Genomic DNA, 72,089 nt, shown 5'->3' on the forward strand with positions numbered 1-72,089 from the left:
TCTATGTATTCACTTATTTTTCCAAAGTGCTGAGCAGTGGTGTACATAAAGAAGTAAGGGCCCCATAGCAAGGATCAAACCAGGCCTCCCACACAGGACAGAAGGGTTTTTGCCTAAACCCTTTTCAATGACCCATAGCCCATTTTTTCACTGCTTAAAAGTTGCACATTTGGAGGGTGGAGTCCTGACCAAGTTTTCACCTCCAGTAGAAGAGGAGATAAACTAAGACTGCACCCCCTCTTGCCCTGGGCCCCATAGCAGTCGCATGGTCTGCAGCTATGGTAGTTACGCCCCTTTTACTGGGGTAGAACTGGTGCTAATATCCATCTTTGTATGGTATTATTCATTCAGTAACAGTATGGTAGTAGTCATTATGGATCAGGGTTGAGTGAACCCGAACTGTGATTGGCATGGCTGTGATTGGCCAGTGCAGCATGTGACCCAGCCTCTATATAAGCTGGAGTCACATATCGCGTCACTCTGCTCTTATTAGTGTAGGGATAGGATGCTGCTGCTGTGAGGGAGAGAATAGGAAAGAATCTTTTATCAGAAGTGCTTGTTATATTCTTGGTTTAAAAAAACACACATTTTTTGCAAGACCCTACATCTGGGGCCTTTGCTGCATTTGTCACAGTCAAATACAACCAGTCAATACTGCAATTACATTGTTGGTTGACAAGCTAACATTTTTTGGGACCTTGTAGTAATTGTATAAAATTCGCCTGGCACACTGTTGTGTGACCTCAAGAAATGTTTCCTCTTTATGACACCAGCACTACCTTACTTTCAGTGAACTTACTGTAATTGTTGACTATTGGCGGTTACATTGTCGCCTGACAAAAAACATCTGTTAGTTTGGTGGGTGAGCGCAAAGAATGAGGAGAGCGTCAAATAGGGGACGTGGCCCTGGTCGTGGTGCTGCTGGTGGAGCTCCTGTTGCAGGGAGAGGACGTGGTCAATCTGTGCCAGCTACACGCACAAGTGAAACACATTCCTCAGGTGCGAGTAGGCGACAGAACCCATAGCGTTATTTGGTAGGGCCGAATGTGGCTCTACGAAGGGTGAGGCCAGAACAAGTACAGGCGATAGTAGATTGGGTCGCTGACTGTGCCTCCAGTTCCTTCACATTGTCTCCTGCTGAAAGATCAGAGTTGGCACCTGCAGCCCATGTCCATCAATCCTTCACCTCACTCCCTTGCAAATCAGCCAAGCAGTCTGAGCCCCAAGTCATGGAGCAGTCTCTTCTGCTTTTTGATGACTCTGCTAGCAGAGTTTCCCAGGGCCATCCACCTAGCTCTACCCCAGAAGTGGAAGAGATTGAGTGCACCGATGCCCAACCACTTATGTTTCAGGATGAGTACATAGGAGGACCACCGCAGCACGTCTCAGATGATGACGAAACACAGGTGCCAACTGCTGTGGCTACCTCCTCCACCGCCGCTTCCACCTACACCGCCACATCCACCTACACCGCCACATCCACTGCCTCCTCAACCACCTATTCCATATGGACCTCGTCGTCCTAGATCAAGATTATTATTATTTTTTTTGCCTATTTTATGTTATTTTAGGTCATATCCCTATCCACATTTGTTAGCAGAGCACTTACCATGCTTTAACCACATTGTGATGCCAGCCCTCTAGCCCTTTCCATGACTTTTGTAGAGCCATTTTAGTGCTCCAAAGTTCAAGTCCCCATTCACTTCAATGGGGTTCGGGGTTAAGTTGGGGTCAAGTTCAGGTTCCGAACTCGAACTTTTTGGTGAAGTTCAGCCGAACCAGTCGAACCCGAACATCCAGTTGTCCGCTCAACTCTAGACGGGATCATGAAGTGTCGGTTTTAAAACAGTGCAACTGTATGACTATTATTTAAAGGTATACAATAGTGATGAGCAGCAGGTGCCATATTCGATTTCTATGAAATATTCGATACACTATATGTTTTATATTCGTCGAAATCGAATATTCGTCATTATTCTAGTTATCGCGATTAATATGCAATTTAAATAATTGCGTATTGCGATTTTAACTTAAAGGCTACTCTCCTATTGAAATAGCAATGCGATTAATTCAAGTTATAATAAATCGAATTTCGATTTCAACTTAGCACTGCTATATTCCATATTCGTTAATTCTAGCCTAATATGAAATATAGCAGTGTTAAGCTGAAATAGAAATTCGATTAATTCAAGTTATAATAATCGAATTGCGATTTCAACTTGGACCTGGTTTACTATGGTTGGCTTGGTAGAATTAGCGAATATGACGAATGTATTGGTCATATTCCACAAAACGAAGATAACGAATGTATTCGTCATATTCCACAAAACGAAGATAACAAAGTATTCTTCATCTTCGTTTTAGCTACCTATTCATCAACTTCGCTAATTCTAGCAATCATATAGGAAAGTTTACTATAGAGACAGCTAAGTTTAATTCGCGATGCGATTATATTACTTAGCATTTTTTTTATAAATAGAATAATTATAATAATTATCAGGTATTATAATTATTCTATTTATAAAAAAAAAAAAGCAAAGTAATATAATCACATAGCGAATTAAACTTAGCTGTCTCTATACTAAACTTTCCTATATGATTGCTAGAATTAGCGAAGTTGATGAATAGGTAGCTAAAACGAAGATGAAGAATACTTCGTTATCTTCGTTTTGTGGAATATGACCAATACATTCGTCATATTCGCTAATTCTACCAAGCCAACCATAGTAAACCAGGTCCAAGTTGAAATCGCAATGCGATTAATATAACTCGAAGTAATCGCATGGCGATTTCAACTTAGTACTGCTATATTCCATATTCGTTAATTCTAGGCTAATATGGAATATAGCAGTGCAAGTTGGAATCGCAATTCGATTAATTAAAGTTATAATAATCGAATTGCGATTTCAACTTGGAGCTGGTTTAATATGGTTGACTTGGTAGAATATGGCGAATGTATTCGTCATATCCCTCATAACGAAGTATTCTCCATCTTTGTTTCAGCTACCTATTCGTCAACTTCGCTAATTCTAGCAATCATTTCAAATTGGAAAGTTGACTATAGAGACAGGTAAATTTTATTCGATATGCGATTATATTACTTAGCTTTTTTTAATAAATAGAATAATTATAATACTTGATATTTCAAATAATTCTATTTATAAAAGAAAAAAAGTAATCACATAGCGAATTAAACTTAACTGTCTCTATAGTCAACCTTCCTATTTGATTGCTAGAATTAGCGAAGTTGATGAATATGGAGCTAAAACGAAGATGCAGAATACTTAGTTATCCTCGTTTTGAGGAATATGACGAATACATTCGCCATATTCGCTAATTCTATCAAGCCAACCATAGTAAACCGGGTCCAAGTTGAAATCGCAATTCGATTATTATAACTTGAATTAATCGAATTGCGATTTCAACTTAGCACTGCTATATTCCATATTAGGCTAGAATTAACAAATATGGAATATAGCAGTGTTAAGTTGAAATCGTAATTCGACTATTATAACTTGAATTAATCGAATTGCGAATTCAACGTAATTCTCAAATCTGACAGTACATTCTAGTATATGGAGACGTTCCCATGGTGATGGGGACGCTCCATGAGCACGGAAGTCGGCAGAATCTGCAACGGGCACTGACTGGAGCAGAAAGGAAGCCAGGAATCCTAAGGACAGGTAAGAACAACTTTAGGGAAGTGGGAAAGAAAAAAATATAACAAAAAAAAAACTGAATATTCGAAATATCGATTTTATAGTACTATATTCTAAATATTTGCAAATTAGCGAAGTGCCGATATTTGCAAAAAAAAATAAAAATCGATATTCGAATATTCGCGCTCAAAACTAGTATACAATCATACAAAGATTTGTTTTTTTATGAAAGGGTAAATTGTTTGGGAACAGGTTTTATGCATATAGGCTACAAAGTAGTATCCAGGCATTGTTTACTGCTAAACCAGCAAATCTAGAATTATGCTAAAAATATTTTAAGGGATTTCTCTCTCAAGCAGGGCGGCGGTGACAGATTCCTTTGCAGACAACAGGATTAAAGTCCAAATTGAAGCTTTATTTTATGACACTCTGGCAATTTACAGGCAAACCCAGTTATAATGCACTAGGTACGGTGAAGCTCCAGCACCACTTTTTCGTTAAGGGCTTAGGCCAGTTGTGTATTGCCTCTACTTTATTGACCTGGGGTTTAACAGCCTTTTACCAATAATGTAACCCAGGTATTTTGTTTCCTCTAGACCTACTGCACACTTCTCAGGGTTTACGATTAGGCCAGCATCACTAATGGAGTCTATCATGGCCTGCACGTTCCAGAGGTGATTTTTCCAATCAGGTGAAAATGACCACATCATCAAGGTAAGCGGCAGCGTAGTCACAATGTGGCCTCAAGATTAGGTCCATCAACCTATGAAAAGTGGCAGGGGCTCAATGTAACTCAAACGGCATCACTGTGTACTGGAACAGCCCCTCTGGAGTGAAGAATGCTGTATTTTCTTTAGCCTCATCTGACAATGGTACCTGCCAATAACCCTTTGTAAGGTGAAGGGTTGTGATGTACCTTGCTTTCCCAAGCCTCTCAATAAGTTCATCTACTCTGTGCATGGGATACGCATCAAATTTTGACCCCTCATTTAGCTTCCGAAAATCATTGCAGATCCTCCAAGTCCCATTGGGCTTAGGGATTAATACAATGACCCCTAATTCAAGCATGCGCCTGACCTCCGAGGATACCGCTTTTCTGTGTGCTTCTGGTATCCTGTAGGGCTTTAGATTCACCTTACACGTAATGTTCTATCAGTGCCTGGGGGCTCCCCTCTGCTCGTTGGGTTTGAGTCACAGGAGTCTCTCAAAGTGCAGCAATCTGCTCTATTAACAAATGAATAGTTTCCTGCTGCTGTGCCATGGCCTGTTGTTGGACTTGTAAGGCTTCTTCATATGTCTATTTATCCTCGGCATGCAACCTTTGCTGTTGCTCCATGCCCTGTCGTTGCTGCGCAATGGCCTGTTCATGCCTTAGGTTAGCTTGCACCAGCTGCTTCATCATTTCCTCCATGGCACTTGATGCACTTTGCATTGTAGTTGCAGCTTTTACCCAGGATATTAAAGCATCATACTGCCACGCTGTTGTCCTTTGCAATTTGCTGCTGCCCGCATCCTCCACGAATTGTAAGGGATTTCTCTCTCAAGCAGGACGGCAGTGACAGATTCCTTTGCAGACAACAGGATTAAAGTCCAAATTGAAGCTTTATTTTATGACACTCTGGCAATTTACAGGCAAAACCAGTTATAATGCACTAGTTACGGTGAAGCTCCAGCACCACAAAACATAAACCAAACAAAATAAACGCCTGCCCATCTGGGCTCTAACTAAATACAAATAAGTTTCTAGATCACCTACTGAGCAAAGGTCACACACACAGAATCCGGCATCTCTATGCAGCAAGGCAGCCCTCTTCCAAGACTTTTCCAGGCATAACTCGCTCAGACTGACAGCCTGGGATGTGCTTTTATTTTCCCCTAACAATCTCCGCTGGCCCTTGAGCTGTTAACAAAACTGTTTCAGCAACCTACACCTTGCTGAAACCACTTTAGCTTTCTGGATTTTACTTACCTCACCCAGTTGAAGAACCTGGGTGAGATATACACCCCTTCCAGGACTTTTCTATACACTTTACCACAATATGCTATAAAAGTCCAATGAAAAAAAAACAAAAACATAACTTTTTCTTTTACATGAACATGCCGCCTAGAAATTATGCAATGCCTTACCAACATCCCTATTTGCAAAACCATACCCGAAAATATTCCCTCCTGGCATTTTTTTGTACAGATGACATACCTATCCATGCATCTATTACAAACTGCTTACTCATAACAATGGAACATTTTTATTGGATCACTTTATGGATATTTTTTATAAACACATGCTATGATTAAGGACGCATCTTAATGGATTCTATATAAAGCTCTATTAATTACTTTGATTCCAAGTGCTGGCCAGACTTTTTTTTTACCATGCTAATATTGTGACATTATCCTTTTTCACCATGTATGATAACAGCACAAGTTACAACTGCAGTAATAGCATAGGTAATTTTAAATAAGTAAAATCTTCTGATTTATTGTATTTGTGTACTTAGTAGCATGGTATGGACAGTTTAGGGTTAACCCATGGTTTCTCCTCTTAGGTTGCCAAGAGATGGAACTAGGTCTGCCCCCTGGTTAGTCAGTGAGTAGCATGAGTCTAGCTGAAGAACAGGGTACATGATACATGATCATGATCCTTAGAGCTAGACCCAAGCTCAGAGAACCTTTATCTCTGAGACTTCTATAGCCAAGGAACCTACTTTATGATCAAAACTGCTCCAGAGAAAAGGAAATTCAGAGGGTCCAGAATCTACAAGCTCATGCATTGGAGTCACTTAGCAAGGTATTGTTCATGTTTAAGGCAGAGAGACCTTACTGCTGTGAGAGGGAACATTGCTAGCCCACCCTTCTGCGCTTTGAGATGAGTTGGCCATCGGCACGCTCAGCCCAAGAATTTGAAGAAGCATTTAACAAAAACATCATTGCATTGCTAAGGTTCTGAAGAGAGAGATACTGTACTTTCGAGAGAATAAAAAGGAGTACTACAACCTCCAACCTGCTGTCTATACATTGCTATCGGGGAAGGAATTGCACAGCAATCTACTTGGAACTGTGCCTTGTCACTGTCACTTTAGGCAGTGCCCAGTCTGGAAAATACGAATCTCTTTATCTGCTGACAGTAAGCACAGATTTTAAAAATAATGACCCCTTTAAATGCAAACTACATTAGAATTGTGCCTGACTTTCATAATATAGTGATTAATTTTTGGTGACATAAGGCTGTCAAACCCTCTAATAATTGAGGCTACACTCATCAGCAGCTGAGCTGGAGGCGGACATGAATTGTGGGAGAATTATGCAATACCTGGGAATCTGTAACACCCACATACCTCAGTACGAATAAATAGTCCTAGAGACACAGCAACTGAGGAATCCAGGGTGCGAGGACTGAGGAGGAACAGGTAAGTGGCTGGGCAAGTCTGTGATACAATCTGGTTTCAGACAAGAATGAAATCTGATTTTAATGCTTGATGCCTTATCTCCCACAACATCTGGTGTCAGGGGAGATGCAGATGGCCCCCATACACATTAGGTGGTTGTCCAGTCCTGTCGCAAGCAGCAGGTTTTGTTTATACACAACTAAGGTATATGGCCAGCTTAAAATTTTCAAAAAAAGCAGACACCTCCCCCCCCCCCCCCCCCACACACACACACTTTATCTTGTACTTACCACCAAAACAACTCCATAACTGATTTTGAGGCACAGAAAGGCTGCAAGGCCTGTTCTGGGTCCTGTAGGGCATGCGCATCTCCCGGCTCTTAATGGGTCAATGTCCGATTGCCTCAATCTCTGCCAGACAATGTTTGGTCACCTTAGAGTATTTAAGGCACCTTTCCGTGCCTGAGCTTTAGGCTCCTAGCTTGCTGGTTTACCAAACTATGCTCTTTTACCGATTCTGATTACCACTGCCTGCCGTGACTTCTGCCTGTTTATTGTATTGACCCCCTGCTGCCTGCCCTGACCTTGGATTGTTTCACGGATATGCACTGCCTGCCTGCCCAGACCTTGGCCTGTTTCTGTCTACGAGTATTGTGTGATTCCTCAGGACTTCACCTGGGGTCTCTGACCCCCCCCCCCCAAGGGTCAGCAGACAACCACACCAGGACTATTCCACAAGGTAGGAGCCTGGTGGCTCTCCTCTAGCTAATTCATTTTGTAGCCCAGGACACAATGAATAACACATGAAAGTTATCCTATTAAAAGGCAATTTAAAATCTCATAGAGTCAGAAGAATTTGGGAATACACAGTTTGACACACTGAACACTGGACTGAATTTGTCCCAAGGATTTATGGCGCATTACAAGATCTAAAGATAGACAGTATGGGGTGGGGTGGGGTGGGGGGGGTGGTGGTCTATGAGATAACATCAATTTAGAGACCATAAAACCTTCACACAGCTTATCTGTAAGATAATTAAATACTTCAGGTGTTTTGGGTATTTTGTTATTTTTTTCATATTTAATGTCCTTTTATTACATTATGTATCTTCTCTTTTTTATATACATTGCTGTTGCTTCAGACACCGTTATATTATGCCTCATGATGAGACCTAAGTTGTCTCGAAACCTCGCTATATAACATCAGTACTTTTATTTTCGTTAGGCTACATGCACACAACTGTATGTGTTTTGCGGTCCGCAAAAAAAAACTGATGACGTCTGTTTTTTGGGCGGATCCATTGTAACAATGCCTATCCATGTCCGGAAAACAGACAAGAATAGGACATGTTCTATTTTTTTTTTGCGGGGCTACGAAACGGACATACTGATTGAAATGAATGGGTCTGCATCCTATCCGCAAAAAAAATGGAACAGACCCGGAAACAAAATACGTTCGTGTGCATGTAGCCTTAGGCATTAAAAGGTAAAATACTTATTTTGTTTTTCTTTATGAGAGCAATAAGCCAGTTTTCTACTGGCTCACACGGTACCAGACTTTATTTCTTTACAAATATATTGGGGGTCATTTATCAAGCTGGCGTAAAGTGGAACTGGCTTAGTTACCAATAGCAACCAATAAGATTCATTTTGGACAGCTCCTCTAGAAAATGAAAGGAGGAATCTGATTGGTTGCTGTGGGCAACTAAGCCGGTTCTACTTTGCACCAGTTTGATAACTGACCCCTATATACCTTTAGTTACACACCTTCTACATACTTACCTCTGCTGCAGGCACTCCTACCCCCTCACGTTTCTGTCTGTCTCTACAAAGCAGATGCCTGGGTTAAGTTACAACAGCTAGTAAGAAGCCTTGGCTGTTGTAACTTAAAGAGGACTTGTCACCAAAAAATGCAATGCAATCTTACAGAACCATGTTATAGAGCAGAAGAAGCCAAGTAGATTGACATACAATATATTTTTATCGGAAAAGATTCAGTAAAACCTGTAATTAAGACATTTATATGTCTGCTTTTCTACTGTGATTGTCCATATTGCTTCCTTTGCTGGCTGGATTCATTTTTCCATCAAATTATACAGGGGTTATGACCACCCAGTAATCCAGCAGCGGTGGCCATGCTTGCGCACTATAGGAAAAGGTGCAAGCTTCTCTGGTGAGGGCGCCTAGGCTGGAGCTATTTCCGATAGTGTCCAAGTACGGACACCGCTGATGGATTGCAGAGTGGTTGTTGCCCCTGGATAAGAACAGTGTATAATGCAATGGAAAAATAAACCCAGCCAGCAAAGGAGGCAATATGGACAATCACAATACATTAGTAAGTGCCTTGTATTACCTTTCTCTACGTGATAAATGCCATTTGCTGAAGTTGGACAACCCCTTTAAGAGTCCATTCACATGTCCGCATTATGGGTCCACATCCATTCCGCAATTTTGCAGAACGGGTACGGACCCATTCGATGGCGCCGCAAAAGATGTGGACATCACACTGTGTGCTGTCCGCATCCACACTTCCGTTCCAGTGCCCCACAAAAAAATGGAACATGTCCTAATCTTGAAGAAAAGGCATTTCTATTATAGTTTCGGCCATGTGCGGTCCGCAAAATGCGGAACGCACATGGCTGGTATCCGTGTATTGCGGACATGTAAATGGGCCCTAAAGCAGCAGAGGTGGATGAGGTTGGAGGAAGGCAAGATCTCAATTTGCATTTTGCACCCCTTTCCACGTGCCTACAAACGTATTTTCTTTCGGTGTCCGTTCCGTTTTTTTTGCAGACCATATGCGGAACCATTCATTTTAATGGGTCCACAAATAAAACGGAAGTTACTCAGTCTGCATTCCATTTCCGTATGTCCGTATTTCCGTTCTGCAAAAAAAAAAAACATGTCTTATTATTGTCCGTTGCTCTGTTCTGCAAAATACATACGGTCGTGTGCATGAGCCCTTGGGGGGGGGGGGGGGGGCATTTGATTTGAGAGATCATATAAGGCCACCGGCTTCATAACCCTACATAACGTTTCCTTTTTTATGTGTTTCAGACCAGAGAGAATCCAGACATGACACCAATGATGAATAATTACTATTTTCAATATCAGTTTCCTGTAAAGCCAATCATTTACCCAACCCCTCCATACATGAGCATTAGGAGGGATGGGATCGAAGTGGTCCGGTTTCCTGTGAGGAGCCGCAAATTGATGGATATGATCAAAAAATTTGATCCAAATGGTGAGAAATTATATAATAATTCACAGGCTTTAAAAGGGGTATTCCACAGGGATCATGTTAATTATAACCAGGGTTGGAGTGGGTTAAAATAACCAAGCATCAGTACTCACCTCACCGACACATCAGAGAGTAAAATAGCCATACATCAGAATATATTGCGGTTTTATTTTTTTTCTGTGACATTACATATAGGGGGTCATTTATTAAGATCAGCGTTTTAGACGCCGGTCTTAATAACCCCGTGTGCTGGCGGTCCAATCTTCAGCTGATTGTATCACTTTATACAAGGCCAAACCACTGGAGCAAGGGATGCTCAACCTGCGGCCCTCCAGCTGTTGTAAAACTACACCGCCCACCATGCCCTGCTATAGACTGCCCGGGCATGCTGGGAGTTGTAGTTTTGCAACAACTGGGGGCGCAGGTTGGGCATCCCTGCTCTAGAATGTACAATTCTTTAGATTTGCACACAAAAAAGCAAATATGGCATCATCACATGGCCTATATTAGGCTACTTTCACACCAGCGTTAATAATTTCCGGTATTGAGATCCATCATAGGGTCTCTGTACTGGAAAAAAACGCTTCCATTTTGTCCCCATTCATTGTCAATGGGGACAAAAAGTAACTGAACAGAACGGAGTGCTCCAAAATGCATTCCATTCCGTTCTCATACCGGAGAGCAAATCGCAGCATGCTGCAGTTTTTTTTCTGTCCTGGGATGTGGAGCAAGACGGATCTGCTTTCTCTGCCACAATAGAAAACGGATCCGTCCCCCACTGACTTTCAATGGAGTTCAAGACGGATCCGTCTTGGCTATGTTACAGATAATACAACCGGATGCGTTCATAACGGATGCAGATGGTTGTATTATCAGTAACGGAAGCGTTTTTGCTGGATCCGGTAGTGTGAAAGTAGCCTTAGCCAATAGAAGCTCACAGGTCCTTCATTCACTGCCTAGCTGACATGCACACAGTCACACGGTCCTTATTGGCCAGTAGAAGCTCGCAGGTCCTTCAGTCTTCTCCTCACTGACAGAAACACCAGTGGGGTTACTTATCAAACTGGCGTAAAGTAGAACTGGCTTAGTTGCCCATAGCAACCAATCAGATTCCACCTTTGATTTTTGACAGCACCTTTGGAAAATGAAAGCAGGAATCTGATTGGTTGCTACAGGTGTAGTGTCCCACTAGGTATGGGTGGGCACTACACAAGGGTCAATTGGTGTGCGCATTACTCTTACTCACAAGGAACAGAAATGTCATATTTTATTCTGCATTTAATGTATGTTTTACTGTGTTGTTAGATGCAATGTACCCCTGTCTAATGCAGCAGCAGGCCTAGTTGGGTGTAATTAGACATCCCAGACACTAGAGGGAGATAGGGAGCCCCTAGTATAAATGTCCAGGCCCAGACAGGGAGAGGGAGTGCAGAGTCAGGAGTCTGAGAGGACAGAGGCCAGTAAGCCTGCTCCTGACATGCAGCTGGATAGCCCTGGCTGCTAGTGATGTCCAGGAGGCTGTTGAGAAGCTCCAGCCTGCCTGAAGAACAAGAGAGCCTAAGGCAGCTCAGTCGAGATACCCCAGTTGCAGGATCCAACCTCCTGGGAGAAACCTACAGTTACCCACCTGATAAGAGGAGTCGACCCAGGGTAAGCAAAGTGACCCTGATAGGCAGAAGAACTTAGGAACCATTGCAAGCAGTATAATACCTGAGGAAGGAAGTAACCAAGGATATAAGCCACCCTTTTAGGCATCCGGGCCTTGGGAATTATCAAGCCAGAGTGGGAGTTCTAGAAAGGACAGTGTACATGATTCTGGGAAAAGTACAACCTGCTGATGAGTGCTTGTGGAATTTACCCTCAGTGTAACTTGCATGACTATTGCCTGCCATATTTGTGAATAAGCCCCTTTTGTGGAACTGTAATACAGAGACTATACTACTCCCTGCTGTACAAAGTTGGATTGTCCAGTAAAGTTTCCGTTTGGTTCACTGCATACTTGTGTACCGTTATCTTTCCAACCATCAACCGGCGTGCCACCGGCCAAAGGCACTGGCGTCACGAATACCACAGGGACCTTGCCCCAGGCACACAAAATACCTGTAACATCCAGGGCACCTCAACTACCATCAGGCCTGGTCCCTATCTACAGAGCGTGCCCCAGAGGAACTGTGTCTACCTCTCCTTCACTGCCACGCGCCTGCCCAGGGTTCTGCAAATATAGTGAGTACCCTCGATTGCCCATAACTGTGACCTCACTTCATCATCCCCTGCAGGTCTGGCGTGTTGCACAGGCATCTAAGCCAGTTTACACCGTTTGATAAATGACCCACAGGTTTAAAAAAAAAAGACTGCCATTTTTCTTCACTGTTGAAAGGCCCCTGTGAATGTCACATGGTTATTAGGGCCACTGTGGATATCACTGTTATGGGGGGCACTGTGGCTATAACTGTTATGGAGGGCACTGTGGATATCACTGTCATTGGGGGCACTGTGGTTATCACTATCATTGGGGGCACTGTGGATATTACTGTCATGGTGGGGAGCACTGTGGATATCACTATCATTGGGGGCACTGTGGACATCACTGTTATCGGGGGCACTGTGGACATCAATGTTATCGGGGGCACTGTGGACATCACTGTTATCGGGGGCACTGTGGATATCACTGTTATCGGGGGCACTGTGGATATCACTGTTATCGGGGGCACTGTGGATATCACTGTTATCGGGGGCACTGTGGATATCACTGTTATCGGGGGCACTGTGGATATCACTGTTATCGGGGGCACTGTGGATATCACTGTTATCGGGGGTACTGTGGATATCACTGTTATCAGGGGCACTGTGGATATCACTGTTATCGGGGGCACTGTGGATATCACTTTTATTGGGGGCACTGTGGCTATCTTTTAATCCGTAGAGAACCCAGGACCAGCGCCGTACATGCAAGCGATGCGATTGGCTGGAACAACGCTCCAGCCAATGGCACTGCTACAGCAGCAGAGGGAACAGTAAGAATCCCTCGGCATGCAGCCATTGTAGCTGAAGACTGCATGCAGAGTGGACCTGTGCCCCTCTGTGCCGTATCTACTGGGACTTGAGGTTCACCACCACTGCATTTACTGGTACCTGTAAAGAAGAAGAAAGAAGAGCATCTGGAACATCTGCTGCAGTGATTTTTTTTTTTTTTTTTGTCTGGAGCAGAAGTTCCAGATCCCTAATCCACCCGCCCCCTTCTCAAGCCCTAATTCCTGTCCCTATACACTTTTTCTGTGTGCAAGCTGTGAACACCAAGCGCTAATCAGTCCATAATCCACTGTTCAGCACCTAGGCTCATTTTTTGGTGCAGATATTTTTTTTTGCTGATTTTGTAAATTTAATGGTGGCCCAAACCAATTTATACGCCCAACAAATTATTGTTCAGAACGCTACATCACCATACACTAGACCCCTAGATTGGACTGCAGTAAGTGCAGCAGAGATGATGAAGTTTTAGGGACTCGTGCTGCATATGGGCGTAGTAAAGAAACCAAACATTAGACAGAATTGGAGTTCGGACATTTTCTACCAGACTCCAATTTACAGTAAGACATGGGGGCGATTTGAGTCAATTCGGAAATTCCTACACTACAATGACAATTCACAATGCCCACCCCAAAATGACCTGACATTTGACCGTTCAAGGTTAGGCCCGTCCTTGACCACTTTAACACCAGGTTTGCTGATAAAAATGTCTGTGTAGATGAGTCCCTATTACTTTTCAAAGAGAGGATTAGATTACCCCAGTACCTGCTTAGCAAACGGGCAAGGTATGGCATTAAGATTTACAAACTTTGTGAGAGTAGCACTGGGTACACCCACAAGTTCTGCATTTACGAAGGAAAAGATTCCCGGACAGAACCCCCAGAATGCCCCCCCTTCCTAGGAGTTAGTGGGAAGATTGTGTGGGACTTACTGCACCCACTGCTAGATAAGGGTTACCACCTCTATGTGGATAACTATTATACCAGCATACCCCTATTCATGTCCCTAACTGCCAGAGGTACTGTGGCTTGCGGCACAGTGCGGCAAAAATCAGAGAGGCCTCCGTAGATCCCTGGTAGGGCAACCACTGAGAATGGGTGAAAGTAGGGCTCTCCTCCATGAGAACATGCTGACGGTAAAGTACAAGGACAAGAGGGACGTCCTTGTACTGACCACCATTCACACTAACGCCAACTCCCCTGCTCCTGTACGAGGTACCACAACCACTACCCCAAACCAGTTTGCATCCTGGACTACAATAGGCACATGGGAGGGGTGGATCTTTAAGATCAAGTTCTGTAGGGCACAGTGCCACACAAAAAGCAAAAGTGTGATACAAAAAGTTGGCCGTACATACACTGTACAGGTGGCAATGTGCAATGTGTACGTGCTATTTCAATCTGCAGGCCACACAGGAACTTTCCTTCAGTTCCAAGAGGTGGTTATCAAGGCCCTAATTTTTCAAACCCAGGCCGGGGAGGGTCCCAGTACTTCTGGAAGTCATGGTGCCTGTGTTGTACCAGGGCAACATTTTCCAGGTCAAGGTCCCCAGACAGCAAGGAAGGGAAGGACCCCAAAAAAGATGCAGGGTGTGTTCCAAAAGGGGGATAAGAAAAGACACCATTTACCACTGTGAAACCTGCCCTGAAAAACCTGGCCTGTGCATGCAGGAGTGTTTTAAAATCTACCTTTCTTCCATGGAATATTAATTTAATGTCATCCATGATGTATCCTGTAGTTTCACCACCTTATATCTCTGATTTAGCCCACATAGCTTACAGATCCACTTTTCACCAACCACTACATATTCATTTCTGTGAAACACCTGTTAGGACAAAAGTGCCCTTTCTATCCCTTAAAGGGATTCTGTCACCTCTCATAACACAAATTCAGATTTTAAACCAGTCATGATCCACAGATTACCTTGAATCGGCTTTGCTGTTCTATACTGTAATCCGTCCAGTAGTTTTTCTGAAAAACAACTTTTATAATTATGCTAATTAATCCTGAATGTGCCCAGAGGGGCGTTATGTTCCACGTTGTGTGCCCAGTAACGCCCCTCTGCAGTGCCCAAAACGCCTTCCTCCTGAATCCCTAACCGCCCACAGCGTCTCATCCCTCTTCTCCCCCTCCCTGATGGCCGAGCGAAGTCTCGCGCAGACGCAGTACCCACTGAGGGCTGCGCCAGTGCGATTTGCTGGAGACTGAGGGCGGGAGCTTCATCGTCGTCACTGGGCATGCGCCGAGCCCAGTGACGTCCGATGCTCGCTCTTCCCTCAGTCTCCACCAGACCCCACAGAACAGCCTGCCCGATCTGGCATTGCAGGACGCTGCTAGAGTGACATTCAGCCCCGCTAACTATAATGGGGTCTGGTGGAGATCCGGCAAATATGCCAATAATCGGACGGACCAATCTAAACCTGAAATATGTCTAAACAGCTGGCCCCTGATAGAACAGTACTATCCTTGTCCGTTATGCGGACAATAATTAGACATGTTCTATCTTTGAATGGAAATACGGAAACTGAAGGCATACAGAGTATCTTCTGTTTTTTTTTTGCGGATCCATTGAAATGAATGGTTCCGTATATGGACTGTATACAGAACACAAAATACAGAATGGAAACGGAAAAAAAAACTTTTGCGTGCACGAGGCCTTAGGCCACGTTCACATCACTGTTTTGTTTTCCGTTCTGAACTGTCAGGACAATAGAACATTTAAATAAATGTATCCTTTATTTTTAGCATCCAATGTGCTTATTTTGCATCTGTTTTTGTCAGTTCCATCAGAGATCTGCTATTTTAGATAGGACAAAAAGTCCTGCGCGGAGATATTTACTTGAATTCTTATTATCCATTTTTAAAGAAAATAATCTATTCTTCTGACAGATCAGAAGAACGGAAATCAAAATGGTGATGTGAACATGGCTTTATCGGGTGTTTTCACATTTATTACACACTTGTACATTTTGGGCATCATTTATGAAACTGTTGTATAGTAGAACTGTCTTAGTTGCCCATAGAAATGAAACGTCAGGGCACATCTGACCTTCAAAATATACCCCATTGCTGCTCCATGTCTTCCTTTGGTTTCTTAGGGCTCATGCACACGACCGTTTTGCGGTCCGTTCTTCATGAATCCGTTGTTCCATATCTGAGTTTTTTTTTCTCTGATTTAAGTCCTCTTCCGTTACGGTATTCCACAAAACATATCTGTATGGTTTCCGTATGCGATCCGTTTTTTGCGGATCAGAAACGGAAACAGTAACTTATTAATCCCCAAACACATGAGCAATATGGGCTGGGCATAGCATTTGTACAGTATGGATCCGCAAAATACAGATGGGTTTCAAGTGCGTTCCGACATTTTTGGCGGACCCATTGACTTGAATGGGGCCTCGGACCATGATTTGCAGACAGTAATAGGACATGCACTACTTTTTTGCGGAACGGAAATACGGAAACGTACCTTCCGTTGTTTTTGCAGACCCTTTGAAATGATTGGTTCCGCATACGGTCCGCAAAAAAAATGGAAAAGGAAAGAAAATACGTTTGTGTGCATGAGCCCTTAGAGGATAGTCAGTGTCTGCTTCTCTTGACCCCGGAGATACCATGACGTAGAACTTTCCTGGCATGAGAGGTGCAAAAGAAAGACCTTCTGGGCAGCAATGCTGGACCTAGCAGAAAGGGCTGAGCTCAGGATAGCTGGTAAGGGGGGCAGGCATTTTGACATCGAGCTAGGCGCCTAGTAATACAAAAATTTGACCCCATACAGTTTGCATTAACAAGTGGGCATTTTTTGGGCCACATTAAAGATCCGATCAGTCAACCAATGAGCGCTGACTGTGTTCACATGGGGCATGAGCATTTGTCGGAACATTCATTCAGCCCATGTAAATGGACCTTAAAACGTTAACCTATAGGGCCATCACCAAGTTTACTGTATGGGGCCCCAATATTTCTGATGGCGGCCCAGCCTGTAACATTCGACAAAGTCATGATCACGTGTGTTTGTTTTCAGATATCACTTACATTGAAGATGGCAGTTTCTTTGAACGTTTCCCAAATGATGCCACCTCCATTCAAGATACTTCAGATAAATATTTTGTCATAAGTGGTGAAAGTGTGCGGGCAAAGTGGATGCAGCAATCTAACACAGGTATGGACTGCTTGTCTTTTTTAAAGGGGTTATCCCATCATAATGATCACTGTTAAATCTGTTAATGATTTGACAGGGATCATTTTTGTAAATATACTTTATTAACAAATTCCCACCGATTAGGATAAAATTCATCCCCACTTACCTTATTGTTGTGACTCGGTCTCCCCTGGTTACGACCACCGCTCTTCTCCAAAATCCCGGTCGCGCTTGCCCAGAAGACTTCTTCTTTTCTCCCGGCCGGGCCGCTTGCTGTTCTGAACGCGCACGCTGCCGCGCATGCGCGACGGTGACTTCTTCCCAGCCAGAATAGTACAGAGCCGCGAACACACATGCCGGCTCTGTACTATACTGGGCAGAAATAAGTCACCATTGCGCATGCGCGGCGGCGTGCGCGTTCAGTCCAGCGCGCGGCACGGCCAGGAGAAGACTTCAATCAAGATGAAGCCCGCCCCCAGCCAGAATCCAGGAAGTGAACGCGCGGTGGCAGCAGGTAAGTTTAAAAACGCAAATGTGGGATAACCCCTTTAAGCCTTTACAGTGGCAATTGAATATTTTTCTAGGTCATCAGTGCTATTTCCCAGCCTTACTGTTTTGTAGAAGGTGTAAAATATAATAAGTCATACTCGCCTCCATCGATCCTCTGCTGCTCCTGTTCCGTCACTCCCTAGATCCCTGATGGTCTCTGCTTCTTGGTCCCTCTCAACACACAGGAAATGCCTGTGATTGGCTGAGCCGGCATTTCCTGTTTGTCGAGAGGTAATAGGAAACAGAAACCAAAGAGAACCTAGAGAGTGACGGAACGTGAGCAGCTGGGGATACTAGAGGTGCGCCTTTTTTTATGCCACTATGAGCCTTTTAATTCCTTAGAGAGGACCTTTTACCACTCCTGAGAGTCCTGAACTACATGTTTTAATAGCTTCATGCATTCCCCATGTAATAAGCCTGGAGCATCTATTCTTATGTCTCTATGTTGTGGCATTTTTTTATTACTGGATGAATTGCTAGCAGTCTGCAGTAAGGGTACAGAGGGGAAGAAACAAGTTAGGGGTGTAACTGGCCAGCTAAGACCTGTCCTAGGTTGCTAATATAGCTTATATGTTTATACAGCTAGACCTGCCAATAACCTTAATACAGTTCCTATGTAAGTGTGTTAAAGACAAAAGCAGAGTTATTTACTGTAACTTCATTTTTTGGATGTCATGTAATAGTTATATTTTGTGTTCACAGAAGCAGAAAAGTTAATATGCCTTTAAGATTCATTATATGAATGTAGGTAAGCTCAATGACACAGCAGACACAACAGAAATCATAGAGTTAAACTGTTGTTGCTGGGCAGGCGTTTTGACCAATCACAGCCAGCCTCACACATAGCAGGCGTTTTGACCAATCACAGCCAGCCTCACACACAGCCTGTGTGGGAAATTCCCCTAGCAGGAGCTGCTAGAATCATTACACTAAAGGAGAGGAGCTGAACAGACATTCACTCCACAAAGAGCTGTGTTTTATGGAAGTAGAGAGGCCAAAATAGGCATTTAGTACAGTATCAGCCCTTATGCCTCTCATTAGCCCCTATTATGCCTCTCATTAGCCCCATTATGCCTCTCATTAGCCCCATTATGCCTCATATGCCTCTCATTAGCCTCCATTATGCCCCCATAAAATAAAATAAACACTTACCTCTCTGCTCTTGGACGCCGCTGCTCCTCACCGCCCGCTATCCTCTTCCTCCTGCGTTCGGCTGTGCTCTGAACTGGCGCGCACAGGGTGACGTCACAAAGCGCCTCACACTGTGCGCAGCCCTGCACAGCTGACAGCCGAGGACCAGGAAGTGGTAAGTATATAGCATTCACCGCTTCCTGGTCCTCTGGTACTAATGAGCGCTTCCAAAATGGAAGCGCTTCATTAGTATTCACCGGCCAGCAGGTTTGATTAGGGTGTGCCCAGGCACACCCATTGTGCTTGCCTATGGTTAGTATTGTGATTAGAACTGTATACTGAACCAGTTATATGTGTGTTTACTTACAGTTCCACCAAATTACAAATTGCGACCAAATTCCATACAAATTCAAATTCCATATTTCAATCCAAATTGCATACAACCATACCAGATCCTACTCAACCAATCTGCAAATAGTTACTGCAAACTGCAAACCAAGTTGAGCAACTGAACTATCAGTTAGACCTCAGATATGCCTCTCAGAGAGATCATGTGCTTAAATAACTAAAAGTGAGAGTACAGATACTGAAGAGAGAAATATATCCACCATTTTATGTGGAATGACAAGATTGAACAGTTGAACCACCATCTTATGCATACCGCCATTTGTGATACTTTATTCAACACATGTTTTGTACATGGACTATCTGCTGCGGAGACGACAGTGTTATATATGAAGAAAAGGTGAAGTTAATAAAGAAGTTATTTCAAGAACTTGGTGTGCTCTAGAACGTCGCTAGAGGAATTACAGAGTAATAGACAGGCTAGTTAGACAAAAAAGTCATAGATATCCGAAATTTTCTAATGCCACAGCGCAAAAGGCACTTCATAGTGCTGCGCCTGCCACAAAAGGGGTGTGTCCCTGCACAATCTGAAAATGGCAGTATTGATTGGATAGTTAGACTATGCAGGGACACACCCCCAACTGGTTACCACCCCTCTGTACCCTTACTGCAGACTGCTAGCAATTTATTCATAACTTCTAGCAGGTAGAATAAAAGAATGGCACAACATAGAGCCATAAGAATAGATGCTCCAGAATTGTTATTACATGGGGAATGCATGAAGCTATTAAAATAGGCATGTCAGGAGAGGTGAAAGGTCCTTTTTAGCAACCGCAGGCTGTCTTTTGATGGTTAGTGGTGCAGGTACCTACTCTAATGACGAGCTGTTACTAACAGTTCCTGATCTTAGAGCATACACCCGATTATGGTTGCGATCGGGGAAGCTCTGATCCCAGCCATATAACCCTTTGAGTGCCACAGTTTGTGACCACAGCATGATCAAAGGGATCTTCCCTCCTTGATTAGAGGACCCAGTGACCCGATCAGAGACTGCAGTCAGCACCTTGGTGTAATCTATGATGCCACTTTCCTAGATAATCAAATCATGTTATTTTTTTAGAATTGCACATTTATGTATGATACTATTATCGCAATCCATATTTTCATACTGTTTACACGGTACAAACATTTTCTACATTTACTATCCTAGCACCAAAATTCAAGATCACTTTCCACGAAACAAGAGAAAACAGGTGTGTTATCACCCTACAAGTCAAAGACCAGGACCTGTATCTATCATATAAACCTAACCCAGACAAGCAGCTCAAAGTGTTGGTGAGCTTCTTTTTTGTTGTATCTTCATAAATCCTCATCTGTCTGACTTTCGCCGTCCTCCATATATATTAAAGAGGGAGATTTATCATTCAGTTTTCTGACCGAAAAAAAAAGCTGCAAACCCTGTGTTCAGGGGTGCACCACCAATGAGGCCTGCTGAGGCAATCGCCTCAGGCAGCACCTGGTAGGGGCAAGATGGGGGCAGCAGACGGGCCATGGGCAATGAGCGCTTTCATTGTGGCAAAGGGATTAGGTTAAGAAATTGGCATGGGGGGGCGCCGTTTCAGTTTTCTCCTCAGGCAGCAGAAAGGCTAGGGGCACCCCAGCCTGTGTTTGCGACTTTTTAAAATGCCACTTTCAACAAATTTATTTATTTATTTGAGTACCAAAATAATTTTTAGAAATTCTTTTTCCTTTTTTTAAGTTTAGGGCTCATGCACACGCCCGTGTGCACCCCGCATCACTGATGCGGACCCTTTCACTTCAATGGGTCCGAAAACCCAGAGATGCGGTGCGGCAGCACGGATCGGAACCCCACTGAAGCACTACAGAGTGCTTCCATGGTCTTTCTGGCCGTGCCTCCGCACTGCAAAAAAGTAGTGCATGCACTACTTTTTTGCGGTGCGGACCATTGGATGGGGGTCGCGGACATGTGCACGAGCCCTTAATTTGGAGGAAAACTCCAATTTTTTTTTTCTTATATATTAAGGCTCCGTTCACACATCCGCAATTTTGTTCCGCATTTTGCGGAACGGAATTGCGGATCCATTCATTTCTATACGGAATTGCGGACCCATTCATTTCTATTGTCTTCCGGGTCCACAATTCCGTTCCCCCAAAAAAATAGAACATGTCCTATTCTTGTCTGCAATTGCGGACAAGAATAGGCATATTCTATTAGTGCCGGCAATGTGTGGTCCGCAAAATGAGGGATGCGCATTGCCGCTGTCCGTGTTTTGCGGATCCGCAAAACACACACGGATGTGTGAATGGACCCTAAAAATGACACAAAAATTTAATTATTGCAATGAGTTCCCTATTTTGTGATCGTTTTCATACATAACATGTATAGGTTTGAGAGAACGGGCGAATATGGTGACGGTTTCTGTTAGTGACTGCATTTTTATTTTATTTTTTACAGAGATTTGCTGCCGGCACAGGAGAAGGCAGACGCGGTAATAAACCGCTCCGGTCTTCTCCTCAGGGTCCCTGCTGTGTCTGTCAGCCGGGACCCGACCTGCTCCTGCTAGATTGCTGATCAGTGCTGGGATTAAAGAGCTGCCTGCATGTCTATATACGTGCTATCTGCCCGGGGCATGTGCAGATAGGATGTATACACAGTGGGCAGTCAGGAAGGGGTTAAGGACGGAATCAAAACAGAACCCTTTAGAGGCATTCCGTTTTGCTCCATCCTAATACATTTCTATGGATACAAATAATGGTTCTGATATGTATGATGGGGGAAAAAAAAAGTCCTGCCATACATACATAACGGAACAAAACGTAACTGTTACTTGTGCTGTAGGGATTCGCTCTGGTAGGCAGGGTAAGCGGACGCAATACAGAGGCAAAACCACAGTTGAAAAGCAAAAGTCAGTGTTTATTCACACAGAAAGGCAGAAAAGAAACACAATACATGGCAGGGCCCTGGTGTTCATTTACACCGCAAGAATCCTGGTATTAATTCACACAGCAAAAGTCTACAGAACTTAAAAACACGTCACCTGGCAGTCCACAGCAGGCCTTAGGGCGCCTGGCCACCAGCCTTGCAGTATGGCAGAACTCCTCAGCTCCACTCTTAGGCTCCTTTCACACTTGCGTTCAGGTGTCCGCTCGTGAGCTCCGTTTGAAGGGGCTCACAAGCGGCCCTGAACGCAGCCGTCTGGCCCTAATGCATTCTCAGTGGAGGCGGATCCACTGAGAATGCATCCGTCTGCCAGCGCTCAGCCTCCGCTCCGCTCAGTGAGCGGACACCTGAACGCTGCTTGCAGTGTTCGGGTGTCCGCCTGGCCGTGCGGAGGTGAGCGGATGCGTCCAGACTTATAATGGAAGTCAATGGGGACGGATCCGCTTGAAGATGACACCATATGGCTCAATCTTCAAGCGGATCCGTCCCCCATTGACTTTCAATGTAAAGTCTGAACGGTTCCGCTCAGGCTACTTTCACACTTAGAAAATGTTCTAAGTTATAATGCAGACGGATCCATTCTGAACGGATGCAAACGTCTGCATTATAGGAGCGGATCCGTCTGATGAAACATCAGACGGACCCGCTCCGAACGCTAGTGTGAAAGTAGCCTTACCTGGAGGTTCATTCCACCTCAAGCTGAGCTGCTGGCTGGGATTTTAAACCCCAGCCCAAAACCTGGCCTGGACGTGGGGGACAGCCACCCATCCTGCTCTTTGGCTGCTCCCAATAAGAACCGGCCCGGATCGGCTTTACAGCCACACTAAGATAAAACAGTGTCAGCGAGCACTAGCTGCGTCTGACACACAAAATGACCTGTTCTTATCTCACCGAGGCCAGGAACCTCGGTGACACGTACCTTCCGTGAATGACGGACCCTTGCACCTTCCTACAGTGCCCATAGAAATATATTAGGACAGAGCAAAACGGAATGCCTCTAAACGGCTCCATTTTGCATTCCGTCCTTAAAGTCTGTTATATTGCGTTATAACTCTGCTATAACAGAACATTATAACGGAATTACGAACGCATATGCGCTCCCGCCCTAAGATGTATTTTTCTCTTAAGAAATAGTCTGTGCAAGCCATGACACCCCAGACAGCATTATGTGGCCAGCAACATGGTGTGCAATAGGGGTGTACAACATGGTGTGCAATAGGGGTGTACAACATGGTGGGCAATAGGGGTGTACAACATGGTGGGCAATAGGGGTGTACAACATGGTGGGCAATAGGGGTGTACAACATGGTGGGCAATAGGGGTGTACAACATGGTGGGCAATAGGGGTGTACAACATGGTGTGCAATAGGGGTGTACCACATGGTGGGCAATAGGGGTGTACAACATGGTGGGCAATAGGGGTGTACAACATGGTGGGCAATAGGGGTGTACAACATGGTGGGCAATAGGGGTGTACAACATGGTGGGCAATAGGGGTGTACAACATGGTGGGCAATAGGGGTGTACAACATGGTGGGCAATAGGGGTGTACAACATGGTGGGCAATAGGGGTGTACAACATGGTGGGCAATAGGGGTGTACAACATGGTGGGAAATAGGGGTGTACAACGTGGTGGGCAATAGGGGTGTACAACATGGTGGGCAATAGGGGTGTACAACATGGTGGGCAATAGGGGTATACAACATGGTGTGCAATGAGGTCGTACAAAAAAAAAAAATTAGGGCCCATTCACATGACTTTTTTGGCGCTGCTTTTCATGCATTTGCAGCGCCAATAAATTCCTCTAAAAAGCCTCCCATTAAAAGAACTTGCTTTTTTCACTCTGAAAAAAAATTGAGTAGAAAAAAGAAGCAGCAACCTCTATCTTGGCACAGAATCCACGCTAATTCTCCCATTGAAATCAATGGGAAGTGGAAAAAAATGCTCCAAAAAACGCACAGAAAATCAGTGTGGATTCCAGCGTGTTTTCTAAATCCCTCATGTGAACGTACTCCAAGACTAAAATGTTCTCCTCTGGTTAAATGCTAAATATTGCATAAGATTGTACAGTAACAACCGTAACCTCTGGATAGGTCATCAGTATCTGATTGGTGTGGGGTCCGTCACCTGGGACCCCCACCGATCAGCTGTTTGAGAATGCACTGGCGCTTGCACTAGTGCGCGGCATTCTCTCAGCTCACCGAGCACAGCGCCGTACATTGTATAGAGGATGTGCTTGATATCACAGCTCAGCACCAGGGATGAGCGAACTCGAACTGTATAGTTCGGGTTCGTACCGAATTTTGGGGTGTCCGTGACACGGACCCGAACCCGGACATTTTCGTAAAAGTCCGGGTTCGGGTTCGGTGTTCGTCGCTTTCTTGGCGCTTTTGTGATGCTTTCTTGGCGCTTTTTGAAAGGCTGCAAAGCAGCCAATCAACAAGCGTCATACTACTTGCCCCAAGAGGCCATCACAGCCATGCCTACTATTGGCATGGCTGTGATTGGCCAGAGCACCATGTGACCCAGCCTCTATTTAAGCTGGAGTCACATAGCGCCGCCCGTCACTCTGCTCTGATTAGCGTAGGGAGAGGTTGCGGCTGCGACAGTAGGGCGAGATTAGGCAGTGATTAACTCCTCCAAAGGACTTGATTAATCGATCGATCTGCAGCTGTGCATCATTGAGCTGCTGAAATTCAATTGCTCACTGTTTTTAGGCTGCCCAGACCGTTTGTCAGTCACTTTTTTCTGGGGTGATCGGCGGCCATTTTGTGTCTTGTGGTGCGCCAGCACAAGCTGCCACCAAGTGCATTTAACCCTCAATGGTGTGGTTGTTTTTTGGCTAAAGCCTACATCAGGGTGAAGCTGTCACACCAAGTGCATTTAACCAGCAATAGTCTGTTCATTTTTTGGCCATATACTACATCAGGGGCAAGCTGCGCCCGTCACCAAGTGCATTTAACCCTCAGTAGTGCGGTTGGTCAAGCTGTCACACCAAGTGCATTTAACCAGCAATAGTCTGTTCATTTTTTGGCCATATACTACATCAGGGGCAAGCTGCGCCCGTCACCAAGTGCATTTAACCCTCAATGGTGTGGTTGTTTTTTGGCTAAAGCCTACATCAGGGTGAAGCTGTCACACCAAGTGTATTTAACCAGCAATAGTCTATTAATTTTTTGGCCATATACTACATCAGGGGCAAGCTGCACCCGTCACCAAGTGCATTTAACCCTCAGTAGTGTGGTTGGTCAAGCTGTCACACCAAGTGCATTTAACCAGCAATAGTCTGTTAATTTTTTGGCCATATACTACATCAGGGGCAAGCTGCGCCCGTCACCAAGTGCATTTAACCCTCAGTAGTGTGGTTGGTCAAGCTGTCACACCAAGTGCATTTAACCAGCAATAGTGTGGTTATTTTTTGGCCATATCCCAGTCTAATTCTGTCACTAAACCCATACCTTTCACCCAGCGCCTAAATACTAGGCCTCAAATTTATATCCCGCTAAATCTGTCGTTACCGCTGTACTGTTGTGGCTGTGCAAGTTATTTAGTGTCTGTCAAAGCACATTTTTTGTTCTGGGTTGAAATACAATTCCCAATTTAGCAATTTCATAATTTAGTGGTTTCTGCTGTATCAGAGCTATTTGAAATCTATCCCTAAAAGAGTATATAATATTCAAGGTGCACATAGGGTCATTCAGAATAACTTCACACACACGCTACTGTGCATTTCCAAGTCTAATTCTGTTAGTAAATCTATACCGGTCACCCAGCGCCTAAATACTAGGCCTCAAATTTATATTCAGCTGAATTTGAATACAATACATTGGGCCAAATAATATTTTTGTTGTTGTGGTGAACGATAACAATGAGGAAAACATCTAGTAAGGGACGCGGACGTGGACATGGTCGTGGTGGTGTTAGTGGACCCTCTGGTGCTGGGAGAGGACGTGGCCGTTCTGCCACATCCACACGTCCTAGTGTACCAACTACCTCAGGTCCCAGTACCCGCCAGAATTTACAGCGATATATGGTGGGGTCCAATGCCGTTCTAAGGATGGTAAGGCCTGAGCAGGTACAGGCATTAGTCAATTAGGTGGCCGACAGTGGATCCAGCACGTTCACATTATCTCCCACCCAGTCTTCTGCAGACAGCGCACAGATGGCGCCTGAAAACCAACCCCATCAGTCTGTCACATCACCCCCATGCATACCAGGGAAACTGTCTGAGCCTCAAGTTATGCAGCAGTCTCTTATGCTGTTTGAAGACTCTGCTGGCAGGGTTTCCCAAGGGCATCCACCTAGCCCTTCCCCAGCGGTGGAAGACATAGACTGCACTGACGCACAACCACTTATGTTTCCTGATGATGAGGACATGGGAATACCACCTCAGCATGTCTCTGATGATGACGAAACACAGGTGCCAACTGCTGCGTCTTTCTGCAGTGTGCAGACTGAACAGGAGGTCAGGGATCAAGACTGGGTGGAAGACGATGCAGGGGACGATGAGGTCCTAGACCCCACATGGAATGAAGGTCGTGCCACTGACTTTCACAGTTCGGAGGAAGAGGCAGTGGTGAGACCAAGCCAACAGCGTAGCAAAAGAGGGAGCAGTGGGCAAAAGCAGAACACCCGCCGCCAAGAGACTCCGCCTGCTACTGACCGCCGCCATCTGGGACCGAGCACCCCAAAGGCAGCTTCAAGGAGTTCCATGGCATGGCACTTCTTCAAACAATGTGCTGACGACAAGACCCGAGTGGTTTGCACGCTGTGCCATCAGAGCCTGAAGCAAGGCATTAACGTTCTGAACCTGAGCACAACCTGCATGACCAGGCATCTGCATGCAAAGCATGAACTGCAGTGGAGTAAACACCTTAAAACCAAGGAAGTCACTCAGGCTCCCCCTGCTACCTCTTCTGCTGCTGCCGCCTCGGTCTCTTCTGCTGCTGCCGCCTCGGCCTCTTCCTCCGCCTCTGGAGGAACATTGGCACCTGCCGCCCAGCAAACAGGGGATGTACCACCAACACCACCACCACCTCCGTCACCAAGCGTCTCAACCATGTCACACGGCAGCGTTCAGCTCTCCATCTCACAAACATTTGAGAGAAAGCGTAAATTCCCACCTAGCCACCCTCGATCCCTGGCCCTGAATGCCAGCATTTCTAAACTACTGGCCTATGAAATGCTGTCATTTAGGCTGGTGGACACAGACAGCTTCAAACAGCTCATGTCGCTTGCTGTCCCACAGTATGTTGTTCCCAGCCGCCACTACTTCTCCAAGAGAGCCAGTATCCGATAAAATCAAGTGTGCACTGCGCAACGCCATCTGTAGCAAGGTCCACCTAACCACAGATACGTGGACCAGTAAGCACGGCCAGGGACGCTATATCTCCCTAACTGCACACTGGGTAAATGTAGTGGCAGCTGGGCCCCAGGCGGAGAGTTGTTTGGCGCACGTCCTTCCGCCGCCAAGGATCGCAGGGCAACATTCTTTGCCTCCTGTTGCCACCTCCTCCTTCTCGGCTTCCTCCTCCTCTTCTTCCACCTGCTCATCCAGTCAGCCACACACCTTCACCACCAACTTCAGCACAGCCCAGGGTAAACGTCAGCAGGCCATTCTAAAACTCATATGTTTGGGGGACAGGCCCCACACCGCACAGGAGTTGTGGCGGGGTATAGAACAACAGACCGACGAGTGGTTGCTGCCGGTGAGCCTCAAGCCCGGCCTGGTGGTGTGCGATAATGGGCGAAATCTCGTTGCAGCTCTGGGACTAGCCGGTTTGACGCACATCCCTTGCCTGGCGCATGTGCTGAATTTGGTGGTGCAGAAGTTCATTCACAACTACCCCGACATGTCAGAGCTGCTGCATAAAGTGCGGGCCGGCTGTTCGCGCTTCCGGCGTTCACATCCTGCCGCTGCTCGCCTGTCTGCGCTACAGCATAACTTCAGCCTTCACGCTCACCGCCTCATATGCGACGTGCCCACCAGGTGGAACTCCACCTTACACATGCTGGACAGACTGTGCGAGCAGCAGCAGGCCATAGTGGAGTTTCAGCTGCAGCACGCACGGGTCAGTCGCACTGCGGAACAGCACCACTTCACCACCAATGACTGGGCCTCCATGCGAGACCTGTGTGCCCTGTTGCGCTGTTTCGAGTACTCCACCAACATGGCCAGTGGTGATGACGCCGTTATCAGCGTTACAATACCACTTCTATGTCTCCTTGAGAAAACACTTAGGGCGATGATGGAAGAGGAGGTGGCCCAGGAGGAGGAGGAGGAGGAAGAGGGGTCATTTTTAGCACTTTCAGGCCAGTCTCTTCGAAGTGACTCAGAGGGAGGTTTTTTGCAACAGCAGAGGCCAGGTACAAATGTGGCCAGCCAGGGCCCACTACTGGAGGACGAGGATGAGGAGGAGGTGGAGGAGGATGAGGATGAAGCATGGTCACAGCGAGGTGGCACCCAACGCAGCTCGGGCCCATCACTGGTGCGTGGCTGGGGGGAAAGGCAGGACGATGACGATACGCCTCCCACAGAGGACAGCTTGTCCTTACCCCTGGGCAGCCTGGCACACATGAGCGACTACATGCTGCAGTGCCTGCGCAACGACAGCAGAGTTGCCCACATTTTAACGTGTGCGGACTACTGGGTTGCCACCCTGCTGGATCCACGCTACAAAGACAATGTGCCCACCTTACTTCCTGCACTGGAGCGTGATAGGAAGATGCGCGAGTACAAGCGCACGTTGGTAGATGCGCTACTTAGAGCATTCCCAAATGTCACAGGGGAACAAGTGGAAGCCCAAGGCCAAGGCAGAGGAGGAGCAAAAGGTCGCCAAGGCAGCTGTGTGATGGCCAGCTCCTCTGAGGGCAGGGTTAGCATGGCAGAGATGTGGAAAAGTTTTGTCAACACGCCACAGCTAACTGCACCACCACCTGATACGCAACGTATTAGCAGGAGGCAACATTTCACTAACATGGTGGAACAGTACGTGTGCACACCCCTCCACGTACTGACTGATGGTTTGGCCCCATTCAACTTTTGGGTCTCTAAATTGTCCACGTGGCCAGAGCTAGCCTTTTATGCCTTGGAGGTGCTGGCCTGCCCGCCGGCCAGCGTTTTGTCTGAACGTGTATTCAGCACGGCAGGGGGCGTCATTACAGACAAACGTAGCCGCCTGTCTACAGCCAATGTGGACAAGCTGACGTTCATAAAAATGAACCAGGCATGGATCCCACAGGACCTGTCCGTCCCTTGTCCAGATTAGACAGGGCACTTCCTCATTCAATCCTATTTTTATTTTCATTTTACCATTATATTGCGAGGCTACCCAAAGTTGAATGAACCTCTCCTCTGTCTGGGTGCCGGGGCCTAAATATATGCCAATGGACTGTTGCATTGGTGGCTGACGTGAAGCCTGATTCTCTGCTATGATATGAAGACTGATTCTCTGCTGACATGAAGCCAGATCCTCTGTTACGGGACCTCTCTCCTCTGCCTGGGTGCTGGGCCTAAATATCTGACAATGGACTGTTGCAGTGGTGGCTGACGTGAAGCCTGATTTTCTGCTATGACATGCAGGCTAATTCTCTGCTGACATGAAGCCAGATCATCTGTTACAGGACCTCTCTCCTCTGCCTGGGTGCTGGGCCTAAATATCTGACAATGGACTGTTGCATTGGTGGCTGACGTGAAGCCTGATTCTCTGCTATGATATGAAGACTGATTCTCTGCTGACATGAAGCCAGATTGTCTGTTCCGGGACCTCTCTCCTCTGCCTGGGTGCTGGGCCTAAATATCTGACAATGGACTGTTGCAGTGGTGGCTGACGTGAAGCCTGATTCTCTGCTAGGACATGCAGACTGATTCTCTGCCGACATGAAGCCAGATTGTCTGTTACGGGACATCTCTCCTCTGCCTGGGTGTTTGGCCTAAATTTATGAAAATGGACTGTTGCATTGGTGGCTGACGTGAAGCCTGATTCTCTGCTATGATATGAAGACTGATTCTCTGCTGACATGAAGCCAGATTGTCTGTTATGGGACCTCTCTCCTCTGCCTGGGTGCTGGGCCTAAATATCTGACAATGGACTGTTGCATTGGTGGCTGACGTGAAGCCTGATTCTCTGCTATGATATGAAGACTGATTCTCTGCTGACATGAAGCCAGATTGTCTGTTATGGGACCTCTCTCCTCTGCCTGGGTGCTGGGCCTAAATATCTGACAATGGACTGTTGCATTGGTGGCTGACGTGAAGCCTGATTCTCTGCTATGATATGAAGACTGATTCTCTGCTGACATGAAGCCAGATTGTCTGTTACGGGACCTCTCTCCTCTGCCTGGGTGCTGAGCCTAAATATCTGACAATGGACTGTTGCAGTGGTGGCTGACGTGAAGCCTGATTTTCTGCTATGACATGCAGACTAATTCTCTGCTGACATGAAGCCAGATCCTCTGTTACGGGACCTCTCTCCTCTGCCTGGGTGCTGGGCCTAAATTTATGAAAATGGACTGTTGCATTGGTGGCTGACGTGAAGCCTGATTCTCTGCTATGATATGAAGACTGATTCTCTGCTGACATGAAGCCAGATCCTCTGTTACGGGACCTCTCTCCTCTGCCTGGGTGCTGGGCCTAAATATCTGACAATGGACTGTTGCAGTGGTGGCTGACGTGAAGCCTGATTCTCTGCTATGATATCAAGACTGATTCTCTGCTGACATGAAGCCAGATTGTCTGTTATGGGACCTCTCTCCTCTGCCTGGGTGCTGGGCCTAAATATCTGACAATGGACTGTTGCATTGGTGGCTGACGTGAAGCCTGATTCTCTGCTATGACATGCAGACTGATTCTCTGCCGAAATGAAGACAGATCCTCTGTTACGGGACCTCTCTCCTCTGCCTGTGTGCTGGGCCTAAATATATGCCAATGGACTGTTCCAATGTTGGGTGACGTGAAGCCTGATTCTCTGCTATGACATGCAGACTAATTCTCTGCTGACATGAAGCCAGATTGTCTGTTACGGGACCTCTCTCCTCTGCCTGGGTGCTGGGCCTAAATTTATGAAAATGGACTGTTGCAGTGGTGGCTGACGTGAAGCCTGATTCTCTGCTATGATATGAAGACTGAATTTTCTGCTGACATGAAGCCAGATTGTCTGTTACGGGACCTCTCTCCTCTGCCTGGGTGCTGGGCCTAAATTTATGAAAATGGACTGATGCAGTGGTGGGTGACGTGAAGTCTGATTCTCTGCTATGACATGCAGACTGATTCTCTGCTGACATGAAGCCAGAGTCTCTGTTACGGGACCTCTCTCCTCTGCCTGGGTGCTGGGCCTAAATATCTGACAATGGACTGTTGCAGTGGTGGCTGACGTGAAGCCTGATTCTCTGCTAGGACATGCAGACTGATTCTCTGCTGATATGAAGCCAGATCCTCTGTTACGGGACCTCTCTCCTCTGCCTGGGTGCTGGGCCTAAATTTATGAAAATGGACTGTTACAGTGGTGGGTGACGTGAAGCCTGATTCTCTGCTAGGACATGCAGACTGATTCTCTGCCGACATGAAGCCAGATTGTCTGTTACGGGACCTCTCTCCTCTGCCTGGGTGCTTGGCCTAAATTTATGAAAATGGACTGTTGCAGTGGTGGCTGACGTGAAGCCTGATTCTCTGCTATGACATGCAGACTGATTCTCTGCTGACACGAAGACAGATTCTCTGTTACGGGACCTCTCTCCTCTGCTTGGGTGCCGGGGCCTAAATATCTGAGAATGGACTGTTCCAGTGGTGGGTGACGTGAAGCCAGATTCTCTGCTATGGGACCTCTCTCCAATTGATTTTGGTTAATTTTTATTTATTTGATTTTAATTTTATTTCATTTCCCTATCCACATTTGTTTGCAGGGGATTTACCTACACGTTGCTGCCTTTTGCAGCCCTCTAGCCCTTTCCTGGGCTGTTTTACAGCCTTTTTAGTGCCGAAAAGTTCGGGTCCCCATTGACTTCAATGGGGTTCGGGTTCGGGACGAAGTTCGGATCGGGTTCGGATCCCGTACCCGAACATTTCCGGGAAGTTCGGCCGAACTTCTCGAACCCGAACATCCAGGTGTCCGCTCAACTCTACTGATGAGGACAGATTCTCCTCCTCTTTGTCATCTATTTGGCAAAAGATTCAAGATAATCTAAAGAGCATGAGTGAGAGATATAAGCGTGTGGCAGATAAGAGACGTGTGCCTGGTCTGGACCTGAATGTTGGTGATCTGGTGTGGTTGTCTACTAAGAATATCAAATTGAAGGTTCCTTCCTGGAAGTTGGGTCCTAAGTTTATTGGGCTTTACAAAATCTTGTCTGTCATCAATCCTGTTGCCTACCGTCTTGATCTTCCTCAGACTTGGAAGATCCATAATGTTTTTCATAAGTCCTTATTAAAATCTTATGTCCAACTCATTGTACCCTCGTCTTTGCCTCCTCCTCCGATTATGGTTGATTGTAATCTTGAATTTCCCAGTCTTCTACAAGATAAGTGTTGTGCATTCATTTGTGTTTTTCTGTTTGCTGGATCCCAGGTGACCCTGACTCCCTCCGTATATAGTGTAGGGAGCCGGTGGTCGTATCCCCTCACTATTGTAGGGTGTTCAGGTGATATACAGTCGAGGTACGAGGATATGCGATCATCTACCATTGGGATTTTCGCATAGGCTGAGCAGTAAGGGAGAGAGCCAGGTCTTATGCAGGGGTCTCCCTTTTTGTTCCTTAGTTGTGGATCCAGTGAGTCGTATATTCATTTTGTGTTGTCTTGTTTCCTGTACACATTCCGTGACATTAGGTTTTTTCACAGTCACAACTAGATGTTCTATCCAGGGGCCTTTCATTTTCCCCGTCTTGTCAGGCGGATATTTACCGCACCATTATTGATTTAAATAGATTTGCACAGGGTTTGACTGTGAAAAAACATTTTGAGGACTGCCAGGATTCCACCCCAGCCCTCTCCCAACGAGTCTACATTGCCTGTGTGTGATGCTGGTGTAGATGGTTTCGTTGAGTTATGTCATTCACCTGTGTCCTCTTTTTCTTTTCAAGAATTGTCCAATTTATCTTTTTTACAGCAATCCCGTACTATTCCTGACTTTGATCCGGGCAGTGATTTTGCACACAAGTTCACTACTCATAATCCTGGGTTTTATACCATTCATTCACGCACTCCTGCCCTGGACCATTATCAGGAATTAGTTATACGGGATCTATTTGCTCTACAAGGGGATATTCAATCACCTAGGGCAACTGCTTTCAACAACCTGTCATATACAGAGCGACAAGCCTTGTCCGAACTCGAGTCAATGCCCGACATTTCTATTAAATCGGCTGATAAGGGGGAGCGGTGGTCATCCTGGATAAAGCTATCTATAAATCACAAAATGTATTAATGTTAGAAGATAACTCTATTTATGAGGAGCTTCCAGGTGATCCCACTCCCCTCTTTCAGCAACAAATACAATGCCTCTTGGAGAAGGGTTTGGAAAGTGGTTATTTGAATCAACGTCAAAGGGATTTTATTTTTGTCCAATTTCCAGTGATCCCCATTTTCCACTCCCTTCCCAAGATACACAAGGGAGGTTTTCCTCCTTCCATGCGTCCTATTGTGTCGGGCATTGGCTCGTTTTTGTAACACCTCTCAGCCGGGGTTGAATCTCTGCTTCAGCCACTGGTACAGGAAATACCAGGTTTCCTGCAAGATACAAGGAGTGTTTTACAGGCTTTCTATAGCCTGAAGTGGGAGTCACGTTTTGCATGGATCACTGCAGACGTGACTTCCCTCTACACCGTTATTCCACATGATTTGGCCATTAAGGCACTAAGTTAGTTTCTTGCTGTGTACTCAGATTTTTCTATTCCTTTCCAGGGCTACGTGTGCGATGTGTTTTTTTTTCTATTATAACACAATTTTTTTATGTTCAAAGTTTTTTCCTGCAATTATCGGGAGTTTCCATGGGAGCTAAATTCTCCCCTTCCCTGGCCAACGTGTATATCGCCTGGTGGGAACAGGCATTTTTATTCTACCCGACCAATCCCTAGGCATCCTCGCTGGAGTGGTATGGCCGTTACATCGACGACCTGCTGTTTATATGGTCGGGCGATGTGGCGGCCATACCACTCTTCGAGGAGTTTTTAAATTGCAACATGTGCAATTTGACATTTACCGTGCATTTTCATGCTACCTGTATTTCCTTTTTGGATTTGTCTCTGGAGGGCGATGCGTGCACCAATTCAATTAATACCCGCACCTTTCGTAAAAAAAAAAAACTGCGGGCAACCCAATTCTCCATGCAGGTCTTGCCATCCTCCTCATGTTGCTAAAAATATTCCTAAGGGTGAGTTTATTCGCATTAGACGAAACTGCACTCAGGATGCAACATGCCGCATGGAGATGCGCTCTGCGGCCTTTCGCCTTTCCATGAGACAATATTCCCAGCACGGTTTAGCACACGCCCAGAAGGAGGCCCTGTCCAGACCCAGACAATCACTACTATTTACTCACCATAAGCGCACACGTCGCTCTGATAACTTAAATCAGTCACGGCATTCCCGTTTGCCTGTTTTTGTCACTGCCTATAGTACACAATACTCGCAGATCTGTAACATAGTAAGAAAGCACTTACCTGTATTGTCAACAGATGACCAATGGCGCAGTGTCTTGAAAGGTGGCATCTTGTGCTCAGCCCGTAGAGCGCCCACACTGGGCAACAGACTCTGCCCCTCTCTCTATTCTGAGGGGGCACGAGCCTCTCCAGTGTGGCTGCGGTTTCTTGGCAGCTATAAATGTGGGCATAAAATCTGTACGTGTTGCTCTCATATGCGACCTGGCAAGGAAGTTTTTTCCTATGCCATGAATCAAAGTTTTTCCATCAAACAATACATCAACTGCAACACCACTCATGTGGTGTATTGTATCTCATGTACTCTCTGTTCCCTCCAGTACATTGGTTGCACCACTAATGGCCTTAAGGTTAGACTGTGCAGGCACATCTCTGACATTCCTGACAACCATCTATTGAAAATGTTATGCCCAGCCCAATTTTTTCTATGTAATTACTGTATACGGCATATGGAAAAACGTAAAACGGAAAGGAAACGGAAACACAACGGAACTCAAAAACGGAACAAAGGATCCGTGAAAAATGGACCGCAAAAAACTATAAAAGTCATAAGTTTGTGTGAACTAGGCCTTAAAGTCTGGTTGGGAAGCTAGTTAGGCCGGTTAAAGCAAGAGAACACATAGGGGTGGGGGCACCATGCTTCTCTCGTGGGCAAAGTAATCTGTGTTTATAAGGGGCTGCCCGCCTTGGTATTGGAGGGCGGTACACCCGTACTAGTAACTGCCCCTGTGTAAGGTCGGGTTGTGCTCGAGTCAAGCACTGCAATGGAGCAGAGGCCATAGGTGAATGGAGAGCGTCCATTGGGTGAAGAGATGGGTCTCCCCGCAGATAGAGAGCAGCTGAGAAACTGGTAGGAGTGATAGTACTAAAAGCTGTGTGTGACCCCAGGGCTAGATGTACATCAGGTGGAGAGATCACCAGACACCGAGTCTGGGTGGAAAGCCCCATGGCGCCATACCTTCCTTTGGCACCATTTCCATCTGTGAGTAGGACCGTCAACCTGTGCCCAAGTTATCACTGACAGACTGTTTTACCGCCATGTGCCCGTTCTACTGTGCTGCCGATTTTCAGTAAGGTTGTGAACCCACAATGATACCCCCCCATCGCCCACCCGTAATCCTTACCACTTCTTACACTAGAGACAAGATTATTAATACACAGATTTTTTCCTTGTCCATTGAGCTAACCATTTCTCATTCTCATTCAGCCATTAGGACAGAAGAGTCTTGATTTCGATAAGCCTGAGACCAAAGAGTTTTTCTTCTACCTCATTAATGTCAACAGCAAAGAGTATTCAATCGAGTCAGCGAAGCAACCGGGCTGTTTCATTACCACCTATCCTGATGAGAACGTCCATGTCACGGTAGAGCCTGCCTCGAACACTCTCTGCAAAGAGTTAAAATTTGATGTAAATACGTTACGTGGTAACATTAAGTGCAGACCGAACAGAGTGAGAAAATACAGTAAGTTACTGACATCTGATTCTTTGCATTCAATTATTCTGTATTGGTGTGTGCTAGATTTAAAGGGCAACTTCATTCACTTTGCAAGTCCTCCAGCATGCATGTTTTTCAGTTTTCTTTTTTTTTTGCGTTGCATTTTTAGATCGCGTTTTTATGTTTTGTTTTGTTTTTCAAGTCAGTCATTTTCTTACAGGAAAGTATGTTCCCCCCTCTATTGATCAGTATGGAAAAAGCCACGGTTAAAAAAAACAAAAACAAAGAAACACAACACACATTGACATATGCTTTTTTTCAAGCAGTACCAAAAACAATGGATGTCTATAGCACAAAAATGTCAGAAATTGAAGCAAAAAATGTCATAACTCAAGCAGACTGCCTTTTTAAAAAAATGCCACTGGCGCAATAAAAACGCAAGTGAAGAAAACACAACAAAAAAAAAGTTTAATAAAGCATAAAAAAATTCCCATAGACTTACAGCCCCGATCTGGAGGTTCTGAACGTTTTATGGCATTTTTGGGGTAAAAAACTTGCAAATTTTAGCTTATTCCAACACCTTCACCACTTTTCCAAAAGGTGGGCAGGAGTGCAGTGACCGACTGAATTAAAGGGGTTGTCCAGGCTTTTGATATTGATGACCTATCCTCACGATAGGTCATCAATATCAGATCGGCAGGGGTCAGACACCCGGCACCCCCGCTGATCAGCTGTTTGAGGAGACGGCGCGCACGGTGTGCACGTGCCGTCACTCTTCCTACTCTCTGCTGTATGTGTATGGGAAGAGAGAAGGGAGTGAGAGGAAGAGTGAATGGAGATGGCACGTGCGCACTGCCGGGTGCGTTGCGGGAAAATGCACGATTTTTCCGCGCGAGTGCAAAACATTGTCATGCGTTGCACTCGCGTGAGAAAAATCGCGCATGTTTGGTAACCAAACCCGAACTTCTTCACAGAAGTTCGGTCTTGGGATTGATGTTCTGAAGATTGTATTATTTTCCCTTATAACATGGTTATAAGGGAAAATAATAGCATTCTGAATACAGAATGCTAAGTAAAACAGCGCTAGAGGGGTTAACAACAAAAAAAATAATAATAATTAACTCACCTTAGTCCACTTGATTGCGAAGCCGGCATCTCCTTGTGTCTCCTCTGCGCTGAACAGGACCTGGGATGAGCTGCTGCATTAAATACCGGTTAAGGACCTTTGATGACGTCACTCCGGTCATCACATGGTACGTCACATGATCTTTTACCATGGTGATTCACGTGACGTCATCAAAGGTCCTTAACCGGTATTTAATGCAGCAACTCAACCCAGGTCCTGTTCAGCGCAGAGGAGACACAAGGAGATGCCGGCTTCGTGATCAAGTGGACTAAGGTGAGTTAAATTTTTTATTTTTATTTTTTTAACCCCTCCAGCGCTATTGTACTATGCATTCTGTATTCAGAATGCTATTATTTTCCCTTATAACCATGTTATAAGGGAAAATAATAATTATCGGGTCTCCATCCCGATCGTCTCCTAGCAACCGTGCGTGAAAATCGCACCGCATCCGTACTTGCTTGCAGATGCTATGCGATTTTTACGCTTCCCATTCACTTCTATGGGGCCTGCGTTGTGTGAAAATCGGACAATATAGAGCATGCTGCGATTTTCACTCAACGCACAAGTGATGCGTGAAAATCACCGCTCATGTGCACAGCCCCATAGAAATGAATGGGTCAGGATTCAGTGTGGGTGCAATACGTTCACTGCACGCATCGCACCCCCATAGAAAACTCGCCCGTGTGAAAGGGGCCTAAGGCTACATGCACACGAACGTGCTGTCCGCATATTTTGCAGCCCCATTGAAGTTAATGGGTCTGCATCCCAGCCGCCAAAATGGCGGCTCAGATGCGGACCAAAATAACGGCTGTGTGCATGAGGCCTAATACTGTAGTTGATCATGCAAAGGAGTTAATGGGCAAAGGTCTGCAGCACAGGCACGGAGCCCTTATGTTCGTGTGAATGAGCCCTTAGGGTGTCTGCAAATGATGCACGTATTTTCACCGCACATAATCTGCAGCATAATACAGTACCAACAAAGTGGAAAAAACAGAACAAAAACTAAATAAATAGTGCAGCTTTGGGCATTTTGGTAGGGATTTCATGCGTATTTTCTGCACACAAATCTGCACCATGTGCAGCCACCCTTAGCGCTTATTAACACAGTCAGTGTTTGGTCAGTGATTTTGAGCCCAAATCAGGTGCGGTTCTAAACACAGAATGTCACGGTTCTATAGGGACAGTGCAGCCCTAGGCTCCACCCACTCCACTATCCCCACCTACTTTCACAGTCCGTCCTAACCCACGGTGCGCAGCTGGACAGCAGTCCCAAGCTTAAGTACGTGCAGGGGTCTACAGGGAGGGAACAAGGTGGGAGAAAACAAAAGACTAAGACAGAAACGTAAGCTACCAGGCCGGGTAGTAACCAGACAAGCAAATAACCAACCATAAGCAAAACCAGAATAAAATGGAAGCCGAGGTGAAGTACCAGGAGGTCACGTCAGTACAAAGGAATAACACAGGATCAAGGCCAAATACAAGCCGAGGTCAGGAGCCAGGAGATCACGTCATGACAAAAGGATTACGCAGGATCAAGAGTCAAATACAAGCCAAGGTCGAGTTCACTAAATCACACATGCAGGAAACCGCTCGTGGGGTAGTAAGACCAATCACAGGCAACTTGTGGCCAGACTGAATGATCACGTGACCCTGCGTCAGCCCCAGCCAAAAACCTGAGTGCACTCGTCCCTGCCCCTGCTCGTTGCCTAGGGGATGGAGGCCGCCGGCCGCGCTGAGGGAGCGTATGCCACGGGGTCCTCCCCACCCCCTTGTTGCCAGGGAGAGGAGGACGCCGGCCACGTCCAATGCTGGCTCCTCCTCCCTCTTTATCAGCGGGACGCCGGCGGTGCTGCAAGGAGGGAGAACATGTTACACAGAACAGGTGCAGATCTTTCCCTTATGTCTGTGGAGGCTCCAATCTAATCTTTGGCAGTAGCCCCAGAAAGTCTAGGGTGTGCCCTGTTAAAAATATAATAACATTTGCAAATCCAGGTGCACTCTGCGGTCTTACTAAACCCTCATACGGATGTTACAATTGAGAGATTAGCCAACATATCCTACTGTGGAGGACATGTCTGAGCCTGAGCACCGCGCCAAGGTTTCTCAAGTAGCTCGGGTCCTAACACTCACCTACCTGAGCCGTATGGGCAATACCAGGAGCCAGTGGGCAAATTACAGGAGCATAAGGTCCTTGTGGTCCGCTGCGGGCATCCTCCATTGTATGCGTTTTTGCTGGGGATCGCAATTAGCAACGGGCCACAAGTGCAGGATTTGCTCCCCTGTACTCACATGCACACCTGCATATGGGTTTGAGCACTTCCTGCTTGTTTAACACCACGCCACTTTTTCTGTGCCCTGTTAAGGCCTTGCCCACACTTCTGTTTTTCACGGACGCATGCTGTCTGCTTTTATTTTTTTAAGGACAGCATACTGATCGATTTACTTTAATATGTTTTCCACATTTCCGTGATTTGCTGCGGTATGCAAAAAATCCACGGATGCATGCACTACTTACATCAGTGCCCCGGACTGCACACGTCCATTGAAGTCTATGGGTCCTTGAAAATCATCCGGTCCGTATACGGAACCATTCATTTCAATGTGTCCGCAAAAAAAGGAATGTACTCCATATGCATTCCATCCATATGCATTCCGTTTCCGTATTTCCGTTTTTCCGTTCAAAGATAGAACTTGTCCTATTATTGCCAATTGCCAATTCAAGTCAATGGGGCTGTAAATAAAATGGAACGGATACGGAATGCATCCGTATGTCTTCAGTATCCGTTGTGTTTTTGCGGAACCATCTATTGAAAATGTTATGCCCAGCCCAATTTTTCTATGTAATTACTGTATACTGTATATGCCATGCTTCCATTTCCGATCTGCAAAAAACGGAAACCAAACGGAACAGAAGAGGAACCAATACTGAAACAAAAAACTGAAAAAACAGATCCGTTTAAAACGGACCGCAAAACACTGTAAAAGCCATACGGTCGTGCGCAGGAGGCCTAAGTAGGTTTCTCTTACCATTGATAATGGGATTTGTAAGTATCCCACTTTTACGAGTTCCACGCAGGGTCCAACGACAACCAAGAAACCTTTCCTATTATGTACAGAAGGGAGCCGTGGCCAGTGCAGCATTTTGTTCTGGAAGACCACCAACATCCATTGAAATCAATTGATGCCTATTGATATCAGTGGGCCGCACCAATTAAAGGGGGTTACCCACCATATGACATTCCATTAATATCTGATAGGTGAGGATCCTGCCACGTCTGGAACTCCCCATAGGAGTCCCAAGACCCCTGCTCTGCCAGGATTAGAAAAACACGGCTGCTTTGACCACGCCAGTCCACAGGTTGTATTTGGTATTGCAGTACCAGATGTAACCTATGTACCGGTGTGGCGCTCATTCTGCAACCCTTTGTCTCTTATACACTTGAATGGAGAGAGCTACGGACTTGTACGGTCACCTCCCCCACTCCCCCATCTCAAGCCTGAACGTGATGATGCCCTCACTTGGGGGTGACCACTGTGACCACTGTTCCTCCACATGAGTCAGGTGCTGCATCTAGGCAAAGATTGAATAAAGAAGCTCTCTCCATTCAAGTTCCATGGACTCTATCTATAGTAGGTATGCTCATCCTGACAAATCCTATAAAACGCTGACTGGTCCAGAATATTGGGGACATTGGGCCTTGATATGTCAGGTTATCTGTGATGGTGGGTGTAGACCTTATGATGGATGGAAGACCCCAGTGTAAATGTACGATTTATTCCTGGTGATCACCATCACACACTTGATGATCTTCAGAGACTTTCCATTCCCTGCCTTTTCCACTAGTCAGAAATGTCCTACTGTTTTCTGTTCCTGGGAGAGCTGGATTATTTTATCCTGCAGTAAGTGGTGCTCCTGCCAATATGACATTGTCACCATAGACCTTTCTTTCTTTCTTAGGAGATGATGCCTTTTACTGGTACAATGACAGGCCCTTCCAGGACAAATTCCAGTCCATTCTAGCCCGAGGTGACTATATCATGGACGCAACTTCCCTGGCGCTGGACAGATCATACAGATGGCCCAGACAGGACAATCTCTACCAGAGCTACCAACTGGGCTGGAGATGCATGTAAAAGGTCAGTCCAACATTGGAGCACAATAGATGTTTATGCTGGAAATTGACCTGACGGTGACCACAATATTTTAACTGCATTTTCATAGTGGATTTTGAGAAGGGATTTTATTGACACCCCTCCTTGAATAAACCAGTTGTTTAATTGCATAATCAGCTAAATTGTTAGCCATCTAGCATGCTATGCATGATACAAAAAAAAATGGCATGATACAAAAAAATTTGCCTCTATCAAAACGGACTTGAAAAATCCCTTCTAAGGCCTCGTACACACCATATTGTGTATGAGGCTCCATATTACAGAGCTGTAGGTACTCTGTGTGCTGCTATATGGTGCTTCAAAGCAGAATACCGACATAATACTGGAATCATTCATTTTACTTGGATGAAATACATGACACAAACAACCTTATATGAAATCGGAGGAATATGGAAGCACAATATGGGTCTCGTATTGAAGGGGTCGTGCACTAATTTCCAGACCTCTCAGACTGGCAGGACCCGCGTTGGTGATCATAGTTACCTGATCCCCGGAGCTGGATTCCAGCTTCTTCACTTCTCGGTCTACACTATATTGACTCGGGTCCCTCCATGTAAACTTCCAATTTGACGCTGCTGCAGCCAATCACTGGCCACAGCGGTGATCTGTTCCCTACGTGTCACATGACCATTTGAAATGACGCAAGGGGAGCATCAGCATCAAAAGGAAGTTTACATGGAGGAACCAGAGACAAGCAGCAGATTCCAGGGAGCAAACGAGCCAGGACCTAAGGCCGGGGATCAAGCAAGTATGATCACCAATGCTGCCACCGCCAGTCTGAGAGGTCTGAAAATTAGAGTACAACCCCTTAAAGGGACACTGTCTCCTGGATTTCACTTACTGAGCTAGAAATGCAAATGAGCTCTTAACAAGCTCTGCCTCTAATGCCACCAGATGTAAGGCAGCTATCCTATAGGTCAATATTCAGCTCTTAAAATAAGCCTTGAGACATGACTTGGATATTAAATAAGCCAGCATCTCATCTGCAGACAGCTATTTCGGGGTGATTGCCCCTCATCAGTGCAGAGCAGAGAGTACTGGCTTAACTGGGTAGAAGGCCTGTGTCCGAGCAAGGGGGGAAATTAACTCTCCTTAGTGAGAGAGCACCTTAATCAGTGTGAGGAGACTTACAGGCCATACGTGCTCCTCTGGAATTCTGGGAGGGAAGGGATGCAAATGAGCTCTTAACAAGCTCTGCCTCTAATGCCCCCAGATGTAAGGCAGCTATCCTATAAGTCAGTGTTCAGCTCTTAAAATAAGCCTTGAGACATGACTTGGATATTGGATATTAAATAAGCCAGCATGTATGGCCTATAAGTCTCCTCACACTGATTAAGGTGCTCTCTCCATAAGGAGAGTTAGTTCCCCCCCTTGCTCGGACACAGGCTTCTCACCCAGTTAAGCCAGTACTCTCTGCTCTGCACTGATGAGGGGCACTCACCTTGAAACAGCTGTCTGCAGATGAGGTGCTGGCTTATTTAATATCCAAGGCATGTATCAAGGCTTATTTTAAGAGCTGAACACTGACTTATAGGATAGCTGCCTTACATCTGGGGGCATTAGAGGCAGAGCTTGTTAAGAGCTCATTTGCATCCCTTCCCTCCCAGAATTCCAGAGGAGCATGTATGGCCTGTAAGTCTCCTCATACTGATTAAGGTGCTCTCTCCCTAAGGAGAGTTAGTTCCCCCCTTGCACTAACTGAGCTATTAATATCACCACATCAGTCTCCATGATTTACATTAAAATATACTAGTATTACTGCCCTGTGTCTTGTAATTTGTCTATAAAATCGCTTTTATTAATATGCTAATTACCTCAATAAGGTTATTTATATGGGACTGAATATCGAGGAGGTGATGTTATTTACATGGGACTGTATGTTGAAGTCTGCCCCATAGAAATGAATGGGAGCATGGGCCGCCTATGTGCGGTGCATTCCCATTCACTTCTATGGCAGCAGCGCTTGGTGGTGGACGGACCCTGGAAAATCCGGGGTCCTCCAGCCACAGCACTCCCCGCTTCGTTCTCGTTGTAGGTGCGGGTCCCAGCGGTGAGACCCGCACCTATCAGACAATGAGCGCATATCCTAGCGATATGCCCCCATTTTCTGAGATTGGAATACCCCTTTAATCATCCGGCTGTGTCCAGGTACTTTTAGGTTCCTCCTGGTCACTGGTGCTTGTGAAGTACATTGGCTAATTTAGCTCCAACCTCCACTAGACTTTCTCTATATTCAGACGTAGACTCACTGGTCTGTGCTGTGCTGCAACACCATTGTTCCCACAGCCAAGGGGCTAATATGGCAGCTACATGGTGGACTAGGCCTGTTGTGCTCCTACACTAGCTTCCTCAACTTCTCTACTGAATTCATACTTCCTATTAGCATACCCCAGCTATATATATATATATATATATATATATATATATATATATATGTGATGCCAGCACCACCTAGGGGCGAATGGATGTAATGACACACTAACAGCCTGGTAATAGGAATTACAGGAATATACAGCAATACATTTTGATAAGCAAATACAAAAGTTTGCAGTGCCCACGACCATCACTGAGTGGGACACTGCAATATCTTATTCTGATATTTACCCAGCAGGTATATAAACTCTAACCATGTCTACATTTTTCTTGACAGTAGTAAAGTCCGAATCCACACAATCCCATTAGTGGAAATCAGTCTTCAGCCGGCAGAGCCACAGGAATGATTAATTTTTCTTGACGCCATGTGGATAAATTTGCTGCTTTCTTGCTCAGGCAACCAACCAACCGAATACCGCACCACTGCTGCCCATGACCCTAAAGGTCCCTTTACATATATGACAGAGAAGCGTTCCTTCCTGACAATCTGCTGCTCCCTGGTGGAAGAGCGAGCTGCAATTATATGCAACGATCTTCTCCAGAGTATAGCCTATATTACGCTACTTTCACACTAGCGCTAATATTTTCCGGTATTGACATCCGTCATAGGGTCTCAATACCATAAAAAAAGCTTCCGTTTTGTCCCCATTCATTGGGGACAAAACGTAACTGAACAGAACGGAGCGCTCCAAAATGCATTCCGTTCCGTTCTCATACCGGAGAGCAAACCGCAGCATTTCTGACACAATCCGATACAATAGAAAACGGAATCGTCCACCATTGACTTTCAATGGAGTTCATGAAGGATCCGTCTTGACTATGTTAACGATAATACAACCGGATCCGTTCATAACGGATGCAGATGGTTGTATTATCAGTAACGGAAGCGTTTTTGCAGAAAAAACACTAGTGTGAAAGTAGCCTTAGAGGCGTAGGTAATTGTGCAGATCATCGCGAACAAGCGTTTGAATGAACTCTCGTTACCGATGATCTGGCAGTGTAATACTTCTGCCGATTACCCCAAACGCTCATTCATCGGGCAAATGGAATCTATCAGCACGTTTAAAAATCATTGTTTGCCGGCAGCAGATCGTGCTGTGTCATCACAATCTGCTGCTGGCAAACAATGATTCACTTGTTAGCGATTATCTTTTGGATTCTCGGCCAGTGTAGAGGGACCTTTACTCTTTTCTCATTTATATTTCCAGAAATTTGGCCAAGTCTCGTATGACTCAAGGTGTACAATAAAACTGATGCCACCGCTGCACTACATCTCCCAACATTTAACTTGCCAAACAGTATATATATTGCAATATCTAGTTATGAATTTTCATATTTCTGATTGTCACCACCACCATGAAGGTGGTCAGAGGACTGAAAGGAGAAGATGCTGGTATCTGGTATAGCTTTTATGTAAAGCCATTAGTAGTCACTTACATGCTGTGTATCAGGTGCCATGACTGTTATGTAGATATAATTATATTTAATAAACTGCTGTTTTTTTTATCATACTTTGTTTTATTGACATTAAACCTGTTGTCTTCTGTTACACTGTTATGTGATGATGATGATATCAGCAAGGGTATATTCAGATGTCACCTTGTCACAGATTTCTTGTGGATTTGCTAAACATTTGGGGGTTCATTTATTATCCAGAAATATGACTATATTAGGTGTATCTCTGGCGCAGACTGCAGTGCAACGGTTAGTGCAACGGTTAGTTATGCTGCAATCTGCCAGGTCTAAAAAAGTGGGCGTGATGTGGGTGAGGAAGGGGATGGTCCAGCAGGCCCATCTCATTTAAAGCTGGGCAGTGGAAGATAGCCAAATAGCGCCAGAGCGCCAGAACACAGCAGCAGGAAGCAGGTGAGTATTGTTGTTTACGATATGCTAGGGGGCTTTCTTTAAAAGGGATCCAGTCCTGGAATTCCCCTTTAAGGTGGCATGGATTTTGAAAATTTTCCCCTGTCTACGACGGGTGGAGAGTCGTGGAACCACTATACACACTAAATGGTGAGCCAGTCCTGACTAAACTGGTGGGTTCTGATCACGGTCATCAAATATGGCAGGCCTCAGTCCAAGCTCTTTTCACCAAGAGGTGACACAAAGCTCCTGGGTATTAGTACAAAAGCCATTGTGTGCCATTAGGCTACATCTACACGACGACTTGTGTTACGCGACATTTTGTCGAACCAATGTCGCGCAACAGATTTTGTAATGCTAGACATGCTGCGACGGCAACACGACAGTCAGAAAAAAATCAATCCAAGATGGATTTTTTAGTGACTGTCGCATCGCAACATGTCTCATATTGCAGTGCAACATCATAGATTAGCATTACAAAATATGTTGTGCGACATGAACATTGAACAACACATGTGTTGAAGTGTAGTTGTACCCTAGATGTCGCGTGACACATGTCAATGTAGCCTTAGTAATACTGGTGTCTTATGTGGCAGAGAGGTCTTTAGAACTCAATCGGCAGCGGTGCGACTGCTAACTTTGCACCCCCTATAGCTATGTCCTTATTTCTACTCTCTTTTGTGGAGCTCCTTAATGTTCTCCATTTCTAATCTTCACCCTTCTCTGCTCCCCCTCACAGCTCTTTTTACTGACAAATGCCAACCTCTACGGTTGGAACCTGAAAAGTCAACTCAGTGGCTCAGTGGTTAGCACTGGTGCCTTGCAGCGCTGATGTCCTACGTTTGATTCTGAATTTATGACCAAGAACAACATCGGGTTGGATAATCCCTTTAAATCTGATCTTGAAAAACCCAAATATTTATAGAAACAAAAAGTAAGTCCCCATAATCCCCATTTTAGGGTCATACCAGGATTGTACTACTGATGTACCATCAATATCTGATTGGCAGGGGTCCAAAACCCAGCACCTTCGCCGATCAGTTGTTTTGGGGTACCCCTGTTGTCAGAAGTTGGCACCGGAAATATACAGCGCCCACCAAATTTGTAGTGGATGGAGCTATGTAGTTCTACTGCTGTCTTCCAGCACTGGAGCTACTCCAGAATAGCTGATAAGCAGAGGTGTCAGACACCCACTAATCAGATATGGATGGCCCATCAGAAGTAATATACTGGAATTCCTCTTAAAGGCTAAATCCAAATACCCTACTCTATTCTATTCGGGTACTGTGCCACTGCTGCTGCGTTGCAGTTGAACCCTAAGTCAACAGGTGGTTTTACCACAAAGCTATGGTTTTCAAATACGTGGAAATATCATTATAACAGTTTATAAGGCTGAAAAAAGACATTTGTCCATCCAGTTCGGCCTGTTATCCTGCAAGTTGATCCAGAGGAAGGCAAAAAAATAAACAGTGAGGTAAAAGCCAATTTTTCTTACTTTAGGGGAAAAAAATCCCTTCCCGACTCCAATCAGGCAATCAGAATAACTCCCTGGATCAACGACCCCTCTCTAGTAGCTATAATAACCTGTAATATTATTACACTCCAGAAATACATCCAGGCCCCTCTTGAATTCCTTTATTGTACTCACCATCACCACCTCCTCAGGCAGAGAGTTCCATAGTCTCACTGCTCTTACCGTAAAGAATCCTCTTCTATGTTTGTGTACAAACCTTCTTTCCTCCAGACACAGAGGATGTCCCCTCATCACAGTCACAGTCCTGGGGATAAATAGATGATGGGAGAGATCTCTGTACTGACCCCTGATATATTTATACATAGTTATTAGATCTCCCCTCAGTCGTCTTTTTCATAAAGTGAATAACCCTAATTTTGATAATCTTTCAGGGTACTGTAGTTGCCCCATTCCAGTTATTACTTTAGTTGCCCTCCTCTGAACCCTCTCCAGCTCTGCTATGTCTGCCTTGTTCACAGGAGCCCAGAACTGTACACAGTACTCCATGTGTGGTCTGACTAGTGATTTGTAAAGTGGTAGGACTATGTTAACATCACGGGCATCTATGCCCCTTTTGATGCAACCCATTATCTTATTGGCCTTGGCAGCAGCTGCCTGACACTGGTTTCTACAGCTTAGTTCACCAAAATTCCTAGGTCCTTTTCCATGTCAGTGTTACCCAGTGTTTTACCATTTAGTATGTACTGGTGACTTACATTTGTCAGTGTTAAACCTCATCTGCCACTTATCTGCCCAAGCCTCTAATCTATCCAGATCCCTCTGTAGTAGTATACTGTCCTCTTCAGTGTTAATTACGTTACACAGTTTAGTGTCATCTGCAAAAACTGATATTTTACTATGCAAGCCTTCTACAAGATCATTAATAAATATATTGAAGAGAATAGGGCCCAGTACTGACCCCTGAGGTACCCCACTAGTGACAGTGACCCAATCTGAGTGTGTACCATTAATAACCACCCTCTGTTTTCTATCACTGAGCCAGTTACTTACCCACATACAGACATTTTCCCCCAGTCCGAGCATTCTCATTTTATATACTAACCTTTTATGTGGTACAGTGTAAAATGCTGAGGAGAAGTCCAGATATACGACATCCATTGATTCGCCGCTGTCAAGTCTAGAACTCGCAGCCCCATAGAAACTGATTAAATTAGTTTGACATGACCAATCTCTCATGAAGCCATGCTGATATGGAGATATTTGCTTATTTTTATTGAGGTACTCCAAAATAGCATCTCTTAGAAAACCTTCAAACAGTTTACCCACAACAGATGTAAAACTTACCAGCCTATAGTTTCCGGGCTCTGTTTTTGGACCCTTTTTGAATATTGGCACCACATTTGGTATGCGCCAATACTGTGGAACACTCCCTGTCAGTATAGAATCCTTAAATATCAGAATTAAGGGTCTGGCTATGACATTACTTAATTCTCTTAGGGGTGTATGCCATCTGGGTCTGGCAATTTGTCTATCTTTTTAAGACGCTGCTGTACTTCTTCCTGAGTCAGACAGGGCACTTTTAATGGGGAATTTTCTTTTACATACTGCATTTCATCTGACAGTTGATTTTCTTTAGTGAATACAGTGGAGAAAAAAATATTTAATAGCGTTGCTTTCTCCTCATCGCTCTCTGCAACTCCCACCTCATTACTCTGTAAAGGGCCGACACCTTCAGATTTATACTTTTTACCATTACCATTTATATAAGGGCTTATGCACACAGCTGTTGCCTGGCCATGGCCGTATTGCAGCCCGCATACAGCGGGTTCGCAATACACGGGCCCCGGACGTGTGCACCCCATATCACGGATGCGGACTCATTAACTTGAATGGGTCCGCAATCCGGGAAATGCGGTTCTATTCAAGTTGAATGGGTCTCGATCCATCCTGGCCGCCGCACAGATGTTGCCCGTGTATTGGGGACTGCAAATTGCCATGTCCCATGCATGAGCCCTAATTGAAGAACATTTTAGGGTTAGTTTTACTCAAGTTTTGTTCAACGCTTTCTCGCTACCCTCCTGTGTTAGTGATTTAAATGCTTTCTTTTTGTCATTTATTGCTTTCTTTACAAGTCTATTTATCCACATTGGTTTTTATTTGTTCCTTAACCTTTTATTCCCATACGGTATGTATATCTCACAATTAGATTTTAGGATGGTTTTTAAAAAATGTCCCATTTTGTGGCTGTATTTTTATTTTTGAGGACTTTGTCCCAGTTACCGTAGTTAGGCCTATGGTCTCTCTTAGTTGGCAAAATTTAGCTTTTTTGAAGTTTGGTATTTTTGTTCCTCCCTGAAACACTCCTTTGAATGACAATTGGAAGGTTATTACTTTATGGTCGCTATTTCCCAGGTGTCCCCCAACCTGCACGTCTGTTGTTCTGTCAGGTCTATTGGTTAATACTAAGTCTAGTATGTCCGTCCCTCTAGTCGGTTGGGAAAGGTAATTGTAATTCGTTATTGTCAAGAACCTGTTTCCTTTATGAGATGTACAGATTTCAGTTTCCCAGTTTTTATCTGGGTAGTTGACGTCCCCCATAATAATGACCTCATTATGATCTGCCGCTTCGTCTATCTTGTTTAGAATTAGATTTTCTGTGGACTCTGGTATATTCGGTGGCTTATAATAAACTCCTATTAGTATTTTATTATTGTTTTTGCCTCTATGTATTTCTGCCCAATGTTAATCCACATGTACTGTATATGCCCCTCACTTATATCTTCTTGGACTGTGTGCTTTAGACAGGACTTTACATAAAGGCAGATCCCTCCCCCTCTCTGGTTTTTGTGATCCTTTCTAAACAGACTGAAACCCTGTATGTTACCCGTCCAGTCATAGTAATCACCCAGATATATTTCAGTTACTCCCACTATGTCATAGTTATGATTGAAAAAAAAATGCAAACAATAGAGCTGAGAAATGGGGTTCATTCTAAATTAAAGTGGCATTATACCTACTAGAAATGGAAATATAGAAACTCTTTGCGCACATTTGTCATCAAACGTGTGTCAGGCCCGTCTACCAGGCGTCAAGGTGACTTCCGCAGATGGGTACCTAACACTAATATACTGCCTCTCTTGGACTTACCTGAGCCTACAATTTTCAGGGCAGTGTAAGAACCAGTTACATTTATACTCTGCTCAGAAGCCCCAGGCAGATGGGTGTTGCTCAGTCTAAAAGAGGCGCTACCCTCAATATACAGTACAGACCAAAAGTTTGGACACACCTTCTCATTCAAAGAGTTTTCTTTATTTTCATGACTACTAAAATTGTAGATTCACACTGAAGGCATCAAAACTATGAATTAACATATGTGGAATTATATACATAACAAAAAAAGTGTGAAACAACTGAAAATATGTCATATTCTAGGTTCTTCAAAGGAGCCACCTTTTGCTTTGATTACTGCTTTGTACACTCTTGGCATTCTCTTGATGAGCTTCAAGAGGTAGTCACCTGAAATGGTTTTCACTTCACAGGTGTGCCCTGTCAGGTTTAATAAGTGGGATTTCTTGCCTTATAAATGGGGTTGGGACCATCAGTTGCGTTGTGGAGAAGTCAGGTGGATACACAGCTGATAGTCCTACTGAATAGACTGTTAGAATTTGTATTATGGCAAGAAAAAAGCAGCCAAGTAAAGAAAAAAAGTGGCTATCATTTTAAGAAATGAAGGTCAGTCAGTCTGAAAAATTGGGAAAACGTTGAAAGTGTCGCCAAGGGCAGTCACAAAAACCATCAAGCACTACAAAGAAACTGGCTCACATGCGGACCGCCCCAGGAAAGGAAGACCAAGAGTCACCTCTGCTGCGGAGGATAAGTTCATCCGAGTCACCAGCCACAGAAATCGCAGGTTAACAGCAGCTCAGATTAGAGACCAGGTCAATGCCACACAGAGTTCTAGCAGCACACACATCTCTAGAACAACTGTTAAGAGGAGACTGTGTGAATCAGGCCTTCATGGTAGAATATCTGCTAGGAAACCACTGCTAAGGACAGGCAACAAGCAGAAGAGACTTGTATGGGGTAAAGAACACAAGGAATGGACATTAGACCAGTGGAAATCTGTGCTTTGGTCTGATGAGTCCAAATTTGAGATCTTTGGTTCCAAACACCGTGTCTTTGTGCGACGCGCAAAAGGTGAACGGATGGACTCTACATGCCTGGTTCCCACCGTGAAGCATGGAGGAGGAGGTGTGATGGTGCTTTGCTGGTGACACAGTTGGGGATTTATTCAAAATTGAAGGCATACTGAACAGCATGGCTACCACTGCATCTTGCAGCGGCATGCTATTCCATCCAGTTTGCATTTAGTTGAACCATCATTTATTTTTCAACAGGACAATGACCCCAAACACACCTCCAGGCTGTGTAAGGGCTATTTGACCATGAAGGAGAGTGATGGGGTGCTGTGCCAGATGACCTGGCCTCCACAGTCACCGGACCTGAACCCAATCGAGATGGTTTGGGGTGAGCTGGCCCGCAGAGTGAAGGCAAAAAGGCCAACAACTATTGTGATGGGTAATAACAGCTTGAGTGAGAAAATTTGCAGATTTGCAGATTTTCACCTACAACAACAGGTCATCAAGGGGATACAAATGACAGATGAGATGCTTCTGGTTACAGCTGATGTGGAGTCTCTTTACACAAGTATACGACATGAAGACGGCCCATGTGCAACAGCGGAATATTAATATATTTTTCATCAATTAGGTGTTTTTCGCACTCAAATTTTTGTAGTGTTTTGGCAGTATGCTGAGGAGTGTGCCATCGTACTTCCCTTGGTGAAGTGCTTAGGACAATTTTGTGATTAATATAAATGTACCTGGTTCCTACACTACCCTGAAAATTGTAGGCTTAGGTAAGTCCAAGAGAGGCGGTATATTAGTGTTTGGTACCCATCTGCGGAAGCCACCTTGATGCCTGGTAGATGGGCCCAACACACGTTTGATCAAAAATGTGCGCAAAGAGCTTCTATTTTTCCAATTCTAGTAGGTATAATACCACTTTAATTTAGAATGATCCCCATTTCTCAACTCTATTGTTTGCATGTGAAATGTTGTGCAGCCATTTTTTTTATCAACCATGTTTGCTTGATGGATATGCACCTGTAAATAAACAATATAAAAACAATCTCCAATTTTTGGTGTACTTATCGGTGCTACAGATCCACCAAGCGACGTGAGTATAGGTCGCTTCACAGTTAAAATGTCCACAAGTTTGTTGATCGCGGTGCTTTCTGATAAGGGGGGGGGGGGGGTTGTGGTATTGGATAGGTCCAAATATGATATATGATGAGGAGATGCATCGACTCCTTTCTGATAGGGAAACCTACCAGGTTTTAAAAAAGGATCCCCTTCCTGAGTACAAGAAAGAGGTGGATACATTGTTAAATAAGGCCTTTGCGGGAGGCATTATTGATAAAAAAGAACTGGGCTTTTTGAAGGTCGGGCATCCAAGGACACCGGTAATATACCACTTACCAAAGATCCACAAGCGGCTAGTGGACCCTCCTGGGAGGCCGATTGTTTCGGGGCTCCAATCTTTGACAAGTGGTATCACAGAATGTTGATTACTTCTTGTAGAGGTATGTAGGAAGAACAGCTTCATACCTTAAAGACACAGGCACGGTCCTGAATATTATAAAGGGGATGGGGGGAGTACATTCCGATCTATGGTTGGCGACTGCAGATGTAACCTCTCTGTATACGGTTATCCCCAAAGATCTGGGATTAGAGGCGATTAGGGTACATTTGGAGGAGGATGAGGGCATGTCACCGTTACAGGGGGAATTCATCTTGAATTGTCTTGATTTTTGTCTCAGCAAGAACAACTTTTGGTTTGATGGCACTTTTTATCTCCAGCGGACCGGAACGGCGATGGGGGCGAAATGCGCCCCAAGTTTCGCCAATTTATACATGGCTGCATGGGAAAAAATAGCAATAGACCCCATCCTAAAAACAACTCAGGAAGGTGGCACGTTGATATTGTGGAAACGCTTTATCGACGATTGTGTGGAAAGGGGAACGCTGCGGTTTGGAAAATTTTCTGAACAGCCTGAATCAAAATATACATAACCTTAGATCTACATGTGAAATCAGCCCCAGCAGTATTAACTTTCTAGATCTTACCATTTTTCTAGAAGAAGGTCGGCTGGAGACAAAGACTTACTTCAAACCAACAGATGTGAACGTGTATATTGATATGCGGAGTTGCCACCATGCCCCCTGGAAAGATAACACCCACAAGGGACAGTTTATACGTGTTCACCGCAACTGTACCAAAATTGAGGATTATAGGGAACAGAGTGGGATAATTCAGAAGAGGTTTGAGGAGAAGGGATATGACCCTGAGGCTTTAAATAAGATCAGGAAAGAAGTGGAGGAATGGGATGGGGGGGGGGGGGATTAAGAAGTGTAAAGAAAATAAGGATACAGAGAGAGAGGAAACAAAATGCTTGATTTCAAGTTTTCCTTCCTTACCCAATACAACACACAGATAGGACCACTGAAGAACTCCTTGCAGAAGAACTGGTTTATCCTAAAAAATGACCCAGTGTTGGGGCAGATTATTCCTGAACGTCCCAAGGTACTGTATAGAAGAGGACCAAACCTGCGAGATGCATTGGTTCATAGCTGCTTGGCGAAAAAGTAAGAAACCAAGTAAGGACCAGTTCAATTGGTGCGGCTTCTGCATTGTTTGCAGAAACTGCACCAAGGAGGACAAAAAGAAAAGAAACCAGCAGGAAATTCAGTCGAGAGGAGGGCAGACATACAAGATTAGAGAAGAGATGTCATGCGAGACCATGGGGGTAGTCTACATGATGGAGTGACCTTGTGGGCTCCAGTATGTGGGCAGAACCCTCTGTAAATTGAAGACCCAACTGCAGGAGCACATAGGGAATATTAGGAAAGGTAAGGAGGACCACAGTGTTCCACTGCACTTCAAGCTGGCGCATGGTAAGAATCTGGCGGGCTTGAGGTTTAGTGGTCTGGAAAAGGTTGAGAGGAACTGGAGGGGAGGGGATCCTGTCGCCAGCATAAATCGGAAGGAGGTCAGTTGGATATATAGATTGGGGACCTTAAAACCAGCAGGGCTCAATGTGGAGTTCGATCTAAAACCGTGTCTAGTAGAGTAAAGAGGGAGCCAGCGGAGGGTGCCGCTAGCGTGGTGGATGCATGCAGGATAGTGGAATTCCTTCCTTGTAGTGTTATGTTATCAGGTGGTGTGTTACCGCTGTCCTTGGATGCTCGACTATGAATGAAGCTATTGTGGTGGGCTGTCATTGGCTCAAGGGGAATCATGCAATTCGGGTGTCGACAATCCCGTATTGATGAATGAGAATGGAGGGAGGGAGTTGTTTTGTATTGTATGCTCTGTTCATTTATGTTTATTTATGTTATTTTGTTATTTCATATCAGTATGTTTCGGGCCGGATAAGGCTACTGTCACAGACGGTGTACAGGAAACAAGGCAATGCAACATGCATATATGACTCACTGGATCCAAAGCTAAGGAACCAAAAGGGAGACCCCTGCACAAAACCTGGCACTTTCCCTGGCTGCTCAGCCTATGCAAAAATCCCAAAGGTGGATGGTTGCATATCCACGTACTGTCACAACCAGACAGCTGAGAAGCTCTGACAGAAGCCTTTCAGAACCTCCTCCTTGAGTTCTCTTTGTTATGGTATTCAGTTCCTCATCTCGTTAGCCAGGGAAAGTGCTAGGTCTTGTGCAGGGGTCTCCCCTTGGTTCCTTAGCTTTGGATCCAGTGAGTCATATATGCATGTTGCATTGTCTTGTTTCTCATACACCGTCCGTGACATTATAAGCCTCCAAAACTGTCTCAAGCATGGATCCGGTTTCACTTTTGGCTGAACGCCTTCAGGGTCTTTCATTGGAGGCAGCTGATCTCCGCAGGACTTTTTCTCAGCTTCAAGTGACCGGTTCAGCTGGCGTTCATGGAGTTTGTTCTGAGCCTAAGATCTCGCTCCCGGATACGCTTTCCTGGGGTAGTGAGAATTTTGTGCGTTTTAGAGAGGCTTGCAAACTCCATTTTCGCCTTCTTCGCTATTCCTCTGGTGATGAGGAACGGAGGGTGGGGATCATTATATCGCTGCTCAGGGGTAACGCTCAGTCCTGGGCCTTTTCGCTGCCAGAGGGGGCACGGACCCTCCGTTCAGTGGATGAATTCTTTTTAGCCCTGGGTCAGATATATGATGATCCGGATCGTATTGCTCTGGCTGAGTCTAGACTACGTCTATTATGCCAGGGTAAACAATCCGCAGAGATATACTGCTCAGAATTTCGGAGATGGGCAGCTGATACTGGTTGGAATGATGCTGCACTCCGAAGTCAATTTTGCCATGGTCTTTCAGAGGGATTGAAAGATGCATTTGCCTTTCATGAAAGGCCTATTTCCTTGGACTGTGCTATGTCTCAGGCCGTTCGTATTGACAGACGTCTTAGAGAGAGAGGAGAGATCTCTCCTTCCTGTCATACTCAGTCCCAGGACAGTGCAGCGGTCCCATTCTGTGCGCAGGGGTCTCAGTCGCTGTCAGCCCCTTCTGAGCAGGAGCCCATGCAGCTGGGGTTGATTGCTTCTGACAATAGAAGATTCAGCTCGCATGGGAGGGTTTGTTTTTGTTGTGGAGGTATAAATCATTTGGCAAATGTTTGTCCCTCTAGGAGATTCAGGCAGTTCTCTGGGAGTAATAAAGAAACAACGAGGAAAAAATCTTTTAAAAATGTTCCGTCTGTTACTATTTGCAGGGTTGAGCCGGAAATTGAAGGTTTTCCGTTTGCTTGTAGTTCCCGTTTTGTCCTGCCTGCTAGGGTGGCGCTAGAGAGCAAGAGCATTTTTTGTGAGATTTTTGTGGATAGTGGAGCAGCTGTCAATCTCATTGATAATCAATTTGCAATAACTCATGGTTTCCAGGTGCGCACTTTGGGAAAGGATACTCCTGTTTTTGCTATTGATTCCGCTCCACTTTCTCAGAAATCATTAAAGGGCATAGTTCACAAGATCTGTTTAATTGTGAGTGATGCTCATGTTGAGGATGTGTCATGTTTCGTCCTTAGCGGTTTGCCTACTCCTCTAGTGTTGGGGCTACCCTGGCTCACTAAACATAACCCCACCATTGATTGGCAAGCGAGGCAAATAAATGGTTGGAGTGACTTTTGCAGAGAGAATTGCCTCACGACATCTGTTTCTGAGGTTGCTACTAAGACTGTACCAACTTTTCTCTCTGAATTTTCGGATGTCTTCTCTGAGAGTGGAGTTCAGGATTTGCACAGGGAGTATGATTGCCCTATTAATCTCATCCCAGACGCCAAGCTGCCTAAATCTCGTTTATACAATCTTTCCCAACCTGAAAGGATCGCTATGCGTGCTTATATCTCTGAGAGTCTGAGAAAAGGACACATACGACCCTCGAAGTCACCTGTTGCCGCTGGTTTTTTCTTTGTTAAGACCTCGTTCTTTAAGACCTTGTCTGGATTTCAGGGAGCTGAACAGTATGACTATTCGTGACCCTTATCCGCTTCCTCTGATCCCGGACCTGTTTAACCAGGTTGTTGGGGCTAAAGTCTTTTCCAAATTAGATCTAAGAGGGGCATACAACCTGGTCAGGGTCAGAGAAGGAGACGAATGGAAGACGGCCTTCAATACCCCTGAGGGCCATTTTGAAAATTTGGTTATGCCTTTTGGTTTGATGAATGCCCCAGCCGTTTTTCAGCATTTCGTGAACAGCATTTTTTATCATTTGATGGGAAAATTTGTTTTAGCGTATTTGGATGACATTTTGATTTTTTCTCCTGATTTCAAAACTCATAAGGAACATTTACGTCAGGTCTTGCTCATCCTGCGGGAGAATAAATTATATGCGAAACTGGAAAAATGTGTGTTTGCGGTTCCAGAAATTCGATTTCTGGGGTTTCTTCTCTCCGCTTCTGGTTTTCGCATGGACCCCGAGAAGGTCCGCGCTGTGCTTGAGTGGGAGCTTCCTGAGAATCAGAAGGCGCTGATGCGTTTTTTGGGCTTTGCCAATTATTACAGGAAGTTTATTTTGAATTATTCCTCTATTGTTAAACCACTCACTGATATGACTAGAAAGGGGGTAGATTTTTCTTCTTGGTCGGTAGAGGCGCGTAAGGCTTTTTCTAATATCAAGGAGAGTTTTGCTTCCGCTCCCATCTTGGTGCAACCTGATATTTCTTTACCCTTCATAGTTGAGGTTGATGCTTCTGAGGTGGGTGTGGGTGCGGTCTTGTCTCAGGGTTCCTCTCCTGCCAAATGGCGACCGTGTGCCTTTTTCTCGAAAAAACTCTCCTCCGCAGAGAGAAATTACGATGTGGGAGATAGGGAATTGTTGGCCATCAAGTTGGCTTTTGAGGAATGGCGCCATTGGCTAGAGGGAGCCAGACACCCTATTACCGTGTTTACTGACCATAAAAATCTGGCCTACTTGGAGTCAGCCAAGCGTCTGAACCAGAGACAGGCCAGATGGTCTTTGTTCTTTTCAAGATTTAATTTTGTTGTCACATTCCGCCCTGGGGTTAAGAATGTGAAGGCAGATGGCCTGTCGCGTTGTTTTCCGGGAGGCGGGAATTTTGAAGACCCGGGTCCCATTTTGGCCAAAGGGGTGGTGGTCTCTGCTCTTTTTTCTGAATTGGAGGCAGAGGTGCAGGCAGCCCAGTCAGAGGCTCCTGATCTTTGTCCTCCTGGGAGGTTGTTTATGCCTCTCGCTTTAAGACACAAGATTTTTAAGAAACACCACGATACGGTCCTTGCTGGGCACCCGGGGGCAAGAGCCACACTGGATCTCATCGCTCGGAGATTCTGGTGGCCTGCGCTTCGTAAGTCGGTTGAGGGTTTTGTGGCAGCCTGCGAGACTTGCGCTCGTGCCAAAGTCCCTCATTCACGGCCATCAGGTCCTCTCCTTCCCTTACCCATTCCTTCCCGTCCTTGGACACATCTGTCCATGGACTTCATAACGGACCTGCCTCGTTCCTCGGGGAAGACTGTGATTCTGGTGGTGGTGGACCGTTTTAGCAAAATGGTGCATTTCATCCCTTTTCCTGGTTTGCCCAATGCTAAGACGCTGGCGCAGGCATTTATTGATCACATTGTCAAATTGCACAGTATTCTGATAGGGGCACGCAGTTTGTTTCCAGATTCTGGAAGGCTTTCTGTTCTCGCTTGGGGGTTCGGTTGTCATTCTCTTCTGCTTTCCACCCGCAGTCGAATGGCCAGACGGAGCGCGTCAATCAGAATCTGGAGACATATCTGCGCTGTTTTGTGGCGGAGAATCAGGAGGATTGGTGTTCTTTTTTGTCCCTTGCTGAGTTTGCTTTAAATAACCGTCGTCAGGAGTCCTCTGATAAGTCACCATTTTTTGGTGCATATGGGTTTCATCCGCAGTTTGGGACTTTCTCGGGAGAGGGGTCTTCTGGTTTACCTGATGAGGACAGATTCTTCTCGTCTTTGTCATCTATTTGGCAAAAGATTCAGGATAATCTAAAGAGCATGAGTGAGAGATATAAGCGTGTGGCAGATAAGAGACGTGTGCTTGGTCCGGACCTGAATGTTGGTGATCTGGTGTGGTTGTCTACCAAGAATATCAAATTGAAGGTTCCCTCCTGGAAGTTGGATCCTAGGTTTATTGGGCCTTACAAAATCCTGTCTGTCATTAATCCTGTTGCCTACCGTCTTGATCTTCCTCAGACTTGGAAGATCCATAATGTTTTTCATAAGTCCTTATTGAAACCTTATGTTCAACCCATTGTACCCTCGCCTTTGCCTCCTCCTCCGATTATGGTTGATGGTAATCTTGAATTTCAGGTCTCTAGGATTGTGGATTCTCGTCTTGTCCGCGGTTCTCTCCAGTACCTTGTTCATTGGGAGGGTTATGGTCCTGAGGAGAGGATGTGGGTCCCAGTGACGGACATTAAGGCCTCTCGTCTCATCAGGGCTTTCCATAGGTCCCATCCTGAGAAGGTGGGCTCTGAGTGTCCAGAGTCCACTCGTAGAGGGAGGGGTACTGTCACAACCAGACAGCTGAGAAGCTCTGACAGAAGCCTTTCAGAACCTCCTCCTTGAGTTCTCTTTGTTGTGGCATTCAGTTCCTCATCTCGTTAGCCTCTCTCAGCTGTCATGTAGTTGGACTGATTGCATCCCTTTAAATTCCGCCCCATAATGCATTACTGGGCGGCTTATACTTCTTCCTGGAGTGTGTGTGCATGCTGATCCTGTTTTGCTGTCTGCTACAAAGTTAAGTGCTGTACATTTATCTGTTATTTTCTGTTTGCTGGATCCCAGGTGACCCTGACTCCCTCCGTGTCTGGTGTAGGGAGCCAATGGTCGTGTCCCCTCACTATTGTAGGGTGTTCAGGGGTTATATAGTCGAGGTACGTGGATATGCAACCATCCACCTCTGGGATCTTTGCATAGGCTGAGTAGCCAGGGAAAGTGCCAGGTCTTGTTGCAGGGGTCTCCCCTTGGTTCCTTAGCTTTGGATCCAGTGAGTCATATATGCATGTTGCATTGTCTTGTTTCTCGTACACCGTCCGTGACACGTACCTCGACTATATCACAACTGAACACCCTACAATAGTGAGGGGACACGACCACCGGCTCCCTACACCAGACACGGAGGGAGTCAGGGTCACCTGGGATCCAGCAAACAGAAAATAACAGATAAATGTACAGCACTTAACTTTAGTAGCAGACTGGGAAATGGGATCAGCATGCACACACACTTCAGGAAGAAGTATAAGCCGCCCAGTAATGCATCATGGGGAGGAATTTAAAGGAAAGCAATCAGTCCAACTACATGACAGCTGAGAGAGGCTAACGAGATGAGGAACTGAACAGCACAACAAAGAAAACTCAAGGAGGAGGTTCTGAAAGGCTTCTGTCAGAGCTTCTCAGCTGTCTGGTTGTGACAGCTACTTTCACACTTGCGTTCAAGGTTCCGCTTGTGAGTTCCGGTTGAAGGCTCCCACAGGCGGCCCCGAACGGATCCGTACAGCCTCAATGCATTCTGAGTAGATGCGGATCCGCTCAGAGTGCCTCAGTTTGGCATCGTTTGGCCTCAGTTCCGCTCGGCGGGCGGAGCCAGACGGATCCATCCGGACTTGCGGTGTGGGTCGGTGGGGACGGGTCCGTTTGAGGTTGACACAATATGGTGCGATTTTGGACGGGTCCATCCCCCATTGACTTTCGGTGCGGGGTCTGGACGGGTCCGTCTGACTAACTTTTACACTTAGGCTGAGTTCACACGGGCGAGATTTCCGCGCGGGTGCAATGCAGTAGGTGAACGCATTGCACCTGCACTGAATCCTGACCCATTCATTTCAATGGGGCTGTGCACATGAGCGTTTTTTTTCATGCATCACTTCTGCAATGCTTTAAAATCGCAGCATGTTCTATATTCTGCGTTTTTCACGCAGCCCTGGCTCCATAGAAGTGAATGGGGCTGCGTTAATAACGCATTGCATCTGCAAGCAAGTGCGGATGCAATGCGTTTTTCACTGATGGTTGCTAGGAGATGTTGTTTGTAAACCTTCAGTTTTTTATCACGCGCGTGAAAAACGCATCAAAACGCATTGCACCCGCGCGGAAAAAACTGAACAACTAAACGCAATTGCAGCCAAAACTGACTGAACTTGCTTGAAAAATGGTGCGAGTTTAACTGAACGCACCCTGAATGCATCCGGACCAAATCTGTCACACTCGTGTGAACTCAGCCTTAGGCCTAGTTCACACAAACGTTTTTTTTGCGGGTGTACGGGCCGTTTTTTTGTGTTCCGTATACGGTCCGTATACGGAACCATTCATTTCAATGGTTCCGCAAAAAAAACGGAATGTGTTCCGTATGCCTTCCGTTTCCGTTTTTCCGTTTTTCCGTTCCGTTGAAAGATAGAGCTTGTCCTATATTTGGCCGTAAATCACGGGTCGTGGCTCCATTCAAGTCAATAGATCCGCAAAAAAAACGGAACACATACGGAAATGCATCCGTATGTCTTCCGTTTCCGTTTCGTTTTTTCTGAACCATCTATTGAAAATGTTATGGCCAGCCCAATTTTTCCTATGTAATTACTGTAAACTGTACATGGCATACGGAAAAACGGAACGGAACAACGGAACGGAAACGGAAACACAACGGAACTCAAAAACGGAACAACGGATCCGTGAAAAACGGACCGCAAAAAACTATAAAAGCCATACGTTCGTGTGAACTAGGCCTTAGGCTGGTTTCACACGGGCGTTGCGGAAAAATGTGCGGGTGCGTTGCGGAAACACCCGCGATTTTTCCGCGCGAGTGCAAAACATTGTAATGCGTTTTGCACTCGCGTGAGAAAAATCGCGCATGTTTGGTACCCAAACACGAACTTCTTCACAGAAGTTCGGGCTTGGGATTGATGTTCTGAAGATTCTATTATTTTCCCTTATAACATGGTTATAAGGGAAAATAATAGCATTCTGAATACAGAATGCTTAGTATAATAGCACTGGAAGGGTTAAAAAAATAAATAAAAACGTTAACTCACCTTATCCCCATGATCGTGTAGTTCCCGGTCGGTCTCTTCTTTAGCTGTGGGCTTGGGCTGAATGACCTTTGGTGATGTCAGATCACATGCTCCAATCACATGGTCCATCACCATGGTGATGGAGCATGTGATCTGACATCACCACAGGTCCTTTAGTCACAGCTAAAGAAGAGACCGACCGGGAACTAGGCGATCATGGGGATAAGGTGAGTTAACTTTTTTATTTTTTTAACCCTCCCAGCACTATTATACTAAGCATTCTGTATTCAGAATGCTATTATTTTCCCTTATAACCATGTTATAAGGGAAAATAATACAGTGAATAGACTGTCACCTAGAACCCATGCGTGAAAATCGCACCGCATCCGCACTTGCTTGCGGATGCTTGCGATTTTCACGCAACCCCATTCATTTCTATGGGGCCTGCGTTACGTGAAAAACGCAGAATATAGAACATGCTGCGATTTTCACGCAACGCATAAGTGATGCGTGAAAATCACCGCTCATGTGAACAGCCCCATAGAAATGAATGGGTCAGGATTCAGTGCGGGTGCAATGCGTTCAACTCACGCATCGCACCCGCACGGAAATCTCGCCCGTGTGAAAGGGGCCTTAGAATTTTTTCAGAAATATAATGCAGACGGATCCGTTCTGATCGGATCCCATTGTCTGCATTATAGGAGCGGATCCGTCTATGCAGACACCAGATGGATTCGCTCTGAACGCAAGTGTGAAGGTAGCCTAAGGCTTTGAAACCTGTTGTCAGTTATTGCATTATGTGAACATCTAAAAGGAGAGAATAACATAGAAATATGTATATTAGTGGGCGGCCCTTAAAAGGGGTTGTGGCTCAATAAATACTGCACCTGTGGGGCAAGACATCATCACCCCTGACGAAGCTGGACTGGCGATACCAGGGTCGGGTGGATCTGTGATGAAAAAGACTTGTTTTTATGACTGAAATTTTAAACTTTTTTGGAAGTAGAATAAAACCTGCTGATTGTGATAAATACCTGGTGGAACTTCACTATTTGTACTAATACTTCCCTCTAGGGTGCAGGTGTACGTGAGTGCACCTAGCTTCTGGTAACTGATTGTGTGGCTACAAAGTGAAACAACCTGAGCATTGGAGAAAAAAGAGGGTCTGGATATGCACCTGTGACTATGAATATGAATGTGCTAGTCTAAATTTTATTGTAGTATGTCATAGTTTTGTTATGTTTTCTGAAAGTAAAAAGCACCTTCAAAAAAGGTGGCCAAACAGTGAGCGCTACATGTGTCCATGCAGTAAGGGTCTTAGTGTGTGCAATAGTAATGAGATAACTCTGCCAACCCTGTCCCAGTCTATACAAAGCTGACAAGTGAGCTGCATCAAACAGAAAATATCACCATGTGCTTCAGTGGCCATTGTGCGAAGACAGTTCAGGACTTTTTTTTATTTTTATTTGGGTAGTAACATGGAAAAATGTTTCTACTGAAAACCTAATTGAGATAATATGTAATTTCCAGATGATGCACCCCTTTAAAGTTGTCAGATTCTTAGAAGTCTATATAACATTTTACTGGGACTTCAGTTCATGTCTCATTTATGAGATTTACTCTTCTCAGAATATACATAAGTAATACGAAAGAAGTTACAGAACATGGATTGTGCAAAACTCCTAAACCACAGTTTCCTGCCTGACGCTTGCTGCCAGTCTGATCAGAAGAAATTAACTTCCACGTAGCTACGTAAAGAAAACTAAAGAAATCCAATTCAAAATACCTTAAAGGGGTTGCCTAGGGTTTTAATATTGATGGCCTACCCGTATAAAACATTAAATATCAAAATCCTGGGCCTACATACAGAATTTGGCTTCGTTTTGCGTGGCATTTTCATGGTGTTTTGTAAACTTTTTTTTTTTCCTTTAATTCACCAATGTTGAAAAAGTTATAAACCATGGATTTGAAACTTTTTAAACTCCATTTGTGCAAATTTGTTTGTGCGAATGGCATTTTACTCCACCCTCTGGAGTATTCTAGAAAAAAAAAAATCACAAAAAACACATGTTGTTGACCACAATGTGGTTGTCAGCTGTGTAGCAAGTACATGTGCACATGTTTTTTTTTTAATCTATTTCACCTGAACTTACCAGATGGACGAAAACCACATTGCAAAACCTAACTCTCCTGAGATGTACATAGAGTAAACATCTGGTTCTTAGAAGGTCTTAAAATTAGGTACATACCCAAGCTCAGATGAACAACAACACAGGACAATAATCCAGAAATTCTACAGCAGAATATCTGAACGAGAAAAGAATCAAGGTGCTGCAATGGAAACAGTCTAGACCTAAACCCAATTGAAATGCTGTGGTGAGACCTTAAAAGAGCTGTGCATAAATGAATGCCCTCAAACCCTGATGAACTGAAGAAACATTGCAAAGAAGATTCCTCCAGAACGATGTGAAGGACTGATAAAGTCATATAGAAAATGATTACTTCAAGTTATTGCTGCTAAAGGTGGTTCTACATCTATTGATTCATGGGGTGGCATTCACACATGGCTTTTCCATTTTGGCTTCATTTTTGGTGACTAAATAATGAAACTGCAATTTATCATGTGATGTCCATCTGTAGGACCAGATATTATCTCATGTGTTTGGCCCGTTTTAGTGGTTAGAGTGAAAACTGATTTTTTTAAAATTTAGCAAAGAAGGGATGCAAATGAGCTCTTAGCAAGCTCTGCCTCTCAGGCCACCAGCTATCCGATAAGTTAATGTTCGACCCTTTAAACATGCTTTGAGACATGACTTGAATAATAAATAAGCCAGCATCTCATCTGCAGACAGCTGTTTCAGCATGATTGCCTCTCATCATTGCAGAGAGTACTGGCTTAACTCGGTGAGAGGCCCAGGTCAGAGTTTGGGGGGGGGGGGGGGGCTGGATGTACCATCTCTCCTTACTGGCAGCACCTTAATCAGCGAGAGGAGACTTATAGGCCATACATTCTCCTCCTGGAAATCTGGGAATAAAAGCATGCAAATGAGCTCATAACAAGCTCTGCGTCTCATGCCACCAGATGTAAAGCAGCTTTCCTATAAGTCAATGTTCAACCCTTTAAACAGGCTTTGACACACAACTTGGATAATAAATAAGCCAGCACCTCTTTCTGAGTGCTCATTTGAATCCCTTCTTCCCAGAAGCATGTATGTATTGCTTTTAATTTAGCGTCATGAAAATGTAAAGATATGACCAAAGTAAAAAAAAATTATATATGTTTACCATAGAAACTTGATTTAAATAACAGGTCTTTCCAAAATTTAACCGGAACTCAGCTTTAAAACGTGGACGATGATGAACAGCACTAACCTGGATGACCATGCAATGAAGCTTTGAACTCTTGATCGGTAGAATTGCCCATATGCAGTAATTATGTGATTAGAATTATTCTATAAAAAACCCAAAAAGACTAAATGTGGCCATCTGAATGGTGTAATTCTGCAGTTACACAATGCTGCTGATGTTTACAAGAAAATAGGCACGTCATTGCCAGCATTACTGAGGAGCCGCCTTCATTATAGGTGATTTTTCTGGAATTTTGGTGAAGTGTTTGCACATCCGGCTGTGGACAGTCACATTCCAGAGGAATCCATAAATAGGAAACTTTATGAGACTGCTGCTATGCAAAGTATCACGATCTATGATTAAAACTATAACAAAAAACATTTGTGAAAAGGCATCAAAAAGATAATACAGCAGTCAGCATCCACATCTACCTTCATTCCTGTGTTTTTTCTCAAGGATTCAGGAAGAATAATGGAAAAACCACAATTGTTCAGTCATACTATGAAACTATTCTAAATGGGTTGTCCAGGATTTTGATAGTGATGGTCTGTTCACCGATCATCAGGGTTCCAACACCCAGCGACCTCATCGATCAGCTGTTACACTCTAGCTCCGGTACCAGAAGTCAGTGTCGGAAGTACACAGCTCTGTGAATTGTGTAATTGCAGCGCCGCTCTCATTCACTTTAGTAGGAACAGTGCTGCAGTTAACAGCTCCATGTGTGCTCTGTTTTTCACTGACCCATTGCATAGAAAATTGAGATAAAGTAAGGGTCCATTCACACGTCCGTATGTGTTTTGCACATCACCGGCACTCTTATAGAAAATGCCTTTTCTTGTCCGCAATTTTTTGAGGAACGGAAGTGCGGATCCGCAAATGCGGATAGCACATTCCGGCCCCATTGAAAATGAATGGGTCCGCACCTGTTCCGCAAAATTGCGGAACGGGTGCAGACCCATTTTGCGGACGTGTGAATGGACTGTAACACTGACACACATCCTTAATTAGGACCCATGCGGATACAAAACGTTCCGAGTTTTAGCATCTGCCAAGTGGACACAGATGTGTAAATAAGGCCTAAGAAAAGCTGTTGGCCATTTCTAAATCAAAGTGCTAAGATGAAAAACAGGGTTCAGTCCCTTATGGACAGCGATAAGTCCTTCCGGATGTAGCAAACATTAGCTTAAGCACTTTATTATCCCCCTTCCTTACCAGGCCACTTTTTCAGTTGTAGCAATGCATCTATCTAACTGCAAATAACTGATTCATGTCTGAGCCAGCCTACATGTATTTCATATTTTTCTCTGGACACCTTAGACCTTTCTTTTGTGCCATTAGATGATGGATATATTTAAAAAAAAAAATTAAGGAAAGATGAAAATTACTCTTACAGTTAATTGGATTAACGCCTCCCCAACGGCACCAGCAGGAGGATTACCAGAGCAAACATCCTCTAGGGTGGGACAACCGCAGAAAGGACTTGACGTCCGAAGGATAAGTCCTTGTTATATGCAATATCTAGCTTATAGTGTCTGAAAAAAGAAGATGGATTTGCCCAGGTAGCAGCCTTGCAGATTAGATCAAGGGACGCTGAGGCACCTTCTGCCCAGGAAGTTGATACGGCTCTTGTAGAATGGGCTTTTAACCCTTTTGGAATATCGACCTCTTTCTGAGAATAAACCTGGGAAATGGTCCTTTTTATCCAATGTGAAATGGTTGCTTTACTTGCTGCATGACCTTTATTTGGACCCTGAAACTTTCTGAAGAAAATCCAAGATGATTTTTACATCCGGAACCATGGACGGGTCCCAGGAACCTGCAGAAACAAAACTAGAAAAGCATTCCAGGTTCTACTATAGATTTTTTAGGTAATTGGTTTCCTGCTCTTAAGTAGGGTAGTAATCACTGAATCCGAAAGGCCTCTTTCCTTTAAGATGTCGCGTTCAACATCCAGGCCGAGAGGTTTAGGTGCAGTGAGTTTGGATGTATGACCCTGCAGAAGAAGGTCTGGAAAATGAGGAAGACGCCAATAATTCCCTTGTGACAGTTGAAGCAGGAGAGGAAAACAGGATCTTCTTGGCCAACAAGGAGCCACCAGGATTACTTGACAGTTCTCTTCTGCAATTTTTGCTAGACATGTGGGAATGAGGGGAAGAGGAGGGAAGGCATACAGAAGGCCTTTCGGCCAAGGAGCAGAAAAGGCATCCCCCAGAAAAGGTCTGTCTTTATAGGACAGGAAGCAGAAGGGAACTATTTTCTTGTTGTGTCTTGTTGCAAAAAGATCCAGAATCGGGGATCCCCATATTTTGCAAATCTGGTCGAAGACCTTTTGATTCAAAGACCATTCCCCTTCTCTGAGGGTCTTTCTGCTCAGATAATCTGCTAGGACATTCTGATCTCCTTTCAGGTGGATCGCTCAGATGTAAAGAAGATGATCTTCTGCTAACCTGAAAATGCTGGCCGCTATGGAGGCCAAAGCTCTGCTCTTTGTTCCACCCTGATTGTTGATGTATGCCACAGACGTGGTATTGTCTGACAGGATCTTTACATTTTGATTTCGGCTTCTTGGAAAAAATCCCATCAGAGCATTCAGGACTGCCGTCAATTCTTTTACGCTTGAGGAAGATCTGGTCAAGGCTATGTTCCAAGAGCCTTGTATCAGCTCTTGATTGCAGTGTGCTCCCCATCCCGAGCCACTCGCATTCGTGGTGATGACTACTAGGTTGGTGTTGCCAAGGAACCCCCTGGTTTAGATTCTTTTGGATCAGCCACCAGTAAAGGGAGTGCTTTACACTCAGAGGGACTGATACTTTTTTGTCCAGGGATGACTGACTTCTGTTCCAAGCAGAAAGGACTGGAGCCCTCTGACATGGGCCTGAGCCCATTTTGCCGCTGGAATGGTTGCTGTTAAAAGGCCCAACACTGTCATAATGTCTCTGAGACCAATTTTGATTGCAGAAACCATTTTATTTTCTCTACCAAGACTAGTTTCTTCCCTTGAGGTCATCACATGGGAATCCAGCTCTATCCCTAAAATGTTTTTCCTCTTGCAAGGCTGGAGATCAGATTTTTCTGTATTTATCATCCAACCTAAAGAGGTCAAAGCTTATTTCACTATTATGATCTGATACAGAAGAATCTGTTCTGTTTTTGCCATAAGAAGAAAGTCGTCGACATACAGAATGAATAAGATCACCTGTTGATGGAACTGGCTGGAAATTTCCGCTGTAATCTTCGTAAATATCCTCAGGGCTGAAGAAAGGCCGAGCTTGAAATTGTAAGTGTTGGAATCGACCTTGAATATAGACGGTTAACCTTATGAACCTCTGGTGATCTACATGGATGGGGACTCACATTTTTTTATCCATAAGCTCCCTCAAAAGTCCTACATCCTTAAAGGGTAAAGAGGATTTCTTTGAGATTCTTGCTACTGGAGCATCAACTCTAGGAGTCTTGTCCCAGAGAGCAGAATCCTGTTCCTCAAACGGATACCTTCTCTTGAACAATTTAGAAATCCCTGATCTTTTTCCCGTATCTTTCCATTCATTATTTATTAACTTCTTAAATGTGTCATGTACTGGAAACACCCTTCTCTTTTTCTCCAAGCCCTTTAAATAATTGATCTTGGATCGAATGCATTTCTTTAACGTTTTCTACATTAAAGGTGGCACGTATGGTTTTTAATAAGGCTTCAGTTTCATCCACTGAACACATCGGCCTTCCAGAATTGTCTTTAGAGGAGGCTGAATCTGAATCATTAGTTAATTCCCCTTCATCTAGCTCTAAGTCCTCCTCCATAGAATGTTGAGGATCCGATTTAGAGGTGGAAGGTCTCTGGGGTAGATTAGATAACTTGGAATCTATGGCAGATCTAACCTCTTCTTTAATGAGTGCTCTGAGATTTTCCATAATAGAAGGGCTTTCTTCTGAAACTACCTTCTCCGTGCATCTGACACATATCTGCTTTTTGTATGAGGAAGAAAGCAGTTTCTTGCATAAAGCACATTTTTTGCTTTTTAGTGATGGTTCTTGCCCTAAAACATAGAGGGAATCCTGATTAAATTGACTAACTCTGAGTAAGAACCACCACCAAGGGCCCTAGAAGGGTCAGAGATCTTTTTCACCACATCTGCCTCAGGAGGGAGAGACATCCTGCGATCACCATGCCAAACACACAAGGCTCTGTGTCAGCCTCTATTTTTAAACCAGCCTGCTTCCTCTCCTGTCCAAAGCAAGAAGAAGGCTCGACCCTAGCCTTCCACAGATGTGGGCCTGATCCTCCTGCCTGCTGATCCCACTCAGCCATGGCATAGCCCAGGGCTGCCTGAATCCATGCAGGACTTACACCAAAGCGCAGGTAGAGAGATAAGACGGCTTCCATCCCCCGAGTCCTGCGCTCTGCTACAGCCCTCCTAAGATATTCTCAGGTCCAACAAACCAAAGGATGAGCGTCTTTCCAGGGGCAGAGAGAAAAAAATAGAACCCTCTGCCTGTGAAGGTCTCCATCCGTCCCGGGGAAAGAAAAGAACTGAAGGAGGTAAAGTGGAGGGGGCTTTTAAATTATTGGTCTCCATGTTTTTCCAGTCCCTGGGAGGCGGGATATCCTCCTGCTGGTGCCGTTGGGGAAGAATCCAGAAGAAGGAAAAGGATCCACAGTATAATGAAGAAATTCCCAATGAGCACTTGCAATCTTCAAATCATATACTCTTTATTTAATTAATTCATCAATAATGTGATAATGGACGCGTTTCGGCCCATCCAGCCATCATCAGCTTACATTAATACAAAGTTCACAAACCTAAATAACAGTCTCTCTGCCACGTGTGGTGACGTCAAACACCCAAAAAGGGGCGGTGATAATGCGAATGCCAATCAATTAGAACAATATATTTTATCCACGCTAGATACTTAAAAACATACAAACATAAATACTGATACCGCTCCGATTGCAGCGAGTCATCTTTGATTTGCTGTCTGAAAGAAAAAGATAATCATCATGCGTTACCTGATAATCAATAACACAATATATGAAAAATTCATAATCTCATACTCTCTATTCAGGCCTCTGGGTTGTAATGTGCCCAGGGTATGGATCCAATACACTTCTCTGCGTATATTTTTATATCGCCACCCCGTCTAGGTCTCTTCACCTGTTCCAGTACCTGAAATCTTAACTGAGAGATAGAATGTTGAAATTTATGGAAAAGAAATGGTAAAGGTAATAGCAAATTGCCTGTGCAAATATTTATGCTTGCATATTTATTTAATATAATATTTATTTTATGCACTTACATAGCGCTACTATATTCCGCAGCGCTTTACATTAGCATCCAACCTTCCCCAATGGGGCTCACAATCTAAGGTCCCTATCAGTATGTCTTTGCATATGCGATGTTTTACAGATTGCATTGTTTCCCCGGTATACGCCAGACCGCAAGGACACTTTATCAGATAAATTACATCAGTAGAATCACAGGTAAAAAAGCCGTTAATTTTAAAGGCCTTAGGCTACTTTCACACTGGCATTTCTGGCGTTTCAGTCACTGATAGCCGGACCCCTGCTGTATGCGCTGGTATCAGCGAAATCACCGATGCCGGTGCATTAACCCCTGCATGGCCACGGTCAGTGCTGACCGCGGCACGTGCGATGTCCGTGCAGGGAGGAAGCAGCCATCGGGTCCCTGCGCTGCTGTGACGGGGACCCGATGGCAGGGAAGGCAGCCCGATGCCTTTCTTTAGGCATCGTGGCTGCCTTCTGGGAGATCCAGCCCCCTGGATCTCACAGGCAAGCAGGCTGTAAGTGTATTACAGTCTGTAATACACTTACAGCCAATACATCACAATACAGAAGTAAATGCATTGTAAAGGGGATCAGACCCCCAAAAGTTGAAGTCCCAGAGTGAAAAAAATAGGTAAAAAATGTGTATTTTTCCCAAAATAAAGTTAAAAAAAAATTGTAAAAAAAAGGGAAAAAAATAAAAGTAGACATAATAGGTATCGCCACGTCCGTATTGACCAGCTCTATGACAATATCAAATTACCTAACCCCCCCCCCCCCCCCCAGGCAATATAGTCAAAAAATAATAATAAATACTGTAAAATAAATAATTTTGTCACCTTACATGACTAAAAGTGCAACACTAAGTGATCAAAAAGGCATATGCCCCCCAAAATAGTACCAATCTAATCGGCACCTCATACCGCAAAAAATGAACCCCTACCTAAGATAATTGCCCAAAAAATAAAAATAAACTATGGAGACACTAAAACATGATTTTTTTGTTTCAAAAATGGTTTTATTGTGTTAAATGTAAAAAAAAAAAATAATATATAAAATAGTTGCCATATTAGGTATCGCCGCATTCGTAACAAGCTGCTCTATAAAAATACCATATGACCTAACATATACAAGCATGTTTTTCCAGCTCACCATCTCTTTTCCCATGCATGGAACAGACCGTCCTCACTTGAAACATGAAGAAAAACAGAAGTTCCAGCATTCAGGATAAAACCTAGATGTTTTCTTTATTCATAATGGCCACAATTCACATACATGGACAGCTTCTCCCTCCACCACTAGGTTGACATGTTTCGAACTTGTTAGTCCTTACTCGCAACCT

At 44.9% G+C, this 72,089-nt stretch overlaps 1 protein-coding gene and 1 long non-coding RNA gene across 2 annotated transcripts in view; one reads left to right on the top strand and one right to left on the bottom strand.

Moving 5' to 3' along the window:
- Window positions 1-7,015: 7,015 nt before the first annotated feature.
- Window positions 7,016-44,879, top strand: LOC122927371. Its single transcript, XM_044279161.1, has 7 exons — window positions 7,016-7,066; window positions 10,102-10,288; window positions 17,334-17,471; window positions 20,686-20,810; window positions 36,296-36,551; window positions 41,609-41,787; window positions 44,474-44,879. The coding sequence occupies exons 2-6, from the start codon at window positions 10,120-10,122 to the stop codon at window positions 41,782-41,784; spliced, it is 864 nt and encodes a 287-aa protein (XP_044135096.1). The 5' UTR covers window positions 7,016-7,066; window positions 10,102-10,119; the 3' UTR covers window positions 41,785-41,787; window positions 44,474-44,879.
- Window positions 44,880-70,156: 25,277 nt separating this feature from the next.
- Window positions 70,157-72,089, bottom strand: part of LOC122926494 — a 5,104-nt gene continuing 3,171 nt past the window's right edge. The window contains exons 2-3 of the long non-coding RNA XR_006387677.1: window positions 70,520-70,643; window positions 70,157-70,443 (exon numbers count right to left, since the gene is read on the bottom strand). This is a non-coding gene — a long non-coding RNA (uncharacterized LOC122926494). The remainder of the gene's footprint in view (window positions 70,444-70,519; window positions 70,644-72,089) is intronic.

This window comes from Bufo gargarizans, chromosome 2 (genome assembly GCF_014858855.1).
Source record: "Bufo gargarizans isolate SCDJY-AF-19 chromosome 2, ASM1485885v1, whole genome shotgun sequence".
In the NCBI taxonomy this organism is placed as follows: domain Eukaryota; kingdom Metazoa; phylum Chordata; class Amphibia; order Anura; family Bufonidae; genus Bufo; species Bufo gargarizans.

Coding starts and splice junctions, on each gene's coding strand:
- LOC122927371 (XM_044279161.1), top strand. CDS start 10,120: ATGACACCAATGATGAATAATTACTATTTTCAATATCAGTTTCCTGTA. Junction 10,289..17,333: donor CAAAAAATTTGATCCAAATG/GTGAGAAATTAT, acceptor GTTTGTTTTCAG/ATATCACTTACATTGAAGAT. Junction 20,811..36,295: donor ACAAGCAGCTCAAAGTGTTG/GTGAGCTTCTTT, acceptor ATTCTCATTCAG/CCATTAGGACAGAAGAGTCT.